Here is a 72,089-nt window from a genome sequence, read left to right as displayed (position 1 = left end):
GGCGATCACAGATGTTAACATAAACATAATGACAAAACGCTATGTTGAAATTAAAGGCCAAGCAACAGCTGATATAAAAACACAACTTACTGTAATGTTTTGTTTTAATACAAACAAAGTCAAAGAACGTCAATTGTAATAGGTTAGCCTCAATCAATGTTGTTGAAACTAATTCACTGATGTCCTGCAACGTGATCAGATTTATCTTCTTGTTGCTTCTCATCGTGCATTCTGTTTTTTTCTTTAAATTTCAAACCGGCACCACTAAGTGCAAAGATGATTTGGATTGTAACAAGCCCGCTGATTTTATTAAATGTGGCTACTGTAGAGGACTGTATGATGATCCTGAAGGCATATGTGAACTCATAGACGATGAAATATTTTTTACCAACAGTCTCGGAGACGGGGACGTCTTTAAAAGAAACAATCCATGTAAATATGCAGGTGGAAAATGTGAGGCAGGCTGCTTCAGCAGAGAAATGAAAGCTTACGATGGCTACGGTGAGTGTGTTTGTCTCTGCCATGATTCTGCCTACGGAAAGCGATGTGAGAAGACGGGCGATATTGGCTTCAGGTATCCGAGCGGTATTCAGTTCTTCCCTCCAATACATATGGAGTTCAACACTCCGGCACCAATGCTCATAAGTGTGGGTCGAGGTCCGAGAGATAAAGCGCAACTGAAGAGATTGTCTTTTCATGTTTACGATCTTGAGAGAGGCTACTTCACTCGGATTAACAAGTTTGTACACTTAGATTATCAGAGTGACGTAAGGGGGTATTGCAAAAGTTTCACGTATGACACGTATTTGGACATAGATATGTGTCGTTATATAAGTGAGTCTGTGACAGAACACTTGGCCACAGCTCAGATCATAGTTCCGTTTGACTGGACGACCCAGTGGTTTGGTTATATGCCCTGGACTCTTGATTCTAAATCTGGAATACCAAGATCTTTGATTAGAAAACTCCGAGTGGATACATACTGGGACGAAATGAAATTGTCAGAGAATAATCATCAATACCATGTGAGCTTGCCAGATTATCCCAATCAGAAACTGTTTGTGCGATTTGAAGGATGCGCATACACTGTTTCCTCAATCATGAGATACAAATATAAAGACACAATTCACCTCCATTACAGCCTATGGTGGAGAAGTAGGATTGATATTGACGAGAAGATAGATACTATTGAACTTGAACAAAAGTGGGAAGCTTTCAAAGTGGAAGGAGACACTGATACATTCAAATCAATAAAAGACTATAGATTTAAAAGTCATCTCTGGAGTATTCCAGCTTTTCATTGGTATGGATTGTACGTTATTAATTGTTCATACAAAGGTTTATTTCACTTTACAAATTCAAAAGATAGAAAAGGTCTACGTTTAAGGTTTGAGAACTTTAACATTTGTTTAGTGAAAGTTTCATATTCTCCTTTAATTGCTGTCATATCTGGAGGAAGCTCAAGATTTATCTTTAGACAACAAGCATTAGTCCTAGACGCATCTCGCTCTTCAAACCCAAACACGCGTAATGGCAAGTCGCAAATGACCTTGACGTTTTCTTGTAACTGGACTACAGAAGCTGTGTGCCAACCTTACATGATAACAGATGACTTTGACGGGCTTTATGAAATTGAGCATATGGTATTAAAAAGCGATAGAAATTATAAGTTCACCCTTAAAGTTACTTCTGAAGGTTTTGATAATAAGTTAGAGCCAGCTTATGCACATCAGATTATTTCTGTTGGCGACTTGGGACTAAACAAAACTTTACTCCAAAGTATCTTAATTGAATGTGTTTACAACTGTGAGACCAAAACTAATCCGAAAGACATAATTTATTTGCGAGTTGGTGGCCATTGGGCTCTTTTAAATGAAATGACCTTTGAATGGAAAATATTTGAGTTCGATGAGCGAGGTGCTTTACTAAACACTGATTTCTCGGTTGAGTCTTTAAGGCAATTTGATACCCCTTCTTTCATACTGATTTTGAATGAGAATGTTCTAAAAGAAAACTCGTCATATCAGTTAAAAGTCACTTATTCAAGCTCAAACCAGTTTGCGATATACCCTATTTCAACTTCATTCTCAGCGTTACATTCATGTAAGATTTACCCAGAGACGGGAGTGGCAGGGTCTACTGTTTTTAATATTTCTTGTGTGGCCGAAAGCCCTATATCAATGTTTGAATTTTACGATAAATACAGCACAGATGAGGAAGGTTTCAGCGGACGGATGATTGCCTCTCAATTAACAGGCAATATTGAAGAACTAATTCTTACAAGAGGGAAGGTGGAAATACATTTGATTAACGACTATGGATTGATTACGGTTAGTACCATTGATATAAAGTTGTCTACATCGAACCACTATAATGTTTCAACTGTGTTTAAAGATTTCATTAATGTATTAGAAACGTATAACTTTGGATTACTAAGCGATGGAGAATCTTTGAAAAAAGCTTCAATATTATCCGACTTGTTGGCTTCAATAACACAGAATAAGCAATTCCATAAGGCAGACATTATTGAAAATTTAGTGGCATTTATTCACACATTAAGTATAAACAGTCACAGCGATGCCAAGGTGGGTATTTCAACGTTGCATATTATCCTTTTGTGTGCAAGAGAGTCCCTGAGCCTTGAAGGGACGTTGTACACAACTCGTACTCTACACACATTGACCAAGCATTTCACTGCTGGACTGAAACGTGGGATACTTTGCACCTTTAAAGTACTTTACCAGATTTACAGTAGGATTTTGGATTGCTTCAATATAGTGTTAGAATTTCAAGATAAATATAAAGGCAATGATCTGTTGAACATGAGATATCGTGAACCTGTGGTTTTCTCCCGACTGAAGGAAATATCAACGTTAGTAACAAACAGTTTGTTTCTTCTTCAGTCAGCTCTTGCTTACAGGCAATTACCAGCACAGAAACTTAGTTTGATTGAATCCAAGGTGGGAAACCTCTCTATGTGGATCAAAGTAGACTTTCCATCAGCACTCAGTAACTTCACTTTGGCAGAATATAGTAATAACTTGTTTCCTGTGTTTATTTCAGGAGATCTTGCCCGTTATGTACAACAAAAAGACTTCTATTTATCCCTTCAATTTGTAAATTTCAAACTTAATCCTACCTGTGTGAGAAAAACAAATACGGAAAACATTCTTGATGTTAACATATGTTTCAAAGCAAGCGATTATCATACTTGTGTGTACCCCAAGGTTTTAAAGTTTGGGATTAAAGTGGCATATGTTATTTCTGATCTTATAAAACAAATTAATTTCAAGGATTTTAATACTTCAACAAAGAGTTTAGTAGCTTACCTCTCAGATCCTACTCCACTAGACTTAGAACTTCCTGTGTACAAGATAGATCCGCTACCAACAGCACAGGTTGATGTACAATTCCAGTTTTATGAGAATGACACAGTGTTATTAGTTCTAGCAATGAGAGACATAAGACCAACTTTTGAATCGCTAATGAGAGAAGGCCAAAAAGTTACACCAGAAAATCCGGTGTATCAGATAGTCACTAAACCGACTTACCACAGACATTTTTATTACTTGGCAATTCAATCACATCCAGAAGTAAAGAAAGATTACACGATAAAATATGACATGAAAATATATTCAAAGGCGTGCTACACTTGGCATAACTATTGGAAGACTAGGGGTTGCCAATCAAAACCCGACCCTGATACTGGAACATTGATATGTGAGTGCAATAGACTTTCTTTGATAGGTGGTCTTGTCAAGGAGGTTGATTTCCCGTTGGATGTTGTATCTGACTTTCCATTGTATCTGACTCTACCTAGTGATAACGGAATTAAAGTGTTATTATTATCACTCCTAATGTTACTATTTCTAATTCTCTTTATAATTTGTAAAAAGGCGGACCACCACGATAGGACCAGGAGATTTGTGTCAATTTTGCCAGACAATCTCCCTGGGGATAAATTTGGATTTCTTGTATGTGTGGTGACGGGTGCTAGATTTGGGTCAGGAACAGATGCAGCAGTAGGGATCAAGATTTGTGGAACAAAGAATGATGGACGGAGACATATTTTGAGCAACGAGAAATACGACGTAATGGAAGGGGTAGGGGAAGACTGGTTTCTTATCTACGAACCAGAGTCACTTGGGAACATTGTTTTGTTGGACGTCTGGCACGACAATGCAGGAGCAAAACCGGACTGGTTTTGTGATTCTATATTGGTTTACGACCTCCATCATAAAGATTGCTACTTTTTCATTATAAATGATTGGATAACTTTGAGTTCAACACGATTCCCTCAAGTATGTTTGTTCCCCACACCCTTCTCTGAGATAACAAGTCCATCGAGGGTGTTTAGTGAATGTGTTAGGTCTGGTTTTCACACTTCTCATGTTTGGCTAAATACAATATTCAGACACCCTAGAGATCCTGTGACAAGAGTAGATAGACTTGCTATCATCATGTGCTTCATCCTCGTCTCGGCGGCTGTCAGTATTGTTTTAATCTTGATAACTGACCCTTACATTGAGCTTGACGATTTCTCATATTCATTAACATGGCCAATGGTCTATATTTGTATTATCACATGTATCCCAGCAGGTATTGTGGCTTGTCTACTGATGTACATGTTCAGGAAGAATTATAAAACTGTATTCTTCATGGAACAACAAAAAAAGGATTTATCTCACAGAAGAAGAGTGGCAAGAACCAGTATGGAAATTGATTATTTAACAGTGCCCTCATACACGTCTCTCAGAGATGATCAAACCCATGTACACTACGGCCGAAGACACAAGACATCGCATGATGCTAGGAAACTGAGGTTAGCCGAGATAATTAATTTGAATTTGATGCCCAAGCCATTAATTCCGGTTCAGTTAGAGGGAGATAAACCAAATGTTTTTGTAAGACATTTATGGTTAGTTCTGACATGGACAGTTGTGGTTATTGTAATTTTTGCAAGTGTAATTATCACATTGTTTCTGTCCCAAGATCTTCCACCTGTAAAAACTAAAAAGTGGCTATCTATTGTGATATTGTCCGTATTAATCCATTCAATAATCTTTTTGCCTTTGAAAATATTATTAAATTCAGCCTTTTTAGCTGTTGCATTCAAACGCATAATTTACAAAGACAATTATACCTTTGATCCTGAAGATGGTCGTAATCTAAAGTTCTTTGGTGATGTGAACTACTTGAGTAAAATCTTGAGGTTGAAATCTGAATCTATGTACGAACCCCTTCATGAAGTTTTTCGGGAGCAGCACCGACAAAGTATGATGAGGGCTAGACGCTGGCGAAGATTTTATGAACTCATTGTCCATCTTTTGCTTTTGGTGGTGATTGGAGCTTTGCTTGGTTCAAACTTTGCGAGGTACTACCAGACCCACAATCATTTACGCACTTTGACAAAGGGTTTTGATCAAATCTTTAACACTACCAATTATCTTGATTACATACAACACCAGTGTGAACCCTTTCTATTTAAATATGTTTGGTATAATTGGGTAGGGCTGAGTCAAAGCTCTGGACAAAATTACTTTCGGAAGGACTGGATTTACGACAATGTCATTAGAATGATGGGGAAGGTAACTCTACAGCAGTTTAGGATAAAGCCAGGCTGTTGTGAACCTTCAGTTAATGTTACAGTAGATTGTGCAGGACCTCTTGGAAGATGCGCTGAAGATATGAATGAATATTTACCTTACTGGATTAAACCTAACAATTTTAATGACGACAAACTCTTTGGGATCCAACTGTTTCATAACTGGTCGTATTCACCAAATGACGAATCAAATTTCTTATACAGAGGTGTGACAGGTAGATCCTACCCTAGTGCGGGCTACACTTGGGATTTGAAGGCGTCGGATGAAGAGTTTGAAGTGTCCATGGCAAGATTAAGAGAAGAGGGATGGATCGGCCACTACACCAGAGCTGTCTTAATGCAGACTACGTTATACAATGTAAATACCCGTTTGTTCTCCCAAATGACCCTTGTAGCAGAACAAACTGTAATAGGACAAATCCTTCCTACATTGGTGGTGCATTCTGTGGACATTGTTCAAAGGTTGGACTGGTGGCTGGCATTCTTCATCTTCTTTACATTCATGTTTTGCGTTAGAATCATCGTACTATCTAATTTTGTTGGAGTATTGAGTTTGTGGAAGAAGTGGCGCTTGTATGAGGTACTGATGACAGTTAATGCAATTTTTGTTTTAATTTACTTGCTACTTCATCAACTGACTGTTCCCAGCTATGTAACAGAATATCAACTTCATGCAGAAGAGTTAAACACTTTTGACTTCTACAAGATAGCACATTATTCATTTACTTCTCGAGCCTTACTTTGTGTACTTTATGTTTTAACTCTGATACGGGTCTGTTCTTTGTGGAGATTTGGAAAAACTGTTTTCAGGTTTTATTTAACAATTTGTATTTCCTTTAAATACGTTTTATTTATCATTGGAGTATACATAGTACTGCAGGTTTTACTGTTTAGAGGTGCAGGATATCTCTTGCTGATATTTATTGACTTTGTTTTCAATCCAAATATGTGTTATACATACAATGCCTATGATTGTAGCAAGGAAATGATTGGTTTTAAAATAGTGAGCTTCATGGCTTCTTTTACTGGTGTTGTTGTTATGATAATACTTGTTTGTATTTTCAAGCAAGCATATAAAACAACAAAACTTGAATCCGTCTTTTATGGAAGTGTTGATAATTATTTCACTTTCATACAAAAGGAGTTTATAGAAATGTTCAACAAGCCAATGATTCATGAAAAAATCTTGAAGTTGTCATCAAAACATCGATTGTAGCTGAATTTGAGTAAACTATGAAGTATGAGTACTTACTGAACTATGAGTAAAACAAAATAGGTTACAGTGGAAGAGTTTTTACCTCATCTAGATGATTATTGTGTCTTGAGTAGTTTGTGATCAGTTTCATGTGTGATTAAAACTGGCCTATTATAGGCTACTAATTAGAGTTCAAAAATATATTTTTTTACAATCACTGTGTATATTTTCCTAACAATTAAATTTGTCAAAATTAAATATTTTTGTGTTGATGCCCCCTTATAACATAAGTCCTCGTCCTATGTCCAACAGGCCATCAAAATCCCAATGTATTTCTTATGAAGAAAATGTACTAACCCAGCTGTTATGCTTCGTTTTGCTATTCAATTAAATTAGTTTCAAGTTAACGCGGTGTTAGCCCGTCCTACGTACGGGAATTCAGTAGTCAGTTAAAACCGTGTACAATTCAGATCAGCTGGTTTACACATATAAAGACAAAGTTTCTTGCAGTTTTAATGTGAAAAATCATCTTGTAAACAAATGTTGTGTGACAAAATATGTTTTTATTCCATCATAATACATATATATATACCTGATACGGCCTATACAGCAATTCTGCAATTTTTATGATGTGAAAAGCGTTGAAGTGAGGCAGCCGATTTGCACAGACGCACCCTGATTATAAGTAGCCTACAGTCACAGAATAGTAGTATGTTTTCTGTGCTACAGTAGAGAGAGTAATAGTAAATTGAGAAGTGTATAGACCTAGTCAACGATACTACCTTCCATAGCATACCTGCCTCTTCATTAATTATTATCACCACAATACAACTACTATACACAATTTCCAGTAGGTCTGAATAGAAACGACCTAAAATAAAACGATAATATCCAATAAAATTCACAGTACACATAATTTAACTTTGGTGTCCTAACATCTAAACTAATCGTCACACCTATCCTCAATTTCACTGCATTAGTTGCTAAATAAATAAGTGTAAACAAAGAAAAGTAAAAACAATAACAGTTTGTTTTGAAACAGCTGTTTGGTTCAAATAACATTCTTTTGAAAAAAAGAACTGGTCACATGTAGCAGGAATATAAAAAGTAAACACGCTAGTAAAGCTAATGACGTAATTGTCAATGTTTATTATCCATACCGTTATCAGTTCGTTCTATCCTTGATAATTACCCACCCTCATTGAATAAATGTGCATCGTAATTTTCCATATTAGTCAATTTAAACTACAATATATTCATAGTTAAAATAAAAGTGATATTTTCACGTTTGGGGGCGCTGATATAGGCACCCCCAAACGTAACTACAACTGAACACGATTTCATAAAAGGATGGTTTGTCTAATCGCAGTATCCTAGGTCAATGTTGACGTCGTGTTCAATCCATGTCATCCATCTGTTTATCTTTGTATAAAACCCGGCTGAGGTTGTGGTGGTAATTTAAAATCGTGATTCCTGATTATTCTTGATCTTCTTTTTGTGACATCAATATTTTTGGGCCTAATCCAAACAAAGTTAAAGCAGACAAACATAATTGTAAACAAAAATCTACCATGAAGAATTAAAACATATAAACATTGTTATTTTTCTAATCTTTCCTTGAAAAGTGGAGCAGTAAAATAATTTTCATTTATCCTTTTTTATTAAGACTCGTGTAAGCCTCGATTTGTCTGTCGTTTAATTAATTTTGGTCTAAACTATTTTAAACTGTGGTCTAATTATCTCTACTAATCTTACTTATTTCCTATAATCAATGACAAAATAAGAGTAAATAAAATAACCTCATGGTTCCATAGTTTATATTTAACCAGCTGTTAGTTAAAACAAATTATATTGCTCTAAAACAAATCGAAGATTACAAAGATTGCTTTAAAAAATAATTTGAACATCCTAGTATTTTACTATGTATATTTAATTAATCTGTCATCCTCTTACAGAAAAATTAAACGTATCAATGATTAGCATTACACATAGTATAAATAAGTCAACCCTAAGTACGGTTTGTCTTTACATTTTTATCCAAATGCTGAATTTGTGACACAAAAGCTGAATGTTTACAGCTGTTATGTTAAACAAATTTATTTTATGCCGAAAGCTAGTTTAAAATCTTAGCGTCGGCTGCTAGACTTTTTTTAAATTTAAACTCAATTTCTAAAAAACTGGGACCCTAAACTAAAATTATGGCTTCGACATTCCCTAGTTCTCAAAATTATCTTTCTTTCAACACAAAAATCATGAAAATCCGTCGAGTGGTTGATTCAGAATCGTGAAATAAAAAAACACAGTTTCGTTTTAATATTATAGATAAGACAAAATCTTTACATATTACATTCACGCTGAGACAAGAAAACTGCCCTCCAGTTACTTTGAATAACATAGCGTTGACAGGTGGACAGCGTTAAGTATTGAGGATTCCACATGGACAAAAAATTAACCTGGAAAACACATATTTGGTGTAAAAGACAACTAATGGACTTGAAGTTTCGTAAACTCAACTGGCTTCTAAGCAAAAAATCAAAGCTTTCGTTGACCAATAAACTCACACTTTACAAAGTTATGATCAAACCTATTTGGACGTACGGGATACAGCTTTGGGGAACGGCAAGCAAATCCAACTTAGCAATTATTCAAAGATTTTAGTCAAAGTCGCTGGGGACAATAGTTGATGCTCCGTGGTTTGTCTTAAATCAAACAATCCATGAAGATTTAAAAATGCCTACAGTGATTGAAGAAAGAACAAGAATCAGCAAGAAATATCAAGAAAAACTCGAAACCCACCAGGAACAATTTAGCCGTTTACTTGCTGGGCAATAGTGAATTTCCCAACAGAATAAAAATTGTGAAAGTTCTTGAACTCCCATACCGGTTTGTATAGTTTTAGTTACATGATATGACTATTTATTTTTCCAAGATCTTTCACTGGGGAGATTCTTGGTCAAATATCACTTACTTATATTATGTCTTTTACTAATTATTCACAGTTGTACTAAACAGATTGTAAAATAAAATAAAGTAAAAAAAATAAATTAGCTTATATGAAGATTTGTTTCTTGGTGCCATGTGGTTAATGAATTAGACTTTTGCATGTAATTTTAATGCAATACACGATATAAAGTGATGGTAATACCATTGACTATGTTGTTGTATTAATAGTCAAAGGTAATACATTAAGAAATCTGCATTTAAATAATCAAGTGCGATTGAGCTTTACCTATATGTGTGTTGTAACTATTTCTTATAGTAAATTAAAAACACCGAATTATTCTTGTATGCATTCTCTTGTACGATATCTATACGATATATTTACTAACAAACTTAGATGTTTAACAGATATCTTATGGATATGTCTGTGCTATCTGGGCTGCGTCTCAGATCATAAACTAGGTGGCGTTCGCAGAGGCATCCACAAAATTGAGCGGAGTCATCAAGGGTTCATATTATATTGTTTTTGTAACACTGCAGTAAAAACAGTCGTTTTTAATGCATGCGTTGCGGGTCTAAAGTAGTATTTTTACTCTTTGTGAGTAAAGATCTTTTTAATCCTCTATGGAGTAAAAACCAGCTGTTGTCAACTCAGTTGTAAATTTCTATTGTAAACGATTGCATGTATCGAAATATGTATCGATTTGTGTTTCGTAATTATTTTAACCTACAGTCTACAGTCCCTCCCCATAGCATTTTAGCATTGCAGAACATTAATCCAGTACATTAATCCATTCCCACACTCAACACTGCTCACCTTTACTACTTCCTTCACCAACCCCTACGTCGTGGACCTGTTTCCCTCTATTCCCATAGCATTTTAGGATTGCAGATACATTAATGTAATTGCCAAAGACAGTTCCAACACTCTGCACTGCAAGTCTTACTACTTTCTTCACCACTTCATAAGTCATAAGTCTTTATTACCATTAAATACAATAAGTACAATAGGCTCGTCATTTAAATAAATAAAACATGCAAAATCAAATCTATCAACAAACAATTCAAATAAATAAGCTCAAGTCAAAAAAACAAAACAAGAAAACATGCACAAACCATGCAGGTGTACCTGAAAATGACTGTAGCGTAATCAAAAGGTTATTGTAGAAATAATAAAGTGGACTGTGTACGATACGTCGTCATCGTACTGTACGTTTTGGGGTCAGGGATGGGGCGTTGTAATAAATACACTTGTTACATTTTAAAAGGGCTCAGAGGGCCGCAAAGGGTATACGGTGTTGACGGGACTAATACATGGTGTGGACTGACGTGAGGAGAGGGGATTTAGGCTTGTTCGGAAAGGTGGTGTGATGGTGGCGTGATATGACGTACTAGCAGAGTACCCGTCCTTCGTACGGGGTTGGCATATAAGTATCAAATGCTTATAGCAGTTATGAGTGAGGACATGGTTTAAGAAATTTCGGTTCTTTTTGAAGTTCGTTCGCTACGCTCACTCACCTTTAGGTTGGAGCTCGTTCGCTGCGCTCACTTTCCTTCAGGTTAGCTCGTTCGCTACGCTCACTTGCCTTCAGGTTAGCTCGTTCGCTACGCTCACTCGCCTCCAGGTTGAAGTTCGTTCGCTACGCTCACTCACCGTTTGCTGTTGTCATAAATGTAAAAGAAATAATAGTGCTAGTGCTGCACCCTGTTGGTAATCCTTGTAACTTTTAATGCTATTGAACATCATAGAACAGAACCAACTTGTTTAATTGAAACAGCTGTTAAGATTCATTAATTCCATTTCTCATAAGGTTAACATGGGAAACTCCAGAGCCACTGGGGCGGAGCCCCGAAGGATTTTTGGGATAAAAATATGCCTATATGTTAATCGGGAATGTGAGCTATCATCATGCCAAATTTCAGCCCGATCCGACCAGTAGTTTTTGAGATTAGCTCATACAAACACACACACAGACACCACCTCTTCTTTATAATAGTATAGATGTCGCCTGATTTTGCATATTGCCAACCTAAACAGAAATTGTGGTTACATGATGGTATGAGTGTCAAACTATTGTAACATTATGGTACAAATTATCAGAATATGGTACAGACTGTATATGGGTTATTTATTTAATTTTGACAACAGAAAATATTGGACTTTTGGTATAATTTTTAACACTGAACTATAGTTATGTTACCACTTTGACGTTATTAAGGTCTTGAAAGAAGATCTGGTCGAATGTTGTTTCTAGTTGAGAAGATATGTTTCATGAATGTCCAAATGTTCTCACGGTACACAGAATTTAGTCAAATTAAAAAAGGTTTATTTAATGAACACAAAAGGAAAAGGTAAATGAAATAAGTCAAAATAAAAGGAGAGAGAAATGAATTATGTTACACAAAGAAACGATATTACAAGAGATCAATATATATTCAATATATATATAACATGTATATATGGTCAAAATTCACACATTAAAAACACAAGTAAATGAAACACACAATTCAATTAATAAACATTTGAAAATCATTGATAAGGATATATAATAAATAAATCTATATACAAGTCATGTCCGGGTATTTAATTAAAGGTCTAATCTTATTACAGGTTTGCGCTCCCGTACAGGAAAGCGTCTAGTAGGCGTCTGTCTGTTTACATTTGGCGATTTGTTTACATTTGGAGGCGAAGCCAATGACCCCGCTTTTTCAATGTTTTGGTTTGCGTCAGGTGACCTAGTCAATATCGGAGTTTTCTGCCCGACTGTGCCCGGAAGAGCTCGCATACCTTCGCTACTGTTCCCTGTCAGTGTGCGCTCTGGCGAATTTTGCAATGTTGCCGGTTGTCTGTCTGGAAGCGACGTTGTCAGATCGTTTTTAGGAAATTCTACTACTAAATCTGACTGCTGCCCTAGCTTAGACTGTAAAGCTATCAACTGGTATATGTGACGCTTCCACTGAACGCCTGATTCTAGTTCAACTAAATAAGTTACAGGACCCAGTTTTCCAATAACTGTAGCCTGTATCCATCTCTCTCTTCCCCTGTAATCTTTAGCTAACACAGGTTGATTAACAAATAATCTACGAGTTGTGACACCTCCATAAGCTGAAACTTGTCTGTTTTGATTACTACTAATGACATCCTTCACATTAGGTCTAATTAAGTCTAACCTCGATTTCAGAGATCTGCCTAACATTAACTCTGCTGGTGTTTGATTGGTTGTGGAATGTACTGTATTTCTGTATGTAAACAAAAAATTTGATAATGCTAAGTTCAAATCAGAAGTGTCTTGTAGTGCTATTCTAAGTTTGTGTTTTACTGTTCTTACAGCATTCTCGGCTAAGCCATTAGTCTTTGGGTTGTATGGTGGAGAAAATGTGTGTTTGATTCCATTTTTTTTGCAAAAATGTTTGGAATTCTGTACTTGTGAAAGGTGGTCCATTGTCACTGACAATGTGATCTACTAAGCCAAATCTAGCAAACAATTCTCTAAGATGAGATATTGTGTGTTTTGCTTGCGTTGATGGAACGGGTAACACTTCCGGCCACTTTGAATAAGCATCTTTAATTACTAAAAATAACTTTGATTGAAAAGGTCCGAAAAAATCAATATGAATCCGGGACCACGCCTTATCTGGTACATTCCAAGTGTGCAAAATCGACTTGGGCGGAGTTACACGTTCCTTCAAGCATGATGTACAATTAGCAGCAATTTGTTCAATATCTAAATCGATATTTGGCCACCAAACATAGGATCTTGCCAACGCCTTCATTCTTACTATCCCTACATGGCCATTGTGTAATTCTTGTAAAATATGTGTTCTAAACTTGCTTGGGATGACGATCCTGTAACCCCACATTAGGAGTCCTTGTTCAAAAGTTAATTGTGACTGTCGCACAAAAAATTGATTTAACATAGGATCCCTCTCATTTACGTCATTTGGCCATCCAAATCTAACATAACCTATCACTCTACTTAGTATAGGATCTAGTGCTGACTCTCTTTTTACTTCTACATAACTTAGAGGAAGTTCACTCTCAATTAAACACTGTAAATAGGTACCTACAATATTTACATTTAAGTCATTGTCATTGATTTCATCGTTCACAGGATTACTTACTGGTAAACGTGATAGACCATCAGCATTTCCGTTACATTCGGATTTAACATAAGAAATGTCGTACTGATAACCTGATAAAAACAATGCGTAGCGTTGGAGCCTACTAGCTGCAAATGCGGGTAAACCTTGTTTAGGTCCAAAAATAGCTACAAGCGGTTTGTGGTCTGTTTTTAACAAAAAATGGTTACCATACAAGTACTGGTTGAATTTTTTTACTCCATACACTATACTAAGAGCTTCTTTGTCAATCTGTGAATACTGCTTTTCAGTATCATTTAACACTCTACTTGTAAATGCAATAGGTCTTTCAGTACCATCTGTTTGAATTTGACTTAGAACTGCACCTATACCATAGGCACTAGCGTCACATGCTAACGTTAACTTTAACTTAGGGTCAAAATGAGCTAGTACTTGGGCTGATACTAGTTTTTGCTTAACTTCTTCAAAAGCTTTCTTACACGCTAAATTCCATACAAATTCAGTGTCTTTCCTCAATAACATATACATAGGGGTAAGTATGGTTGAGATTCTAGGTATGAAACGAGCGTAGTAGTTAACTAAGCCTAAAAATGCTTTTAATTGGGTGACATCTTTTGGTTCTGGAGCGTTTACAATGGCTTTGACCTTGTCTTGTGAAGTTTCCAACCCTCGTTTGCTTATGACAAACCCTAGATACTCTAAACTTTCACAGAAAAATTTACATTTACTTTTACTGACTATGAAACCATTGTCTTGTAGTCGTTTACAAACTAACTTTAATTTACTAATATGTTCAGAGTCATTTTGTCCTGTTACAAGAATGTCATCTAGAAATACCGCTACACCTGGTATTCCTTGTAAGGTTTGCTCCATTGTGCGCTGAAAAATACCAGGAGCAGATGATATGCCATAACATAATCTATTGTACTCAAACAAGCCCTTATGGGTACTAATTGTACATAACTTTTTACTTTCATCATCTAGTCTTAGTTGTTGATACGCTTGTGACAAATCTATTTTAGAAAACCTGTCTCCATTTTGCAAACTGGAGAACAATTCTTCAATCTTAGGTAAAGGGTGTCTGTCTATCTCTAAGAAAGGATTTAGCGTTACTTTATAGTCTCCACACAATCTTAACTGACCATTTGTTTTCAAAACTGGTACTACAGGGGTAGCCCATTGGCTTGAATTTACTGGTGAAATAATACTCTCAGCTTCTAAACGTGCTAGTTCTGCTTCTACTTTATTTTTAAGTGTGAAAGGTAAGGTCCTTGGCTTATGATATTTAGGGGTTGCATTAGGTTTTAGTTTAAGTTTGACTGGTTCTCCCTTAAAACAACCTAGCTTGTCTGTGAAAACATCAGGGAATTCCTCATACAACTGTTTAACTAGCTGCTTGCCCTGCTGATGTTACTGTGACATTTGTTTGTTTGTTTACATTGGTAACTGCGGTGTCGGCCACCTCAGTCGGCGCGCTAGTGTCGACCATTCTGCTAGCAGAACAGCTGACAGGTGTACCAACTGAGCTGTCATCCACAGCTGATTGAACATTGTTTACTTTACTACTATTTTTGATACTAACAACTAGCTGCAGTGCTTTCATCCAATCCCTACCTAACAATGGGTTTGCACCGTTAGGGACAACATACAGCTCTAATTGTTTACAAATACCTTCATGTTTTACATTTACACATAGTTTACCGATAGGTACGATCTTTTCGTGTGTGTACGAACTAAGAACTAAGCTTGTTGGTAGTAACTTTACGTGACTTAACTTTACTTTGTAATCTTTTTCAGATATAACTGACACACAAGCTCCGGTATCAATTTCAAATAGGATCTTTTTGCTCTCTACCTCTAATTGCACTCTAATTGGTTCTACTTTTTTCCTAACTTCTACTCCCTGTACCTGAAATAAGTTAGATATGTCAGGGACATTTTCTGTTACATAATGTTGCCTAGCATTAGCATTACTGTACTTTGAATTAAAATACGACTTATTTCCTCCCCTAGACTGTCCATTAGTCTTACATACATCATTATACTGTTTACTAAAATGGGGCCTATTTGCACTTCTACTCTTAGATCTACAAGCTTTTTCAAGATGTCCTTTCTTCTTACAGAAATTGCAATTGTACTCACGATACCGACATTGCAGAGTATTGTGATTGTTCTTTCCACAGCAGTTGCACTCCCGGGGCTGTGACGTTGCCGAACCTCTGTTGGCTGCGAATTTTCCCCCGCTTCCGCTTGGTGCTGTCCTTGTCGTCTGGCTGAGGCGCTGAAGTCGTCCTCCTGGATTAAGCGTCATCTGGGCTGCTCCTTTCTCGGCGAACTCCATTGACGTTGCCAGCTGTACTGCCTTGTCGTAGGTCAGGTTATCCTCCCCCAGCAGTCGTCTCTGGATGTGGTGGTTCTTGAGGCCTGATACCAGTCTGTCGCGTAGATGGTCTGGAAGCTTGTCCCCAAACTCACAATGTTGCGATAGCTGCTTAAGTTGTACGATATAATCACTCACTGTTTCGTGTTCTAACTGATGTCTGCGGCTGAATTTAAAACGTTCTGTAATAAACGACGGTTTCGGGTGTAAATGTTTACCGATCGTGTCTACAATTTCCTCGTACGTCTTGGACGAAGGTTTATCAGGTGTGATTAAGTCCTTTAACAATTTATACGTCCTGACTCCCATTACCGTTAGTAGTGTGCTCGCTTTCTTTGTGGCATTAATCCCGTTGCAGTCTACAAAAAGTTCAAATCGCTCTGTATACGATTGCCAAGTTTCTTCGGCGCTGTCAAAAGGACCGATATTACCAATTGTTGCCATGTTTGTTGAAAAATACGTTTCCGCTAACTGTCCGAATTGTTCGAAATAACTTTCAGTCAACGGCATAAGTGCCTTTTTTACACTTATTTAACTGTCCGTAGTCTAATATTACGTCCATAAAACAAAGAATAACGTTATGTTAGGTGTACCTTTCTACACTCACGAAAACGTTTCCGCCAAGAATATGAGTCTGAGTCAATATTCGCGGTTGTATGACGTTCGTCGACCGTTTCTTCACGTTCACTTGTCACTTTGTTCACTTGCACTGTCACAATGTTCACTTGCACTGTAACTTTGTTCACATGCACTGTCACTTTGTTCGCGAATTTAAGTTTTAAAACGCGATAATATTCCGTGTTCCTCGTCGCCAGTTGTACGATACGTCGTCATCGTACTGTACGTTTTGGGGTCAGGGATGGGGCGTTGTAATAAATACACTTGTTACATTTTAAAAGGGCTCAGAGGGCCGCAAAGGGTATACGGTGTTGACGGGACTAATACATGGTGTGGACTGACGTGAGGAGAGGGGATTTAGGCTTGTTCGGAAAGGTGGTGTGATGGTGGCGTGATATGACGTCACGGGAAATAGCCATGAGCTGTTTTATTAGAAATGTCGCCTGATTTTGCATATTGCCAACCTAAACAGAAATTGTGGTTACATGATGGTATGAGTGTCAAACTATTGTAACATTATGGTACAAATTATCAGAATATGGTACAGACTGTATATGGGTTACCTATTTATTTAATTTTGACAACAGAAAATATTGGACTTTTGGTATAATTTTTAACACTGAACTATAGTTATGTTACCACTTTGACGTTATTAAGGTCTTGAAAGAAGATCTGGTCGAATGTTGTTTCTAGTTGAGAAGATATGTTTCATGAATGTCCAAATGTTCTCACGGTACACAGAATTTAGTCAAATTAAAAAAGGTTTATTTAATGAACACAAAAGGAAAAGGTAAATGAAATAAGTCAAAATAAAAGGAGAGAGAAATGAATTATGTTACACAAAGAAACGATATTACAAGAGAGAAAAATTGCACTTTTTGAACCAGAATGTTTACCTTGGAATGTTTACATTTTCAAATTTTTATTATTGTATTGTTGTTGACATGTGGGGATTATGCTCATATGGTCAGCTGGCCTTTTACTGAACATACCGGCCTCCATAAAACGATAGTTTTATAACAATGAACACCAAATTGTATAAAAAACGGAGCACTGAAGAATATTCTGGATATTATTTACAACTATTTACAGGAGGTTTGTCTTTGAATTTACGTGTTAGCTTCTTAACCGGCCTCCCACAAAAATTATGCCGGAAGCATCCAGAAAAGGGTCTAAACATTGAAGATTAGAGGTACTGGGTTTGTTTTTGTGAAGTAGAGTCAATTCATTCGTAAAACATGTAGCTTGTACACACTTGATGATCGTACGCTCTGAGTTCTTAAGTTCAGAGACGGTGAGATGTCCATGTCTTCGGTCAGAGCTACGTGCATTGTGGATAAACCGCAAGACATAGCTTGTTACTCTAAGTAGTTTGGACCACGATGAGTACTTGGAGAGAAGATCCCAAGAGGGTTGGGTTGAAACTAGGACATTTAGAGGAGTTGTTTTACATTCTTGAGTGTCTTGCAAGTTGATGGGAACGAAGCGATTAGATGGCCAATGATCATCTGAAAGAGTTAACCATGGAGGGCCATTCCACCATAGAGGATGATCAATGAGTTGAGCGGGAAGCAAACCATGTGACGCACAATCAGCGGGGTTGTCTGTCGAGGGAACGTAGTGCCAGGAGTGAGAGGGGATCAATTCTTGGACTTGAGCAACTCTGTTGGTAACATACGTTTTAAGTCGATATGAGGGGGTGTGTAACCAAGTGAGGGTTACTGATGAATCACACCACAATGTAGTTTGAGAAAGGTCAATCTTTTCTTTGAAAATTGTACAACAGTAAGTTGTGAGTTTTGCAAGTAAGTGTGCACCACATAGTTCCAAGCGGGGTAGAGTAACACGTTTCAAAGGAGCTACACGTGTTTTTGCGAGAATCTGACGAGTGATGATTTCTCCAGTTGAAAACTCACAGCGAAAGTATAAGACTGCTGAGTATCCTACTTCGGAGGCATCTGAAAATCCATGGAGTTGTAAGGAACATGTGGTAGTGAAATGGAACGAGCGAGGGATCTTAATACTTGAAAGGAGAGAGGTTTCATCAACGAAAATGTGCCATTTTTCGGCAAGTTCATTTGGAAGAGTGTCATCCCATTGGATACCCTGTGACCAGAGTATTTGCATGAGGGTTTTTGCCCACATGGTCACGGGTGACAAAAATCCGGTAGGGTCGAAAATGCGTGCTATAATGCTCAGCACTGATCGTTTTGTAGGAGGACCATCAGGGAGACTTAAGTTGTAAGTGAAACAATCTGAAATGGGTGACCAATGTAGTCCAAGAATGGCAAAATGAGGGTGATTAGTGGCTTCCAAAAAGACTGGTGTTTCTAGATGATCTTGGGGCAAATCTTGGAGTATTTCTGGGCAATTGGATGTCCATTTTCTTAGCTCAAAACCACCACGTGCAAGAAGTTCAATCAGCTGATCTCGTAATTGCTTAGCTTCGTTGAGTGTATGAGCTCCACAGATAACGTCATCCACATACGTATTATCCCGTAGAACTTTGGTTGCTGCTGGGAAGGACCCTCCTTCGTCGTCAGCAAGTTGATGTAACATTCTGATGGCATGGAAAGGTGAACTGCTTAGACCGTATGTAACTGTCGTTAATTTGTATGTGGAGATTTCTCGAGTCTTTTGATCACGCCATAAAATTAACTGATACTTCTGGTCGTCAGGATGAACTTGAATGCAACGATACATTTTCCTTATATCGCAACTGAACACATAATTATGTAAACGAAAATTCAACAAAATGTCACAAATGTCAATTTGAAGTTTGCGACCGGTTAAAAGAATATCATTTAGTGAGACACCGGTACTGGTTTTGCAACTACCATCAAAAACTGTACGAAGTTTGGTTGTCCTACTGGTTTCCTTCAGTACACCGTGATGAGGCAAATAGTAGTGTAGCTGCGAAAGATCGGAAGGGGATGCTTTGACCATGTGTCCGAGATGTTCATATTCAGTCATAAACTGTGTATACAATTCCTTGAAATTAGAGTTGGATTCAAACTTTCGTTCAATTGAGTGAAGTCTATGTTCAGCAGCAGATTTTGAAGTGCCCAGTGGTTGATGTTGGTTCTTGAAAGGGAGTCGAACCACATATGTTCCATCTGGAGAGCGGGAGTGAGTTGATTTGAAGTGATCTTCAGCGATGCGATCGTCTTCAGAGATAAGATTGCACTGCGGTACCTCTTCTTGTTGCCAAAAGCGAAGTAGAGTATTATGTAGCTCGTCCGTAGTGGAGAGTAGAGATGAATGGCACGAGGTGGGAGAAGAGTTAGACAAAGTTGGTGCATTGCCCATTAACACAAATCCCAATCGTGTTCCAATAACGAATGGAAGGTTTGAGCCCAATGGGTAGGATTGATGAGTAAGAAGTTCTGGAAACAAAGCACCTCCTATGAGAATGTCAATATTCTGAGGAATATGAAAGGTCGGATCTGCGAGGACAAAATGTTTTACCAGTTCGTAAACCTCAAAAGAGAGTTGAGTACGAGGCAAAGGAGCGGAAATTCTATCTAGAATATGGAAAAGTTGATTTGAAGCAATTACTTCACTGCCTAGTGTGGATAGTTCTAGGAGTGCATGTTCCTTTGTCGAGGATTGCGATGCAGAGATTCCCACGATTGTGTGAGTAGAGCGGTGACGAGAGACGTTTAATAGCTGTGCTGCCCTCTCCGTCATGAAGTTGAGTTGACTTCCACTGTCGAGCAGACATCGAAAGACATGAGAGATTCCATTAGTAGCGGTAATTTTAATGAGAGCGGTGCCTAGAAGTACCGTAGTTGCAGGCTGAGAAATCGAGAGCGACATTTCTGGTTGAGCAGAAGCGACTACAGAAGGTGCAGCAGTTGAAGGTTCTGAGGGTTTGGCTACAGGAGGAGGCTGCACCGACTTTACAACATTTTCGAAATGTAACAAGGTGTGGTGTTTTTGTTTACATTTAAGACATGTGCCTGTTGAGCGACAATCTTTGAGTGTGTGATTGCCAAGACATGAAATACATTTATTTTGCTCTTTTACAAGTTTGTAACGTTCGTTTGGAGATTTTTTAGCAAAAACCTTACACATGTAGATTTTGTGATCGGTTTGTTGACAGGCAAAGCATGATGGAAATGTCTTAACAGAAGTGGAGTGATCATCTGAGCTTACAAGTGCAGTATAGCGGGTGCTTGGTTTGGAGTAATTTTTACTTGATGTGAGGGCAGACTTTGAATTAGCCTTGTGACAAAAAGTTGAAGAGTGTAGGTTGGCATCTTCACTGTTTGAGCATTCTTCATTGAGAAATTTAATGATTTCGTCCACAGATGGTAACGAATGAGTTTCACATGATTTGAATGAGCGGTAATGTTCAAGTTTTTGCCGTAAATTTCTATCAAGTCTACGGAGCAAATGAGCTGACAGCAAAGGATTGTCATTTGTAGTGATGTCACTTTCTAAAGCAATAAGTGATTGTGTATGTTCCAGAAAATGATTTAGAAATTCACGTATTGATTTTGTATTTTCAGATGTAGCAATGGGAAGATCCAATATGGCATTTAAATGTAAAGCAGTTAAGCGTCTGTGATTGTAGTATCGATCGCGCAACAAATTGTATGCGATTTCGTAGTTAGATGCACTGATGTTTAAGTTTTTAATTAAATTTAGAGGTTCTTCAGTTAGACAGCTTAGTAGGTATTGAAATTTTGATACTGGAGACAGAGATGTGTTGAGGTGTACAGCGCTATCAAAAAGATTGATGAAATTAATCCACTCGGCTGAGTTTCCCGAGAAGGTTTTCAAGTCAAGTTGCGGTAGGCGAACAGGTTGCATGAAAGCAGTACAGTTGGAATTATTCACCATTTCTTGAGGAGGAGATTGAGGTTCGTCAACAGGGATTAGTGACTCTATAGTACTACAAAGATGGATACCGTACATCGTGTAACATGTTTTAAAGGCAATAAAGTTTGTCATTTGTCATTTGTCATTTGCCATTTAGTTCACCAATAGTGTTTTCATCATCATTTAGAATAATGTCATCGACTTCTTCGTCAGAACAATGTTCAAAAACGCGCCTGAAATTTAGTTCAAAGTCGTCTCGCTTTTTCCTGATTTCATCTAAATAGTTATGAAGTGATTTTATTTGCACAGAGGATAGGTTGTTTGCTTTAGCACTTTCATTAATAGAATCTATATTTTCTTGAATTTTTCCAAGCCTAACTTTGAATTGTTTGGTTAGTCTTTTATAAGTACAAACCTTAATCGGGGCTAGGTTCACAGGAGCCATCATTGAACACAAATACAGTCAAAATACACAAGACACAAAAGTTATTTCACTTCGTTACATAAAACAAAATGAATTAGGCTAGTTCAATTAAACAGTTTGTGGGCCTTAACTCGGAACCAATCAACAAAAAATATAAACACTGAAGGATTGGTACAATCTTTACAAAATTACTATAATGTCACAGAGTCTTTCAGTCATTGGAGTAGGCCTATTAGGCTAATGTGATCGAGAGAGTGAGAGGGATAGAGGTAGAGGGGGAGTACAAAATATGCGTGAACGACAATATTGAGAGTTTATGAGGTTATGTTCGTCTTTAATCTTCACCAAAAGTCCAAATAATTAATCCAATCAATTGGTTAATCAACAATCCGGCTCGAAGGACCAAAGATGTAGCGTAATCAAAAGGTTATTGTAGAAATAATAAAGTGGACTGTATATGGGTTATTAATTTAATTTTGACAACAGAAAATATTGGACTTTTGGTATAATTTTTAACACTGAACTATAGTTATGTTACCACTTTGACGTTATTAAGGTCTTGAAAGAAGATCTGGTCGAATGTTGTCTCTAGTTGAGAAGATATGTTTCATGAATGTCCAAATGTTCTCACGGTACACAGAATTTAGTCAAATTAAAAAAGGTTTATTTAATGAACACAAAAGGAAAAGGTAAATGAAATAAGTCAAAATAAAAGGAGAGAGAAATGAATTATGTTACACAAAGAAACGATATTACAAGAGAGAAAAATTGCACTTTTTGAACCAAAATGTTTACCTTGGAATGTTTACATTTTCAAATTTTTATTATTGTATTGTTGTTGACATGTGGGGATTATGCTCATATGGTCAGCTGGCCTTTTACTGAACAATGACTCAAACGGTTACCACCAGATTGCTCTTGTCGCAGTTGAAAAATTCAGATACATGGTAAAAAGGATTTAGTGTGAGCCAATTTTTTACAAAAGTGGAGAATTTTTTGTGTTTAAATTTTTTTGTACATTGGAGCAATTTGTTGAAAAGTTTAATGCCTGAAACAGGAAAAGAACACATTGATTTTTGAAGCCTATTTCTAGGTACAAATATTCCTAGTATCATAACTATGTACATCGCTATTTACATGAAGAGAGTCTTGTCTGGCTTTTATTGCCACACGACACTGAAAAATGTACTCATTTACAATTGTCAAAATTTCATTTTCAACAAACAAAGGTCTGCAATGGTCAAGGTACCCAGCATTTGAAATTACTCTAACAGCTCTCTTTTGGATTAATAGAATTCTCTGAGTACCAGTGGCATGGCCCCACAGCCTGGTTCCGTAGGCTAAAATAGACTGAAAGAAAGCATGGTAGGCCTGCCTAACTGTAGGCCTTGGAAGCTCTGACATTAGCTTTCTAAGCAGGAACAACACTCTGCTCAGTCTCTTACACAGGACATCTATGTGACCTTCCCAAGACAGCTTGGGATCCAGTACAAAACCTAACAGTTTTACAGACAAACTTTCAGGTACATTAGGCAAAAGGCTGAAAGTTATTTCCTGGGTTTTCAAATCATTAAGAGCTAATTTGTTTAAAATGAACCATTACTGAGCCAAGGCCAAAGAGTCATGCACTGCTGACTAAGCCAGGAACCAGTTTTTATCAGACGAAAATATAGTTGTGTCGTCTGCAAATAGAATAATGTGACTATTAACATGGTAGTGCAAATCATTAATGGCAATCAAAAATAAGAGGGGTCCCAATATAGAGCCTTGGGGAACTCCATGGAGCACATCACCTTTCTCTGAAAAGGTCCCATTCCAACTAACAACTTGTTTCCTATTTGACAGGTAAGAGGAAACCACTTTGAGGGCAACATCTCCTAGACCATAGAATTTGAGTTTTACCAGAAGGGCATTATGAGGAATGCAGTCAAAAGCACGTGACAAGTCGTAAAGAATTGCATGTGTTGACTTTTTGGACTCAAAAGACTTGATAATTTCACACACCAAGGACTCTACAGCTAATATTGTCGATTTGGCTATCCTAAAGCCAAACTGTGAGGGAACTAGGAGATTGTTCTCCTCAAAGTAGAAATACATTTGAGAGAACATTACAGATTCCATAACTTTGGCAAAATAGGTATGATAGACACAGGTCTGTAACTAGACAAACTTTCACGGGGACCTTTTTTATAAATTGGGACTGTTTTAGCTACTTTTAGGGCATCTGGGAAACAACCAGTTGCAAGACAGTTGTTTATCAGAATTGTGAGCTCAGGTGCAACTGTGTGTATAACTTGCTTAACAATATCTGTTGACAAATCATAAACATCCCTACTTTTAGAGGCTTTGAAGATGTGAACAATCTTTACAATATCATTTGGTTTAATTCCTACCTCCTACGTCGTGGGCCAGTTTCCTTCCCTTTTCTTAGCATTTTAGGATTGAAGATACATTAATCTAACTGCCACAGACGGTTCTCACACTATGCTCATACTTTAATACTTCCTAAGCCACTTCCTACATCGTGGAACTGTTTTCATCACTTTTCATAGCATTTTAGTATTTTGGATACGTTAATCTAATTGCCACAAACATTGCCCACACTCCGCACTGCTAGCCTTTACTACTTATTTCACCATTTTCTATGTCGTGGGCATGCTTCCATCCCTTCTCATAGCATTTCAGCATTGCAGATACATTAATGTAACTGCTACAAACAGTTTCCTGTTCCCACACTCCACACTGCTTACCTTACTACTTCCTTCACCTCTTCTTACGTCGCGGACCTGTTTCCCTCTCTTCCCATAGAATTTTAAGACTGTAGATACCTTAATCTAATCGTCATGAACAGTTCCTACAGTCCGGACAGCTCGCCTTGACTACTTCCTTCAACACTTCCTACGTCGCGGACCTGTTTTCCTCCCTTCCCATAGCATTTTAGGATTGCAGATACCTTAATCTAATCGTCACAAACAGTTCCCACAGTCCGGACTGCTTGCCTTTACTACTTCCTTCACTACTTCCTACGTCACGGACCTGATTCCCTCCCTTGCAATAGCATCATAGCATTGCAATACCTTAATCTAATGGTCATAAACAGAACCCATACCCCGAAGAGCTCACCTTTACTACTTCCTTCACCACTTCCTACGTCGCGGACCCGTTTTCCTCCTTTCCCATAGAATTTAAGGAATGCAGATGCCTAAACCTAATCGTCATAAACAGTTTCCACACTCCAGACTGCTGACCTTTACTACTTCCTTCACCACTTCCTACGTCACGGACCTCAAGCTAGTGCCGTCATTTGATTATATTTATGATCCGTACCGTTTCTGTTCTAATATCTGTGGAATAATGCTATCAGCTATTTCTTTATATACTGCATTCAAAAGTCAACAGCTGATCATATGTCTTTGTTTTTGTGTCAAATACCGCTTCCATAAGGATTACATTGAAACTTTGAGACCCAGTGGGGCGAATTCCTGAGTTTTAACGCCATATAGATGTTGGCACTCACCGATATGGTCTTTATCACTATGCAAAATTTGAAAACGATTGATTCAGCCGTCTAGGAGGAGTTTGCGTATTACGAAATGCATAAGAGTCGATGTATAAGAGCTTCGCTCCATAAATCTCAAGTAGTAGTTCTGAGCGCGTTGGAGTGTATCGGCGAGGTTTACAGTCATGTCATTGATCACAGAGTTGCAGTAAGTGAAGTGGGGGAAGACAAGTGATTTGACAAGATGTATTTTTATGTGCATTGGCAAGAAGTTTTGTAATTTTTTAAGTGCGTGGATTGATGCAAACACCTTTTTACGGATGTCTACGACTGCATCGCCCCGTAAGTGTCGAGTTCATAGTAAGTCCTAGGTTTTTGACCTTGTCACAGTAAAGCAAAGCTGTTCCATTTATATTTATTGGATTTGTCGTGAGAAAGTCAATTGAGTTTCGTAACCGTGGATGACAAATTATGATAGGTTTAGTTTTTTCGTGATTAAGTCTGAGTCCGTGTTTATCAGTCCAAGTAATGATTTTCTCAATATCTTCATTCACTCTCAGAACACTTTCGTTGATCTGTTGGGTGAAAAACGTGTATAAATCTGTAAATCGTCAGCATACATGTGGTATTTACAATGTGTGAGGACTGAGCTCAAGTTGTTTATGTATAGTACGAACAACAGAGGACCAAGGATTGACCCCTGAGGTACACCACTAGTAACTGTCTCCCAGTCAGATCGTAAGTCATCAACCTCAACACACTGCCACCTGTCTGACAGATATGATCCCAGCCAGTCTAATACACCATTTGAAAACCCTATGGCCCTTAGCTTTTCTAAGAGTAGCTTGTGATTCACACAGTCAAATAAGGTAAGAATCGTTCCCTGCCGATGTTCCATTGCTAGTCTAATGTCGTCTGTCACACGTAAAAATGCTGTTTCTGTACTATGAGCTGCTCGAAAGCCAGACTGTGAGTTGCATTAGATATTGTTTTCAGTCAAAAAATCAGCTATTTGGCAGTGAACGATTCTTTCAAGGCCTTTAGATAATGCGGGCAATATACTGATCGGCCTGAAATCCTGGCAAGAAGCCGGGGCTGGGATCTTATTCAAGGGTCGAATTAGGGCAGACTTCCAAGAAATAGGGAATGTGCTTTGCCGTAAGGATGTGTTGAAAATATATGTTGGGAGAATAGCAAAGAGAATGTCTTTAATAAAGCGAATTGGAATGCCGTCCGATCCGACAGCATTACTCCGAATACGTCGAATAGATTTCAGAACATCATACTGCAGTACAGGTCTGAAAGTGAACTTAGGATATCCCAATTCTTGAGCAGGGGAGTTTCTTAACTCAGTTACGTGACTTTCAACTTGTTGTTGATTGATGCTTTGGCCAAAGAAAGAGAAGAATGCATTTAATTCATTGAGAGGAATATTGACTCTTTGTGGGTCAGGTTGTTTCCCAAGCCCAAGACTTTTTACGTTACGCCATAAAACTCTAGATGGTTGGTTCTTATTTTCAAAAAGCATAAGAATGTGTCTTAATTTTGAATTTCACAAAAGTTGTTTGACTCTATTACGTAAATACCGATACTCTTCCATTTCTACTTGATTCTGGGAACGCCTTGCTCTCCTGAAAAGACAGTCACGTCTTGCCATCAAGCTACGTATTTCAGGGGTTATCCATGGCACTGGTCGTTTTTTAGTCAAAAGTTTTGAAACAATTGGAGCATGTTTATCAAATAGATTTAAAATTGTACTGTTCAGTTCATTTACCATTTCATCAAGACATGGCGAATTTTCAATTAGATGCCAAGGTGTGTTCTGGATATCTGACATGAACTAATTCATTCATATTCTTAAAATCCCTATATTTTATAAATTTAGTCTTGGGTTTGGGTGCCTTAACTGAACACACACAAAATATGAGGTCATGCTTGGATACTGCTGGAACTGGAAGCTGCCCATGATGTACAATGTCTTCAGCATCTGATACTACTATTAAGTCTAAGAGAGTGTCAGACTCGGCAGTATGATGTGTAGAGTACAGTGGGAGTATGTTTAAGTTACATGAGTCGAACAATGTAGTCAGTTGTCTGTATTCATGAAAAGAGGAAGAGGAAAATATATGGTTATAGATGTAAAAGAGATTCCTTTTACTGTAGTAACATGGTATTCCTATAATTTTACGTTATCAAAGAGTTCCAACATAAAGACGAGGCTTTTATTTAGGAATATCTTTGCACTTTGTGAACCAATATGGCAAAGCTTCACAGTCTTATTATACTTCTTTTACATTACGTTATGTATCTCGTTATAACCCTAATTTTGACGTTTAAATAAATCAAGTGAGATACTTGAAATACAATTTAAGAACTCATAATTTTAATTTCATTAAAAAACCATGTACTTAATGTATTATGAATGTAATAGTTAAAAGATTTACACATGCATTTTGGCAGTGTATTAAATTGGTGTACTAGTTGTTCTGCCCGTGCTTCACCACGGGGAGAGAACGCAGAGAAGTTATGGCACTGACACGTCCAATGCAAACTCATGGATGAGTGTGCGTTTGTTCTTGATGTAAATTAATTTTATCAATGTCCATGTCAAAAGGTAAAATAATCTTCAGATGTGTTTTACCGAGTTGGAACACATAAGGCTCTGCCCAACCAAACATTAAGGTTCATGTGTCACTTACACAATATGTGTCTTCAACATCAATTATTGCTGTGTTTAAAAAATATATAATGCTGAACTAATGAGTACCGGGAAACAATTGAACCAAAACTCAAAGGATTTCCACTATCCAACGATCTAAGAAACACGTACTATCACTTCATTTGATGCAGTATCGTTGACAAAATATGGTAGGCAAAAAAAAGTTTAATTCAAGGAAAAGTTAACAAATAAACAAACTAAAAAAAATCTAATAGTTGATGTACTTTCAATACTTTTAATTTGATTAAAAACAACCAACCCTTCAATTGAGGGTCCTGGCCTTAGCAAAGGTTAAAAGTTTTGTTTGTCAACGAGTTTCGCGTAAGCTGTTAGAATTTCGATAAGATACAAAACAAGCCTGCTTTGGCATAAACCATTCAAAGTGTTTTAACTTTTTGTTACCTCTTTTCAGAGTATTCTCTCTAAATAAACTGCTAACTTTTAAGAAATCTTAGAGTAAATTTTAAGTAAATTACCTAGTCAAAAAACATCAATCTGGCCTCTCAAGATGTAGACATTGAAGTTCATGAGCTCAATTGCACGTAAATACCAAAATAGCTAATTTAATCATTATTGGAATTATTAGAGTCTCAAACAGCTTCAAAGTTCTCTTGAAATATTGAATTTTCGAGTCTCGCATTTCTCACAAACAATTTGGCTATTTATTGATTGACATAAATAACTTAGCCTTTGACAGAATCCTTATATATAATACGTGAAGGCGATTTCTACAAAACACTACTCCTCCGTTAATAATGGACGGATTTTTACAAACGACGTGTCAAAATAAAGTATTTTTTGTGTAGACGTCCCCTTTCACCAATTCATGTAATAAAAACCCTCGGGCTTTGCCCCACAGGCCATCAAAGTTGGAGTTTCTCCCATAAGATTAACATGGGGGAATCTAAATATTTAATTGGAAACTTTGTCCCCACTAATTTGAGAGAACGGTTGGGCGTAGAAACTTGGTAGGGATGTCCAAAGAAAGGTCTTGGTCTGTAGATGAGTTATCAAAAGAAAAACTAAGCAAAATCCCCTAGGACTCTGTCCCAGAAGCCTTTAAAGATCCCTCCACAGAGTTGTTTACATTTTTGCCATGAGAATAATACTTTTTAATGAAACAGCTGTTCATTTTTAAATTGTATTTCAAACAACACATAGTTACTGAATTCTACCAAATAAGTATTTGCAATGTTATTTTCAGATTTTAAAATTGATTTTCTTCTTTATCATGTCATGTTTTGCAATATAACGTTCCATTACGAAATCAGTGGAAAATCCTTTTATCACAGCAATTCTTAAATTATTTCTTATTGGACTATCTTATATCTAATGTACGGGTTGGTGTGTGCCTTTTTCGCCACTTTTGCCTACATTTTATCATATTATTCTACAAATATCAAATATTTATGTAGAAATATCTGCTCTTATTGTGTCTAATAAAATCCAAACTACATTGCCTAAAATGGTACCTATCTTGACAAATTATTTGCACCTGCCTATATTACGGACTTTGGCGCACTGAATTAGTAACATTATTGAAAATAACACGACATTTTGGCTGTAAAATATGGTACAAAGAGAAAATACTATTTAAGCAGCTACTGTCATGACAGAAAGGTCATATTCCTTTTAAACTAGATCACATAATCCTTTGACTGGGACGGGTGGCGTCGTCCTGTAATCCAACTACTAGGAGGTCACGAATTGTGGATATTTATAGGAATGCACTGTGGATGCGATACTCCCTGGTGTGGATTAACGTCCGAACAAGTGAGTACTACGACTACCCGCAGTGCTATCCTGATAATTATACTGATTCATAAATACCAATGCAAAAAAAATTTGGTTCCAATTCAACTATAAACTGTAGGTCCCTTGGTTGCCATTAGCTGTATGGGCTATTAATAACAGCTGTATCTAAGGAATGTCGGCCTTAGTCACTAACAAGACTACAAGATCGCGCCACTCATCCTACACTCATCTCCATTCAAACTTGGCTTAAAATACCTACTATGAATGGTCGCCATAAAAAAACGTATTAAAGGATTAAAGTATTTATAATATACGTTGATTAACAGTATGTAAACGTCAATATATACGTAACAGCCATTTTACAGTATTTTTGCTTTTTGGAAATGTTCCATTGCTATGTCATTTGCATTATTTATTGCCAATGAAGCCGCCAAGATCATATGAACTAGGAGGCCCCTAACAGTTCAAGAATAAAAGCCAACTTTACTTCAAGTATTCCACTACACCTAACATTCCGTAGAGAGATTATATTGACAACTTTATGTTATTGATAAGGCCGAGACAACTAACTGACATCCTCCATGTCAAGGAATTCCAGCTTTATCAGTAACCCCACAGTCAATTTCTCAAAACTATGCTAGAGGGTTCATTCATTGGCACAGAAGTACGATATGAACTGACGCGACGTGTCGAAGGAAAATCAACCTTACACTGTAACGGATATACTTCCCTTTGAAGTTAGAACGTGTCTTCTCAACAAACAGATATTTTTTCTCAAACCCTGATGAAGTCGTGGAAGTGTTTAACTACAAGATCCACCAATACGATTTAAATACTATTTAAAGGTTCTTTCTACCAAAGGAAGAGATACCATATAACATACTAATAATAACTCCGATGAGGTACAGGATAGGAAATATTTTATTCATTGAATGGACAACCAAATTTGGCAACTAACGCAATATTGTTATCGTTTTTACGCTTATTACTCTTTGAACAATGTTAAATGCTCAAAATATGTATATTTCACCCAATTCATCAAAGTTAGATGAATTAACGTAAGCCTTGAAAGTAACCGTCGATTTCGACGGGTTTCCCCTAGTTATTACTCTAATCTCTGAGAGCTTGAAAGTTTTAGCGTGTTTTCATTTCTGCTAATGCACTTAAGCAGCTGTTTAATAAGTGATTGCATTTTGTCTATTATATTGTGTTAAGTAGGTACATTATACTATAGATATGTCGCGAGATCGACAACAATAGGCTAACACCTTGTACCTAAAAAATCAATCGATAAATAATTTCGATCGATACGATTGTCCAAATCGAAATTTCTAACTGTTTAACACAGATATTTTTACACCCTACCGAGTAAAAATGCTACTTTAGACCCGTAACGCATGCATAAAAAACTGCTGTTTTGCTGCAGTATGACGAAAAAGAGTTATCACACCTACAGTTGTTTTTTTTTCTTTTTAGGTTAGTCAGAATGATATAATGTTTTGGTATTCTGTATTAATTAGTGTAATTAAAGCTTTTGATTAACCCAAACGATTGTCTTAAACATAAACAAATTTATGTTAAATTTATTAAAAGTATCAGTTATTGCAATTTGTATTGCATGAAATAACAAACAGAAACTTAACACCCAAAACATACACGTGTTTTTTTTGTTTTTGTTTTTTTTACTCATAAATTGATTACTATCTAATTAAATACATATTTGGTGAGAAAGTTGCCTATAGCAGAAAAAACATGAAAATCTTTCCAATTGTTTATGTTACAATAAAACATTCTTTTAAGATAAAACAAATTATGAACAAATGGGATGAGTCAACATTTAAAATGGTGGAGGTATTTAGAATTTAGCTATTATAAAGTAAATAGTGTACAAACCAAATCATTATCTTTATGATAAAATCTTTAAACATCAAACATAAAGTGACTTGTGAAAAAACAAAACAAAAAAACCAACCTTTCTACTCGGCTTTGGAGTACCTTCAAAGAGAGGTATTCAAGGTATTGAGGTACGAAGAGGGATATGGAAAGGTACAGAAAGGGAGTTATTCAGATGTTAGTCTATATGAAGCCTTCCTCAAAGGCTTTGTGAGACTCTCAACCCAAAATCCAGAGTGTTTGTATTGTTACAGCTAGAGCAGTAACAATACACTTGTCTTTCATCGTTAAATTGAATTACCTCTGTTATACAACTGAGGTGTATTAATGAGAAGAATTATCAAGTCTCAGAGATTCAGATTCTTTCCCTTTTAAAGCGTATTTAAAAGGAAGTTATTTAATTACATAATTGCATTTTATTTCACCAACTCTTTACTGAATTCTCAATAAATGTTAGGTTTTAATTTAAAATACTTTCTATCTTCATATTTACTATTTACCTGATAAATGTAATAGATAAATATTACGCAGTCAGCAGCGGGACGGGATTCTTGTACTGTATCGGTTCAACCCCCTTTTCCCTTAATTCTTCCCGCGCAAAGGCACGAAACCTAAATAGAGGAGCAAAATTATTATTGAAAGAAGTCAACCACTTTATAGAATTTTCTAATGATCTCTATTATGTAATCTACAATAGGAAAAATAAAAATGTGCTCAAATTCACGATGTCATATTAGAATTTTTTTTATTTTCAATCTCCAATATCTTTTAGTATACATTTTTCAGTACTTTACTTAGAACGCTTAGGCAACTCAATTTTTCAAAACTCCAAGAAAGATTATAACTTTAATTCTAATGATTTTACATACTCACAACAATCTACTTAAAGGTTGTTCATTTATAGCAAAATTTAAAATGTAATTTGGAGTAAATATAATTTGTGTGATTACAGGTTTGTGTAAATATCGTTGAACTTCTCTTGAATTAATGATAAAAGATAATAAATCAAATGAGAGTGCAACAAAGCTTTGTTGAATACAGAACTGTAACTCCAAAGACAAAGGAAGGTTCCTAAAACATTGGCTTGCAACTGACAGTCATTGTTGATAGTTCAAATCAGAACTGATATGTTATTTTCGGCTTTATATTATTAAAAGAGTTAAGATATACGAATTACAGTTTACGGACGCTCACTCAGTTAATCACAAGACTCACTTAGTTAATAGGATGGCTCGCTTAGTTATTGACATGACTCACTAAGCTAAGGACTCGCTCAGTTAACGACACGACTCACTTAGTTAATGGGACGATTCGCTCAGTTAATGAGATGACTGACTTAGTTAATGGCATGACTCGCTAAGTTATTGACATGACTCACTAAGCTAAGGACTCGCTCAGTTAACGACACGACTCACTTAGTTAATGGGACGATTCGCTCAGTTAATGAGATGACTGACCTAGTTAATGGCATGACTCGCTAAGTTATTGACATGACTCACTAAGCTAAGGACTCGCTCAGTTAACGACACGACTCACTTAGTTAATGGGACGATTCGCTCAGTTAATGAGATGACTGACTCTGTTATTGACATGACTCTCTAAGTTAATGACAAGACTTATTACGGTAGTTAATAAGATGACTCGTTCCGTTATTGAAACGACTCTGTCATTTAATGACAAGACTCGCTCAGTTAATGGAATCACTCAGTTACTGACAAGACTCGCTTAGTAATGGCATGACTCACTCATTTAATGATAAGAATCACTCAGTTAATGACAAGACTCGCTCAGTTAAGGGAATCACTCAGTTAATGGCAAGACTCACTTAGTAGAGACATGACTCACTCAGTTAATGATAAGAATCACTCAGTTAATATCATGACTCACTCGGTTAATCTCTTTTGTCTATACGTTTCAAATGTTTTCGGTGCTAGACCTCCTTAATCAAAATTATTCTTGAAAGGCCGAAACATTACTGTAGGATGACTGTAGGACGAGAGGCTGCATAGGCTATAATTTGCTTGCCTTACATTTGAATTCACCTCTTACCTCAAACACCACCATAATAGCTATTAATATACACTTTTCTTCATAGAATAATATACGTATATCCTTATATATAATAGTGAAGGCGATTTCTACGAAACACTACTCCTCCGTTAATAATGGACGGATTTTTACAAACGATGTGTCAAAATTAAGTATTTTTTGTATAGACACCCCCTTTCACTAATTCATGTAATAAAAGTCCTCAGGCTTTGCCCCACAGGCCATAAAAATCCCAAAGTTTTTCTTTTGAAGAAAAGATTTAGTTTACTTAAACAGACGAATAATTTGTATTAATTAGTTCATAGTAAACACATGATACACACAAGAGCGTTCGTTTCCAGTTTCAATAACTGTAGTGGAGTGATTGATTACACATTATCTTTGAGTTGACTCTTTTAGGTCATTAGAAATTATGATTGTTATTCGTTTTGAAATACGCCTGTAATACTTTACAATTGTTCGACTTCGAGCAACAGGTGCACTCGTATATAGAAGATACGTGAAGGCGATTTCTACGAAACACTACTCCTCCGTTAATAATGGACGGATTTTACAAACGATGTGTCAAAATTAAGGATTTTTTGTGTAGACGCCCCCTTTCACAAATTCATGTCATTAAAGTCCTCGGGCTTTGCCCCACAGGCCATCAAAATCCAAATGTATTTCTTATGAAGAAAATATTTTGTTTACTTAAACAGACTAATAATTTGTATTTACAGCTGTTTATAGTAAACACATGATACACACAAGAGCGTTCGTTTTCAGTTTCGATAACTGTATTGGAGTGATTGATTGATTGCACGTTATCTTTGAGTTGACTCTTTTAAGTCATCGGAAATTATGACCGTTATTCGTTTAACACCCGTAATACTTTGCAATTGCTCGAATTCGAGCAACAGGTGCACTAGTTTTTATTGTTGCTTGAGGTTGTTTATTGTTAAATAATATTCTAGTATGCATATACATATCATATATACTTTTAAGAGCTCCTGGTATGTATTTAAGAGTTTAGATATACCGATATTTATAAACACTGTGCATCTGTTTTTGACCTATGTACAATAACCAATACATATTTCCTGCTGGTAAGAGATCTTCCCTCGAGCACAGACTTGCAGTCCATTCGGGGGAATGCTATTCCTACCAATCATAATACAGGGTGGGGCAATGAAAGCGCCCCATTTTATAAGCAGTACAAACTCAATAATATTCACCCTATGGATATAAATAGCACATCAAAACACAGCTTATCTTTTGCCATTTTAACTTAACAAAGACATTTTTCCATTTCTTGAGAACGAAATCCTGCAAGTGACGTCCTTGTCGTACTTGACATTAGGCACTTGAAAACTCCATCAAATACTCCTCCAGCATTTCTTCAGGAATCATTTTAGTTTTTGGACAATTCTTAGCTTCGGTTCAAGCAAATCTGTGGGGTGACTTTTAAAAACCTCGAACTTCAAGTAGCTTATTATAAACCCCCCCCTTCCAAAAAAAAAGGAGCCAACGTAAAGCTTTCAACAACAACAGCTTCCTGGCAAATCTCTTTGGACTTTGAGTTACTGCGACTCGCACTCTTTCAACATTTGCTTGTGTACAGAGAGTTTTGCGGCACCCACCGATTATTTTTAAGGTTTAAGCGTTTATCCTAAATCATTTTACCCAGTTCACCATTGTTTTCCAATCTGGAACAGTGCCATGTTGACCAAGGATGGAATGTGGTCCAAACAATCTCTGGGGTTTTGCACAAGAACCACTATTTTAAAAATAGGTTTGCACATCAAAATCTCAGTGATAATAGCCTCAGGCATAATATTTACTAAAATGGCATAGTTTAATTGATGTTTTAAGCACAGCTGATCATTTGTTGTTGCAACAATTAACATGTGACAACTAAAACAAATTGTGGCGTTCTCATTGCCCCACCCTATTCCTGTATATTTATCAAACTGAATAAAGGGATTTTTGATTAGATTTTTTATTTGACTTTATAATCATTACGTCATAGCACATGCATCAGTGCATATCCAACTTCGCTTGCAATTAAAGTTATTACGTCAATTTTCAATTTTCACAATAAACTTCGACTATCAGTTTAAAAAATCTTTAGTAGTAAAAAAGAACAAAAGTACTATCACAATATATCAGATTCGTCTATCAACAGTTATAATGTGTAAACAATGTTTTACCAAACTTGAGGTTCTGTATCGTTGTTGTTATCTCCACAATTATTCACGTACTGCGTTATGCTGTTCCCTTGACTGCAATGATACTGTCTTAGCACTACTGACTCTAATACCAAGGTAACAGGGTGATACCAGCTTTTAGTACTCTTTATAACACAAAGGGGGATTTTGGGAGCAACTCAAGATTTTCAAACGTGAACTCCCTTCAAATGTCACTTCATTTTGAAATGTTTACAAAAACTTAAAGAATAGTGAAAACCAGAGTTCCGTATACCAATCTTCTCTACCCAAAATGGAAGCCAGTCAAATATTCAATTTATCACATTAAAAGGGTATAAAGAATATCAATGTAATGGTAATATTGGCTACCATTTTGAATAAAGAAGAGATAATGAATTCTGGTTTTCACCATTATTTAAGTGTTAGTAAACACTTCAAAATGAGGTGTCATTTGGCGGGAGTTTACATTTAAAAACTTTGAGTTTCCCCCCAAATCCCATATTTGGGGGACACCCAAAATGTTTAAAATCATAAAATGATACTTCCTGAACAAAATGAACGGCCACCACTATCTATACTATTATATAAAAATCTAATGGTGTCTGTCTGTATGTGTATTACTAATAGGTGCAAAAACTACTGAACCAACTGCTCTTAAATTTTACAAAAATATAGCTACCATACCAAGGACCATTATAGGACTATTCACATTTCGATAATGACCATAGGCTTTGCTCCTTTGGCTTTAAAAGTTCTGAGGTGAGGATTTTAAAAGTAAATATTGATTGGTCTCCATGGCTGCGATTAGAAGACTAATAATGATTTTTTACATTTGCTTTGACATTTCAATGTAAAGAAGGAGAACTGAGCTAAATTGCATATTTTAGAATTGCAGACAGCTGATACAAAGAGGTTAAATATAATATTTTCCATAACTATGAGGTAGGTTTATTTTAATCTAACGTTTTATCATGGATTATTTATTATAAAACTGTTAATGATTGTAAAAAAAAGATTCTATAACCGTTGCTGTATCAACTCCGGCTCTGCTTTGGATTTTTCTAAGCGTCTAAGTTATGAAAATAATGTTATTGATATGTTTTCATGGAAACAGTATGAAAATTACAATGTATAGATGTTTTGTATGAATTTGGAGGCTACTTTAAATAAATTTGAACTGCTTAACATGTGTTAGATTAACTTAACATAACTTGCATATCACATTGTTTTTAATATGTAGGCTATATTTAGGTAAATTTAGTAATTGTGTTTTGCTAAACCTATGCTTAAATTAAACTAAAAGAATATCATCAATAACCAAATTGTACATCATTGATTTTTGTGTTCTAAAATCTGTTGTATATGTGTAACTATGTTTAATTATCAAATGGTAATACAAAATACTCTTATTTTGTCTTAACATAGCTTTCAGTTCACATTTACTTTATTTGATATATGTATTGTGTTTTGCCACACCACTGATTAAATTAAACCAAGGAAAATATCATAAAACTAAGCAGTACACAGTGTTCTTTTGTTTCTAAAATCAATTAAATATCTGTTACTATGTTTACTTAATGGTAAGTGAGAAGATTTAAAGGCAATGGACGATGGAACTGATTAAAAGAACTGGTTTGTGCATTAAGTAGTTTGTTGATATTTTTGTATATTAGAATCAGAGATGCAATGAAACATATACTGTATTTGCTATTACATTTTTTAGTCCTCGATGCTTTGATAATCATATTAGTTCTGTCTGCGGTGTTTAATGCTAAATGATTTGTTTGAAATTTTTATAGTATGGATATAGTTTCTTTAATATTTCAAAATACTGTATTGATAAGGCACAACAATATTTCTAAAGTTTATAACAGGTGACTTAGTTTGCTAATGATTTATTGTGAGTGAAGAAACTGAAGATGGAAGGATTTGTGATTTAATATGAAGAAGAGTGAAATTTAAAAAAATGTCCATTTAAATTTAATAATTTGTATTTTTGCAACTTCAAAATTGAAATTTATAATGTTATATATAAAAAGATATGTAATTAAGGGAGATAAAGGTAAATTGTATGTGTAAGTTTTTCAGTTTTCAGTGTCAGTTTTTCTCATTTCAGCCTACACAATATTTAAAATTAATCAAAACCAAAATGGTGGTCCACTACTTACCAGATTTAAAAGTCATAACTTGAACGTTTCTATTAAGGCCATCAAAGTTGAATTTTGATTCTAAAAGCGTTGGCGGATGTGTAACTATTATATGCAAAGATTAAAATGTTTCTATTTTGTGTCCTCTTCCCGTTGCAAAGCACGGGTACAACAGCTAGTTTATTATACGTTTCCTTTTCTACGTTCTTTTCTCTATATATCCATAAAAAAAAGTTAGATGGGTGTTATGACTTTTGATTCATCCTGTATATACAAACCTGTGTTTTCTATAGCTGTAATAATTTAGCTAATTATTCTTCTAGCTACAGTAATAATGTCCTATCTTACCTTCTCATTTGTGGTAGAATAAACAAAAATAACTTGTGCTCTTTAAAGATAGATTTAATACTTATATTATCCTAGTTAACTTGACCCACTTACAATAACGACAAATGTATTAAAGAAGAATATGATTAAAATTGGGAAACTTTAACAACGTACTGTAGTATGTAGTTAAAATTATTAATTGGTGAATGGTATTTCTCCATTTCAATTTGACTAGTTGAAACACAAATGGCAGATTATTTGTGGGTGTCAGTCCCAGATAAGTTACCGATGACTCTGATGGTTTCTCCAATATCCGAAATATTCTGCGCTTTGTATCCGACTTTGACAGATTAGTAATCGATTTATTATACAATCGTGTGTGTTATTTTGACATTTTACTATCTAGAAGCAAACAGTCAATCTAAATGGTGAATAACATACTGTTTATACAATTAATTAATTGTATTTACGTTTAAATTATCTGAAGAAACTTAACGATTATCCAAATTTATGATTGTACGTGAGTGTTGTATGCGTGTTGTATATATGATGGTTGTTACTATATCTTTTATAACACAATAATTTACAGTATTCTCAGATTATTAACAATGACTGTGCGTTACAGCCTAATGATTTAGGAGCTTTCTTTTGTCTTTGATGTTACGATTTCTCTTTCACAAAGCTTTGTGTTGCTCTCTGTGTTTCTAAAACTCCTTCACTGTTACTAAACCTATGTACATCAAAATACAATTTTTAAGGCCAAAAGGGGATGCATAATACGTGATTCAACTAAAGGAATGATTTCAGTTTTCCATGGGCGGTGTATTCAGTTACCGTTATTTTTTTCAATTTGTTGACTTACTATTGATATAACAACATTTTTGTGGTATTTGAACAAACTTGACAGTCATTTAAACGCTGGTTAGATTTTTATTACTTATTTCTGCGTTATTTTTCTTGTCATTATTAATCGCATTTAGCGTTAAAACTAAAATACTCTAAGAATAAAGATAAACCACACAAACATGTTATTTTCTTTTGCGACTTAAGTAATAAATATACAATAATTGTGTTAATACGATGTAAAACCATAGAAGGTAAAAAAAACTATTTAAATTTAAAATCAAATCCAAAACTACGTCCAATCAATATTAAAAAAATGCTGTGATTGTTGAGCAGAGTTTTCGGTGTTTATATCATTTGCAACTTTTAGAAATTTAGGTTGTTGCTGTTTAATAGATTTCTTAACCAAATCCGCCTAAAACCTAGTGATGTTGGAAACGACAGTAAAATATTTATGTTAACTACAGATGAGAATTTGAACGTGTACTTTTAGCTTTATTTGTGATACTGCAAAAATAAAGCATCATATATCAGAGATACTGCATAAAATAATATAGTAAATATTCGTGAGTATGTACCTATTTTTATCTCATAACTTATATTTTAATCACGTACATATTCTACGGGATTAGATATTCATGTTGCATTGAATGCACTAGGGACCAGAGGCAATTTACATTAGTCATATACCACATTAGCTTTAAGCCATGATACACATAAATGACAATACTATTATATATATAATCTACTCACATTTTATATAATTTATTATATTTTCACATAAACAAAATAGTCTATTTATTACTTCTAGAGTAAGCACGTATTTATTTGAAGGGTGGCTCAAAATAACGATTTCAAACAAACATTACCCTAGAGAGTAAAGACATAGATTAAACATACTCCCTTAAGGGAAACTAAGGGAGTATGATTAATCTATGGTAAATATTATGTGTTATTACATGATTTTCTTAGTTACTTGTTGGTCAAAGTTAACTCTTTGTAATACAATTTTTTACATCATAATTATTAACAATAATGCACGTAATTGCTCCAGAGATACAAAATTTTCTTTTTTAAGATAAAAAAAAGTGCATTGTTGTAATTATACTGTATATGAATGCATTGATTGTTTGTATAGCACGAGATTATAAGCTGTAAGTTTAAAAATTATTAGCTCCAAGAATATTAAAACTGAATTGAATATTGAATTTTATATCACTTTTACCCAAAGCTTACTAACGCTCAAACTAAAACATAAATATCCATAGACTCATTTAAAAAATAAGACTCCAAGGGATATTTTACAGATTTTATAAGTTACTGTTATTATAATAATCAACCATGATTCTGGTGTTATTGACTTCAATGTATTTATTTCTCAAGAGTGTAAAATATATATTCGCATATCAGAATGAATTGTACTTATTTCCTTTAATCTTCAGAATCTATAGCATTATTTAAAGAACAAAAACTTGTCATAGTTTAAACACAGTATTAAACTATATCATAATGACGATTTAAGGTACAGAAATTGCTATATCAGACGAAAGTTCAGCTAAGTACACTGCTATTGTACAGTGTCCAAACTTGTGTTGAAGCAGACGAAACTTTGAGTTGTCTTTGTAATAACTTTAGAAATTACCTAAGATTAGTTTCAAACTACTCTTACATATTTTTGTACAACATCTGTAACATTTTGCACCACTCATTATCAGCATGAAAAATTTTCATAGTTAACAAACTAAAAAAAAAACATTAATGTTACCTTATATTATAAACCGATTTAAAATGTAGGTGATATTTAAAGATCAGTATATTAAAATTTAATACAAATTTTATTATAATGTGTTCTTGCTAAATCAAAAAATACCCCCGCCACAGCAAACCTGCCGACTAAGCGAATTTCCAGTTTCCTGAATTGATTTTCAATTAAATGTATTTAATTAACATTAATTTTTATGAGTACATAGGCTTGATGCTACAGGGAGGGTAAAAAAGTGTGTTTTTTAGAGAAATATTAATAACTTAGTATAAAATAAATAAATTTACCAAGTTTGGTCAAAATATATCCATAAACAAGCAGACTACAACATTTTACAATATTCCCCATAAGAATAACATGGGAATTTAAAAATAACAATTATTTGAATTTTCTCCGTAACTAATAATAGTACAAAAACACTTTGATATACTAAATTATTTGTTTTTTTAAGCTCTTTAAGAAGGTCTGAAGAGAAATTGGGAAATTTTGCGTTTGGGGGGTCAAAAATTAGAAAAAACAATTTTTACCCCATAAAACCCCCCGTAAAACCCCGTTCCCATGGTCCGATCATGCTGGTTCGCGAACTCATTCAAGTTTATCCCGCCTTACACCTTCAAACCAAATTTCATCAAAATCGGATAAAAATTACTCAAGTTATCGTGTTCACGGACACATATATGTATATATATATATAAATCTATATATATATATATATATATATACATATATAAAAATTTGAACGAATGGTGTTTCTGGCCCCTGGGGACATCAAAATGAAAAAGTAAATCGGTCCCGGGCCACCTACGGTAATAGCTACTTCCCTATAGGGAAATTCGCTAATATAATCTTTTTCAGCCGGAAAGAGTCCTGAGTTTCCGGAAAATCGTAACTTATTACATAAAAAAATAAGGGTAAATAAAAGGTTCCGGTTGTAGTTTTGGAGCGAGCCCAAGTGCTTGCAGTGACTAATACTTCAAAGGAAGGAAGGTGAGAAGATAATCTTACTGCTGATAGCCTTTTTTTAATTCAGCGTGAAAAATACTGGGTGTTTTCTATAGTTTGGGCCGTTTAGGGGAACCAGACAAATTGTTAAAACCTCTTCTTTCTCGTCATTTCAGTAAACTATAATATTATTATTTAATATAAGATAAATAGATGTAAATAAAAGATAGGCCGCAAAATAATATTTTTGGGATAAATTTGCATTCACCAAAGAATACTCTCAGAGTATAGTGATAATGATAAAGTTCCCCGAGTAAAGCTCGGTCCCCAGGTACTTTAAGTCTTAAAGAGAGAATGTATGAGCACGATCATAGTTATGCCGTATAATTTCAGTATTAGATGCTACGGCTCAAAAACTTCCTTTGCGCAGGCAGACTAAATAACTAACTTATGCTTTGACGGAATTAATCCTTGACAGCTGCAAAGTTTCCTTACGCCGTGCTAAGTCTTCAAGCCTCATTAACATCTAAAGACCTTACATCTTGTATGAGGCCTCGGCGTAATCTCTAAATTGCCCTCATGAATTTTAGGGACTAAAAGGACTCGTAGATCATAAGGAAAACTGCGATATACAAGCCTAACACTTATGTGGGATTAAAAGAAGTTCCTACCCACACACATTTTATTATTGGATAGTGTAATTAATAATTTTAAAAAACCTTAAAAAGAACTTATATTGATAAATTATTTTATCCTAATTCGTAAACATCAATTAAGAAAAATATTGCATTAATGTTGTCAAAGGATTAAGCTTTAGATCGATTTAGTTCTAATTATTTGTGATATTCCTCAAAGTCAATTTTATTTATTTGAAAAGTAACCAAGGAGTGTTGAAATTCTTACAATTATAAGTGAATTATAAAGATTATAAAGTTTTGTTTGCTGTTTGAGCAAAGCGTGACTACAATCACTTATCACCTTCTTAGCATTGTTAATAAAGGATCTTCTTTTATTGTTGTTTTAACAGTAAACATCGTTAAGATCATTTTCAAACCAATAAATGCACATAACTTCAAAACAGCCAAGTTACTATATTTTATCAAGGTCATTTTGATCAAAGAATACAGGGACAGGGGAAACACATGTTTTTAAACAGTTATTGTAATCCAAGACTATCTTGGAACTAGGTTTTGTTTTCACAAACAACAATTTTAAAAGATGAATAACCGTCTTTGTACAGTGACAAAAACCAACACCAAATTTTATTGTTTGAAGTAATCAATACAACAGAATCACTAGGACAGTGTTGGGCACGTATAGAATATGTTAGAGCATAGCACTCCTATTGGCGAGGACGAAGTTAGGATCCCTTCAGTCAATCATGGTATAAATTGATATCCATAGGGAGTTTTATGATAAAATGTTGACTGCATTAAATATTTAAAATTTATCTTTTACTTTATACAAATAGACGTTTTTAGCACTACTTATTCAATATACTGTAAAATATAATAGATTAAACAATTAAGTTTACTATATACTTAGATTCATTATAAAAGCCCTGAAATTTTGAATATAATAATTATGATTATAATTATGCCAAATATATATGAAGCTGATAAAATTATAACAGAAAAATATGCATCTGCCCTATAATAAGTGTTTTACCTCATTTATTTTTAGCTTGTATAAATCCTTCTCAAATAAATAAAATAACAGAGTTTGTAAAATCGTCTCGTTAAACAAAGGTTCCATGATGGATTGTCTGGGATTTCACATTTCATTTCACTGAAGATTTATACTCTCTCTCATTCGTGCAATAAAACCCTGAATAAACCGTATAAAGTCCGATACAATAACTGTCACCGGTAATACAAACTGGCTCAGAATCTGTATTATATGTGATTTATTCATAGCTTTCGTTTGACTTTAATGGTAACAACCTATACACTTTAATATCGATTTTACTGCTTTGCACAAGATTTATTCTTTCATTAATTTAATACTTCAATGACTTAGATTTGGCTTTACTTATCTTTGCTGTACTCAGATCTTTGAATAGAAGTTCATCCAAAAGCTAAGACATGTTTTGCCTCCCGAGTTTTAGTTTGCAGCTCTCAATCTTTTCCCCGGGATGATCTAAAAACAGCACATAATTTTCTCTATGTATACAAGTACAGTAGAACATTTAGATCTAGAAAAGTATTTAAATTGATTGATAAAACATTTCTTCAAAAGTTAAATTACAAAATGGTCCATACCAATATAAATAATATATATCATAATATATTACAAACACAACTATAATACTTAATACTTAATATTTAATAATTTAATTTAACCATATTTATTATAAATTATACTGAAATAAAGTAAATAAATAAATTGGGTTTTTATGGATAACACAGTTATCTGTGTTTTATTTTTAATTTAATCACACATTAACTAACAAATTTATTGCGATGATTTGCATCTTGCTCAAGATATTTGTCAATTTATCCTATGGGATATTATTACCAGTGATATGATTAACGTGTTCTGTCATGTGATTATATAGTTTAAAAATTTACTGTATAATAACAAAGTACATGTTTATGTTACATTCCCCGTTTGAGATTAAATTAGTAGCAATTTTTAAAGAAATATCTGTTGAATAAGGGATAGTGTACCTTCAAACATACATGTCCGTCATAATGAATATTTCATGCAATCCAACATTCATGGAAGCCTTTTAGCTACATTCCAAGTGGAAGATGAAAGTCACTTTAAATGTTAATCCAAACTACACACTCCATCATATGCATTTGACTTCAACTGACAACGCAAAGAAATCAATGTAAACTCTCAAAGAAATCGCAAAGAAATCAGTTTAGCTAAAATCTGGAGATACGTGTATGATTTATTTCGTACAGTGAAAGTTTCATTTTATTTACTTTGGTATGTATCTACAATACTATATTTTTACTTATAGGGAGACCTAACTCATTTACTGCAGAAAAAATGTTATAACTTGTTAATTATAAGGTTACATATTAACATATACTAAACGCTAATTTAAAGCTAAAAGAATAAGTACCTATAAGAAACTTAATACGAGAATAAGAACGTATGTACTTAGGGTGCTTAAAACAAGTACATGTGCTTCAAACAAAAAAGAAATACGGGTTTGTGTCCATAAGCTTAGTGCAGAGTATACATTCAAACTCTTTACATGTCCTAAAAACTTTCCAATTATAAATTTTCCCGAGTGTTGAATCTGTGCAACATTAGTAACGTCACTTTTTAGTGCTATCTTTCTTAATATTTGACTATTCTTTTGTTTTATTTTTTTCCTTTTAAAGTTTTTTAATCTTTATACTTCACACCCAGGACCCTAGGGACCCGTTTTTCTATTTGACTTGACATTGCACCAGAGGATCGTGGTGCTATCTCATAGATAAAAGGCATTAGTGATTGGATGAGTTTATACATATCTTACTATAGGAATTTTCTTACATAATTTCATTTTAAAATGTCTCTTGTGAGCTTTGTAAAAAGAAGGCTGTGTATTATTAATAATTACAGAGTTTTAATTGGTGAACAATGCGTATGCATACTTGGTGCAAGCAATACCAATCAATCATTTAGTTGAGGGATTTGAACCCAATATAAGTGAAGGATGAGTGTAGAAGAGTGAGGTTATCTGCGTAGGTTTTTTACTGACTAATATCAGTGGTTTTATTACCCAGTATCATTTATTAAAAGCCCAATGATCAGGAACAGCTGGGTCCAGTTTTGAACCATCAAAAGCTACTGACTTTTCTCATGATTAAATCGGAGACCTTTTAATTGCTAGGCGAGCACTTTAACCCCCTGGCCACCCAACTAAATAAGTGATAATGATAAAGCCCATAGAATTATTAAATATACTTAAGACTTTATTGATGTTTTATCAGCATTCTCATAAGTAAAGCAATTGGGCAATAATAAGGTGCTTTTGTTCTACACACACATATGATAGAGCACAGGGGGACTGTGTAATATTCAAGTCGGAGGACATGTACTGTATATTTATAGGTCTTGTAATGTAATAACGTACCATAATGTACAATAAAACTCAATTGATAGTGATTGTATTGGCAGTATCATTCGTCCCAGGAGTATTTATTGTACACTAGCAATATAAATGCATAGCACCAAGTGTACGTGAGTATTGAGTATGAGTTAGTGAGTTATAAAACAATATGTAAGTCAATGATCTATACAATATGGGGCTTAAGGGCACTCTGACCTGAAATTTTTAATTTTTTTTTATTGATGATTATTATTCTAAATTAAATCCTCTTTCTAACGATATAATACATAAGGTATGGAAAAAAACATTTCCATCTGTAAAAAAATTAAAATGATTCACATTACTTGGAGGAACGAGTTCCTTTTTACATGTACTACGCTTAGTTGCCTGGCATTTCGGCCGTCCCCCGAAAATTGTTAATTTTTAACTTATATTACACTTTACTCAAAAACTATTACACATATCTCAACCAAATTTTTACCACATGTTTATAGTAACAATATCTAGTTCCTTACACAAGACTTTAAAATTACCTCTAAAAATAACAATAATAAAAAATATTCAAATAAATATTTTTAAAACAATTTTTATATATTTAAAAAAAATAAACATTCTCGGCAAATCCTTGTTATTTTTTAAAACCCTTGCATAAGGAACTAAAACAAGGACAAATTTACACTAAAAACAAAAATTAGATCTCTAGTCCTTATTAAACTTTATTAATGTGTATTATAGCTACCATTGAGTTTAAATGGGAATCGGAGTGCCCTTAATACCAGCATTTCCTAAAATGGGACGTAATATTTGTAATTTCTTTTCGTTTCTCTAACATGCTCTAACGTGTAGATATAACTCACCACAGCAAACCTGCCGACTAAGCGAATTTCCATTTGCCTGAATTTATATACAATTAAATATAAATAAATAACATTAGGTTAAACGAGTACCTAGGTTTGCTGCTATAGGGAGACTAATAAAGTGTGTTTTTAGTAAAATATTAACAGCTTGTATGAAATAAACAAATTTGCAGAATTTGATCAAAGTATATCCTGAATTTTGTTCGTTACCAACCACCAAATCGAAATTCGAAACACTTCAATATACTAGATTATTTGTAATTTTAAGCTTTTTAAAATGCTCTAGAGAGAAATTGGGAAATGTTGTGTTTAAATGGACAAAATTGAGATAACTCAATTTTTACCCAATAAAAACACCCGTGAACCCCATTTCCATCGCCCGATCATGCTGGTTCACGAACTCATTCAAGTTTATCCCGCCTTACACCTTCAACCCGAATTAATCAAAGTTGAAGAAAATTACTCAAGTTATCGCGTTTACGGACACATAAGCTATTACCCCGGTCTCGTGATAAGTCCTGGACCAAAGACCGACTTACTTTTTCGTTTTTAGGTATCCAGAGTTCAAAAAGATTATTCGTTCAAATTCATATTGAGTGGGTGGAATTTTTGGCCTTTGGGGGGGGGATCTAAATGAAAAAGTAAATCGGTCCAGGGTTCAGGTCCTATCGTGACACCTAAGTTTTTAGCTTATTCCTCGTATGGGAAATTTGCTAAAACGATAATTTGCTACTCTCAAAAACTAATAATTCCATTTGAAATTTGAAAAACAGTCCTTCATACACAAAAGCCATACGGTTAATAAAATAACCTGTATTAAAGCTGCGGTTTAACATATAACAATGTAACACTGTAACAACACCCTCAGATCTAGGGCAAGCTAGTAAGATTTTATCTGATCATGATTCTCTCATATCTCTCGCGTTCAGTAAATATTTTGTATGTACCTACTATGAAAAGTATTTCCATTTTTTTCTTTGCTGTTTATATTTCCTGATTGCTATTAAGATAATATTATAATTAACAAAAATATTAAACAATTATTTTATTTATTCAATTAATACGTAAAATTAACTAACGGAGAAAATATTTATTGAATCCTTAAAAAGCTGTCAATAATAAATTAATTAGATCCGATTACACAACATTTCCGTTGAAAATCGTCACTAATCATTTTCCCCCTAATTTAAATATCCAAAGTTCGAGGGATTCTTAACTGATCGGTATATATCAATTCTAATTTTTTTTACAGATTAGGTCATAGCTCAATTTGTAGTTTCAACCCTCCAGATGATCAACCAGTTACAATGTTACACAATTTCAAATTAAAACGTAGCAAAATCTTTTGTCCATTTCAAACCTAAACATATAGAAAATTAAAGAAAATATTAAAAAAGTTATATAAAAACTAACACAGTTTAAGTAATACATTCTACAGTTACACGCCTATTTTAAAACAATATTTTACCACAATTGAGCTTCTGTATCGTTGTTGTTATCTACACAATTCACGTAGTATGTTGTTCCCTTGACTGCAATGATACTGTCTTACCGCTACCTGACTTTAATACCAAGGTAACAGTGTGATGCTAACTTTTACGTACCCTTTATGACACAAAGATTGTCGTTGATATGACACCATTTTATGCCTACGCATTTCTTTTCACAATCTTAATGTTTTTTCTTCATATTTGTGTACTAAAGAAACAGACTAGCGTTACATTTTACAAGCTCTCGTACAAACACTTATGTATATCCACTTGTATATCGTATAGTTGTAATTTAATTAGGTAATGTTAATTATTATATTATGTGTTTATTGTTATGTGTGCTTTTGGTTTGTGCTATTTGCTCATTACATGAATTGTATCAATACAATGAGGCCTATTGGGTATATGCTTAGAGGAAACCCGTTTTTGTTTACACAGGTAAAATTATATTGTTAGCAAAGATTTAGAATAAAAACAATTAAAATCCATTCTCAAAATAATTAACTCCACTATATCAACTTTCAATAATAGAAATTGTATTATAAAGTCAATATAAATAGAAAAAGTTTACTAAAACTGCGTTTTAGTGAGTTTTAGTCATACAAATAAATTTCAGATGTTTTGTGAGTATCAGCCCAATACGAGTTACCAATATCCTTCAACGTTTCTCCAATATATTTGAAATATTCCGTTCTTTGTATCTGACGTTGACATGTTGGTAATCGATTCCTAATACAAGTTCTTTTTAAAACGCAACCAAAATTACAAGTACTGCGAGACACTGCTATACTAGAAAACAAGCTCTTATGATTGTACAGTATCCCTGTTTTATTTACTTCTTTGCCAATCAGCTGATATGCATTATTGTAAATGTGACTAAACACGTTTTTTTCGTAAGCAAAAAATAAATAAATAGATTATGTGCTGTAGGACTACATTTTGTGTTTTCTAAACATCCAATTTAGTTAAACTTTTTACTAGACTAAAAATACCTGACATTTATTAGGTACTGGAATATCATCTGATAACCTAATTTCAAACCTTTCTTAGTAGTATTAAATCAATGATTTACTTTTAATGTATTCTTCTTCAATAATCTTTGAGCTTGCAAAAACACCAAACTAAGTCTCTTCCAAATAAATTCCCAATAATACAAATCCTCATAACTATGCAAAAATGCATATCGGCACATCAGCAATGAAATAAAGTAAGGAAAACCAACACATGAGCTTGTTTTGTCATATAAAAAGTTACTCAATGTATATGTTATTTGGGCTGCGCTTTGAAAAAATAACACCGTATATGTCTTATTCGATTATTTACAATCGGGATACTAATATTTGTATCTAAATAGGGAATAAGATATTACGTACTATCTTTGACTATTAGTCAATGGTGCTATTTACTCGCATTTAAAATCGTTATAATATTGTTGTAGAAATATAACGAAGACTGTCATTTATCAGTGTTTTGTTACTATATCTCGTAAACCAAAAACGTACAAAGTCTTTAGCGTCGAGTATTAACAATGACTGTCAGTCGCAAGCCTATGTTTAAGGAACTTCCTATTGTCTTTGAAGTTACGATTTGTTTTTCACAAAGCTTGTTTGCTTTCCGTGGTCCTAATTCTCTTCTGTGATTACTTAAGCAACTTCAAAGTATAATTTTGTATGCCAACCAATCTAACGCGTAGCATTAATAAGTAATTCAACTTGCCATATTAATATATCTGTAATTGAATATAAATGTCTTTTTAGTGTGCCATTACAGTAAAAGTGGTATACTGTTTACTGGTACTACATTTATTTTTTAATTTGATGACTTATTATTATTAGAATATTTTTGGCATTTAAATAAACTTTTAAGCCACTTAAATACTGTTCTTCCAGATTTTGTGCTTTTGTGTATCGTTTAAACTTTATCATTATTATTCAAGGGGATATTTAGCGTTAAACTCAGTAATGTTAACAGTTTCCAAAAGATTTTCTAAGTATGAATATAAGCAAATTGTATTTTTATCACTTAATGAGAATTTATACTCTAACGTAGGTAGTTTAAAGGGTATGCATCATGCGATATTTAAGTGGTTTGTAGTTGTAAATGTGTCGTAGCTATATCCGTCTAAAACTCGCAAAGAGATTGTATTATTTATTTTGGCCTACAAAAAGAATTTGAACAAGTAGTATTTGGTCATTATAGCTAAGATTTTTTTTATTTTATTTAAATTCTAAAAAATATAATATAACAAAATAGCCCAACAAAGCTCCGGATTTTAATAATAACCAACACAACAGCAGTTGTGTTATAGCTTTCAAGGTGTATTGCATTACATCAAATAAAAGGATAAATAATTCTTGAGTTTTACCTATTTCAGTACTTTTCATCTCACAACTTATATTTTAATCACATTTCAATTCCACGAAGCTAGAAAATCAACGCACTAGGGATCAAAGGTAATTGCATTAGTATTACCCTACTTTACATTTTACCCATATTACACAACTATCATAATGTACAAACGCCTAATAATATGCATACTACATTAATTTATTCCATGTTTATATAAACAGCATCATTTATTGCATTACTCCATGACCTTCAATTCAAGAGTGGGATGTCATTTGAAAAACAACTTTCCCCTAGAGGTTGATATTTAATGATGTTTAGGTACTGGTTAGTGAACATTTACTCCCATTAGCTCCTTAAATAGATGAGTGAATGTTTATAATGAATAATGATTAGTTGAGTCATACAGGATTTTCCATTAAAATAAAAAGTAGATAGTTATTATTGTACTATAGCTGTGTATAGAAATATACACAGTAAATCATTGCAATAAAATATTTCAATCATTGGCTATTTAATTTAAGCCCGTTCTTACCCAAATCTTAATCATTAAAAAAGCTGCAAATTAAATTCTCATGTTTGAATGTTTAATTAGACAGTCTTTAAATAGTGTATAACATTGAACTAACAACTTGTTGCTTAACGTTTAATCTAAGGTTTGGGGTAAAATACTTTTAAATGTACTATATATCATTGTTGATTGCAAGTCTATGTTGACAACACACAACGGTATATACTCGTTATGTTTTCCATCATCATGAAACACTATGATGCACCGTTCTTGACAATGACTTAAACAAAGGATAACAAATATTTGTGGGTAGCCGGAGAGGAACTCAGGGAAGTGGATAGGCCTATGACATTCGTATTCCTAGATATGTGGACCATCTTTGTGCTTAATTTGGTCTGTTTCGGTTTAGTATTTTACTCGTGGCAGCCACAGAGACAACCAGATACCATCTCAATTTTATAATAGTACAGATAAATCTGAAACCGTAATATGAACGCGAGTAGAAGCATTGCGGTATCGGTCTAAAGTTCAGCTCAGTACAACTCTATTGTAGTCCGTTCAAACTTGAGTTGAAGCAGACTATACTAAACTGTGATGTCTATTGTAATAACTTTATGAATGAATACTCATTACCTGTGACTTACTCATTTTGAAATAGACCATGTTCTGTAGCTTTGTATACTAATAATTCTGTACAGTATTAACTTTATTTAGTATAAAATGTTTCAAACTAAAACACGTTAACTAACTACTGTACAATTAATTTTGTTTCAAACATGGCCAGGGCCACACTTGACAACTTTGTCGCGGCGACTTTTTTTGCAGGGGTGGCCACACTAGGCAACAATTTCAACCTTTCAGTTAACTTTTGTCCATACCAGTAAAAAATAGAGTTTCGAGATGTTATATTCTATTTTCAAAATCGTAAAAATCGTGTCATTTATTATGGAAATAAGTAGGGGTCTATGACAGTTTTTTGTATGTTTTTGGATCAGTCCTTAGAATACATAGATAAAACATCTGTTAGTTGCAGTATTATACAATTCAATCGAATCTTTTTCAAATAAAATCATATAGTTAAAGAATTTTCATACGTGCATCGGCACCTCTGTATATTTCGTACTAGGACAGTTAATAGATGCTTTTAACCATTTGCCTGCATTAAAACAAATATTTTTTTAACAAAATAAATGTGGCACGGTTATATTATGTTTCTAAAAGTAATATGGACGTCTAAATCGTCAAATTACAGTCTAATGTTTTCTGTTACTATGTATTGTATATCTAAATAACCCCTAAATTATTGCCAACCTGCAGACTAAGTGAATTTACATTTGTCTGGCTAGATTTCCACCAAAATATCCCCTTAAATTGTCGGATGTATTTCCTATTTAAATAAGATGAATTATAATGAGTGCTTAGGTTTGTTGGTACAGAGGAGGCAGAGAAGTACTTAATGAGGTGTGCTTGTTATTTAAAACTTTAATAGCTAAGTATAAAATTGACAATATTACCAAATTTTATTAAAATATATTCATAAATAAACCAACTACAACAGTTTATTTATTCTTCAAAAGAATAACGTGGGAATTTTAAATTTGCAAATTGTTTGATTATCTCCTTAGACGTTGGGTATACAATAACGCTTCAATGTACAACATGATTTCTTTTTTAAGCTCTACAAAATAGGTGGAGAGAAATTATGAAATTTAGTGTTTTTAGGGTCAAAAATTTGAAAAATATATTTTTTTTAATATACCATATGAATATGAATTTTATATGAATATGATTTATGAATAGGTATATGAATTTTAACGGATTGTGTTTTTGGCCTCTGGGGACCTCAAAACGAAAAATTAAAAAGGTCACGAGTCTAGGTCTTACCATGAGACCTACGGTAATAACTTAATAACTTAACGGTAATAAAATCGACCACCACTTGCCATCTTATTTCTGTTTACCGTCTTGTGAGTAAACAGTATAAGGTAAATATATCATTACAAGAATTATTTGGCGTATTTTTTGTACTTTCTAATAAAACAAACCGATGGAAATTTTCAATGCACCCTTATTTACTATTTTGTCTACGAATTAGGTACATTTGCTGAAGAGTCTGTTGGTTGAACTTATATTTATTGCTTTCCTGTTTCAAACAAGTCAATCGATTTGAGCTGTTTGAATTTTGCTTCCGGCGGTAAACAAACATCCGGACATAACGATTCCCAGGCCTTCCTCTTATTAGGCTTGCTTCTTTACCTAAACTTGTGGTTTACTGTAAAAAAATAGACTTTAAATTAAAAAAAATACTGATTTTGAAGCACGATCACAAACGTTGTAGCTCATAGCTATAAGAAATTTATTCTGTATTCTCCGTAAAAATAACGTGGGAATTTAAATTTGTTTCACCAATCCATTGGTGTTTGGCGGGATTTGAACGCAGGACCTTGGGTTCCGAAGCCCTGAGCTCCACCCCTAGACCAGCCCGTTCCTCCAAATACCAAAAGCTAAATTAGTATCTAATAAACTTAATCTTTGACGTTATTATTACTCTCCAAGACAGCTTCGAAGCTCTTTAACTACATGTTAGTATTTGAGCACCAAACTACTCAAAATTCCTTTCTTCTTAGTAAACAAAATAAAACAATTTACTTCAGCTTTGACTGCAACATCTTAATACCTGAAAGTACCTTAACGCCATGTTAAGTCTTTGAGATCCATTAACATCTAAAGCGCTTTTACATCTTACGTGAGTTCTCGGTGTAATCTCTAAATTTTCCCTCATGAATTTTAGGATCAGAAAATGGTAAGTAAAACAGATACAGGCGGTTTGTGTTTAATCTAAAACATTTAATTATCTCAAATTGTTTATTTTAAGCTAATAATTAAACAATTAAATCAGAAAAATATTGTTTTATGGCTTAGCCATAAGTAATATTGTTAATAATACTGGTTAGATATTTATTAGATATTAATAAGTGTAAAAAGAACATCGAACTTTCAAAGTCCCCAATTAATTTTGAAAAAAGTGTAAGAATAAAGATTAACAAAATAGTCTAAAATGTGAGCATTTCCTCCAAGTACGATTGGGATATTTATTACTAAAAGTAACCTATTAATTAATTATGTTAATATTCAATTCTAAAAACAACCTATAAGTATGTCTATTTTACAATTGCATCTATTGTTGAGAAGATTTATATCTACGTGTATAACATAGAACCACACATATTTGAAAAAAACATTTTATAGCATTTAGTCTTAATACGTGTTTTTCAAAAATTAGCTCAAACATGAAGAATCTTATACAAAAGCCATTGTTGGGGTGAACAGACATTTTGTCAAGGAACGAAGCTAAACTCTCTCTCATACATACACATAAACATACCCAGCACTTTCTAATTAAACATTTATCACAGCTAAGAAAGCACAACACGTAAAATTATTAACAATATTCTGTTCCAGTTTTCGTGTTAATAGTTAATAAACAAAAAGTACAAATAAAAAGTCATTTAAAAGATTTATACAGGTGTCTCACCTAAAGTGAACCAATAACTAACTTTTTATTATAATATTTAAAGTTGTTATGGGGTTCTGCCCTTTTTTTTAAGAGGTTTTTGGAATTGTTTCGAAGTTTAAATATATGTCCATCATTATCCAATATGGCCAACAGCTTTGTTATTTCTTATAGAACATCCTGTATTTGTGCAGTATCTTAAAACCGCATCTACATTCTATTTTTCCATAGAATTTCTCTATAGGTAATGTAGCTATTACCGTAGGTGGCACGGTAAGACCTAGGCCCGGTACCGATTTACTTTTTTCAAATTGATATCCCCAGAGGCCAAGAACACAATTCGTTAAAGTTTTTATATTGATGATCGCGATAACTTGAGTGGTTTTTGTCTGATTTTGATGAAATTTGGTTTAAAGGTGTAAGATGGAATAAATTTGAATGGGTTCGCGAACCAACATCATCGGTCTATGGAAAAGGGGATTTTAAGGGGTAGAAATTTGTTTTTCACATTTTTGACCCCCGAAACACAAAATTTCCCAATTTCTTAATAAACCTTTTTTAAGAGACTGAAAAACAAAAAAATTAGTATATCAAAGTGTTTTTGTACCGTTATTGGAAATGGAAAAAAATCCGAAAATTATAAATTTAAAATTCCCATGTCATTCATATGGGGAATTCATATGGAATTCATATTGTAAAATGGTGTAGTTTGCTCGTTTGGATATATTTTGATAAATTTTGCAAGTTAATTTAGCCTATCATATACTAAACTATTAGTATTTTACTCAAAAGTATACTTATTTAGTTTCCTTGTAGCAGCAAACCTAGGTACTCGTTAAACCTAATCTTAATTATTTAAATTTAATTAAAAATCAATTCAGACCAATGAAATTAGCTTAGTCGGCAGGTTTGCTGTGGAGGGGATATTTTATTATAATATCATCGGTAATATTTTACGTTGATGGTAATTGAAATGTTCCAGTAATGTAAAGTTGACAACCTCGTATGTCCAGATTAATGAACTTTGTACGTAATCAGAGATTCATAGAAGCCCTTTGGCTACCATCCTGGTTGCATACTTTATCTTATACCACACTAATGTAAAATGTGTTTGTAAAAACTATCATTGTTATACTGTATTGCATATTAAAACAAACTCTTGCGGAAAAAGCATTTGAACTAAGTATTGAAGTTAATAACCCTGATAAAATCGCTATTGAGGTTAATAGTTTGTTTTGAAAAGAACATCCTCTAACGAAAATATCCAGATTCAAGAAAATATGCATACTAAAATGATGATATTAAAATTGTGTAAAACAGATTCTTCACAATTTTTTGACTATGTTCACAACCACTAGCATAATGAGTAATTAGTTTTGAATCGTGTTGTAAAATGATTATATGACGAAATATCGAAGCCAATACATTTGATTATTAGTTTATTCCTAAAAGAACAACATAGAAGTTAACCTACAGAGTTTAATTTAAAATTTTGGTATCCGATATAGATGAAAACTTATCTTTCAGGAGATTTTGTTTTCACGCTAAATTTAAATAAAAAAATTAGTGAAGTTTATTTTTTTGGGAATATTTTAGACCCTTTAATTTGCCAAACTTGGAAACCATCGGAATGCAGTTTTATCCAAAAATAATATCTTTTACATCTATGTATGTTAAACAGAAATTGGAGCGTCTTTACGAGATTATAAACGAAAAGGACCTTATGATGAAGACGATTTCAATATCCAAATAGGCACAATGATTTTTCATAGGACATTTCGTAGCAACGCATCCTGAAATGTTTTCAAGAATACAGCGCAAAGAAGACCATCCATTCTGAAGATGATTACAATTGAATTCCAATATTTTTCCTAGCAAACAGACACATGATCTCTTTTTGAAACCGAATCATGTACTGATGTGTATTTGATATCCGGTTGTGTTTGATTACACATATGCAGACTGTTTCATATCTCCATTTAGAATAAAATTTCACAACGCTTACGTTTCTAATCTGTTCGAAGAAATGTAACGATCTGTTTTTTGATAGTAGTTTTAACATTGTTGCATAAAATATTATAAATAGAAATACAAAAATAAACATCCTAAATATACCACACATAAATATGTTATAAAGCACACAATGGATTTCAGTTGATAAAAATGTGGGTTTGGTTAATTGTTTTATTTCATAGTTGAGTTCCACTATAAAAAAATAACGACTTTTTTTGCGTGTTATTGTATAAGAAAATATCTAGTATTTTGTCACTGATTGTTCCTCGCTCTAACGACCGTTGGGCGGAGATCACAATTTATCGTTCACAAATCACTGTTTGGAACGGTTCCGTCGTTCGAAGCTACTTTGAGTCGTAATTCGTTTGCTAAAATCGTGAGAACGATTGGATCTGAATGCGGGTTCTGTAGGGAAATAATTCATTGAGTCTTAGTTTTAATTCCCTTATCAGGTATTAAGAATTAGCAGTTTTTTACTATAACTAAAAAATACTGTATTACCAATCAGCTGATATGAATTGATGCATTTAGTGGTTGCACATTGCACGGCTTAGTGTTATTAGAATTTTAATGTAAATAAGACTCAGCGTTTTTTTGCAAGATTATTTATTGTAAAAGAATACATTTAAATTTAATAGTTCGTTTTATGTTAAACTATTTTTTTTTTACTTAAGGGTTGGGAGATTACAGTTACTAATTAATCAACTACAGGTTATAAAAAAATAAAGATGAATAATACGTTTTCGTAAAAATTTGAATGACTGTTGTAATGGTCAAATTTATTAGGGGGGTTCGTTTTAATTATTTAAAGACCACGAAGTGCTAGAGTGCGCTCGACAACAATTATTATCGGAAATAAACATGTCCAGTTGTCCACTTGTCAAGGCTCCTAGTTCGTGACTTGACCGCCGCGACCTCGGGGCGCTGACGTAGACGTGGTGGGGAGAAGCCGAGACCGGTGGACAGTGGACAGTTCTTAGGACAGTCTACGGCGAGCGCTTGTTCGCCTAACAACCTTCCTCAAGAGCGTGCAGCGGACCTGTGCAGCTGTCGTCGATTTGATTCGTAACGTGCGAGGCAACATAAAAGCGAAAAATAATACATCGAGAGAAGTATCGTCAGACGTAAGTACTGTGGTATATCGTTACGTTAATAACCATCTTATTTCCCCGTTTTACTTTGGCGAGTAAGAGTTACCATTTACTATAATCTTAGTTGTAGGTGATTAGCGTATTGTATTTCTCGGGCCGGCACTGCGTGTGCGGTGCCACAGTAGCCTACACTCTTTAGTTTATTTATCGGAAGTTATTTTATTTTATTTTACCTAAAAGTATTTCATTTAGTTATATTTCGAAGCCAAGAAGTTCATTGGCATATTAGCGCTGACGCCATTTCTTTTCGTTATTTTGTTATTGCGCGGGTCGACCTTTTATTTCATTACGAGAGTTTTATTTTTAGTTTTATTCGAGAAGCGATACCTTTTGTTAGACTAGAAGCTGGTCACTTATTTTAATTCTCATAACAGCATCGTATTTAGTGCCGATATATTCCTGGTCAGCGCGTCGTTGTGCTGACACGCAACCATAGTGTACGTGTAGGACGAAAACATATACGAAGATCGAGAGGCTGCGAGCGAGCGACAAGGACTGCTAGCGAGAACCCTGGACTACTCCTGAGCTGTCCGAGCAAATCGGAGGTAAGTTTACGATAGGTGCCCTACCCGACATAAACACGTCACACTGTAATCGTTCTTCAACTTGGGTTGTATTTTATAAAAAAACATGTTGAGCTTGTTTCACCATAAATTCCCAATAATACTAAACCATTTATGTCACAATGCACAATCGGTTAAGGAAGCAGGGCAGCAAACTAATGGACTCGTTTTCCCATGAAAACAGTCTATTTTGGTACTTGTTAAATTTGGGTTGTGTTCCCTTTTTTATTCTTTGTAGCTCTCTAAATCTTTAAAAATTAGTGAAATGAAATCCATCTTCGCAAGCAGTGTATTCTAATCAGTTTGTTCTGCACTTATTTTGGTAAATGTACCTTTATGAACCTTTAAACGGGGAGAGACGAAGGATAGTATCTTATACGCTTTGTCATCGTCACTGGTCATCTTTTCGTAACTCTTCCTTAAGGATCGACTCGTTGTCAAAGTGTAGCTGGACTTCAATGAGAAAAGGTATTATACAGGGTGTCCCGTAACTCTCTGGACACATGTATATAGCGTTATTGTTTAGGTCAAGACAAACACATTTCACCATAGGACTATGGGTCTGCGGTGCCTAGTTTACCGACTATTTATGTATTTATGTATTTATGCATTTATGTATTTATGTGTTTTTTACAAAAACATTAATAACTCCTAAATGGTTTGGAATACAGCGTTGAGATTTTGCAAAACTGTTTATCTTATTAAGCCTTATCTTTGTTTAAAATTATACTAAAAAATCATTAACCGTTCCAAAATGGCAGCACTTTAAAATGTTTGATGCCAAATTTCACGAAAACCGTTAACTTAACGAAAAAGTTGCAAGGGACAAAATATTTAGTAAATTTTATGTAGTTTTCAATGGTATCTTATTTGTTAAGAACGGATAAATAATAACAGAGAAATGTCTTCTTATCCAAATGCATGACCACTTTTCCCCATTTAAACAATGCTAAAACTCCTTTTACGTTGTTTAGCATTGTTTAAATGGAGAAAAGTGGTCATGCATTTGGATAAGAAGGCATTTCTCTGTTATTATTTATCCGTTCTTAAAAAATAAGATGTCATTGAAAACCACATAAAATTTACTAATTTTTTTGGCTCTTGCAATTTTTTCGTTAAGTTAACGGTTTTCGTGAAATTTGGCATCAAACTTTTTAAAGTGCTGCCATTTTTGAACGGTTAATGATTTTTTTGTATAATTTTAAACAAAGATAAGTCTTAATAAGATAAACAGTTTTGCAAAATCTAAACGCTGTATTCCAATTGTTTAGGATTTATTAATGTTTTTGTAAAAAACACATAAATACCGACAGTCGGTAAACTAGGCACCGCAGACCCATGTTCCTAAGGTGAAATGTGTTTGTCTTGTCCTAAACAATAACGCTATATACATGTGTCCAGAGAGTTACGGGACACCCTGTATACCTACTGTATATTATCTTAGTTTATATTACAACGCAGCTTTCAAAAACGTATAAGTGAGTGTACTGATGTTTTTTTCCACAAACCTAAATTGCATCAGGGGGTGAGTAGTTCGATCCTGAAAAAGTCAGTAACTTTTTTATAGTTCAAAACTAGGCCCAGCGGTCAATGATCATTGAGCTTTAAATAAATTGATCCTGGCTGATAAATCAGCTGATCATAGTCAGTAAAAAAGCTACAAAGATCATGTACAACATTCTACACTCATCCTTCACTCATATTTGGGTTAACATACGCACTTAAGTGGGATCTAATAAAACCTATGTTTTGTAGTATAGTAACGTACAGCAACTATGGTTTTAATCATTTAATAAGAGTGCAAATGTCAAATAAGAGAATTTCCAAAAACCTTAAAACTATTTATCAAATTAGTATACGTCCAGGGATCATGACAGTTTTATGAACCCGAAATGACAAAAAGGGTGATTATGGAGGGAAATTACGATTCAGGAAGTTGGAAAAACTCTCTAATGTGTTTAGCCGTGGTCGTTAATCAAATATTTGCTAGAATAGTAAAATTACCACGGTAAATTAGAAACACGCGACTTTTTAAAACGGGTTACAGAATTAGTGTAAGTCCCTTTGTTGGTTAAAATATATTCACTTTTAAATATATTTAAAAAATTCATTTTGTAACGGAAACAAGTTGTGAACCATGTTAAAATGGGCTATTCGCGCACGGGTACCGTCAATTTTATTTATTTCAATTCCAAACAGAGCTTAATTAGGTTTGCTAAAACACACATTGGGCACGGGCTTACAAATTACCATGTGCAAAGTATTAATTCTGTTTTCCATAGGTTTCTCTAAATTTAATAAATTATCAAGTATAAAATAGATAAAACCCTTATCCATGACAAGTAAATAACCATTGATTGGGATTTTGGATAGTAATCCATTTGCATAAACATTAAAACCTCCTATTGAATATCTTGGTCAGCTGTTTAAGGATTCTTCCACAGAAACAGTGTAGGTTTAATTTTATGTAAATTAACTTAATTCACTCGTCAACATATAAAAAAGTGTAGGCTATATACAAAATAGTTTTTACAATTATATTTAAATTATAGATTTTATTTTCTTTTGTAAGATCCAGATTTTAGATTTGTTGTTACTCATCATAATTGGTCAAGGTAAGAGTTGAAGTTAATCTGCTTATAGCAACAAAGTATTTGTAAAGCTTTACAGAGCAACAAATCCACTTATATCTAGTTTCAATTCAGTTTTAGCCCAGTTCACGTCTTTTGAAATACGTTTTCTATGTTGCTCAATTTGACCCTTGGAAAGGTAGAGACTTTATATTTTCATCGCAAACAATTTTGAAAAACATAATCTTGCATTTGTATTGATATATGTTTTATTTCTCTAATCTACGATTTAAATCTGCTTTTGTATAATTGTCTTTGTGTACTGGCTATAAACTAAACTAAGCAGTAATATATTTTTGGTCCTTTTCCGTTAGTTCACCAGAGCTACCTTTTTACTGCAATTCCGTTTGTTCGCTACCAGAACTTTTTCATAATCAGCAAGTTTGGTTGGTTAGGTTTGTTTATATTAGTTTAATTTATAATTGATATATTCATAGACTATGCTAACTGTTAAAAATATCGGAATTGCAGTAAAAAATAGGCCTAGTGATAGTGAATTAACGGGAAACCCCTAATATGTTTACTTGTTTTACTGTGCTATATTTTAACTATTTTGTAATTAACAATCGGTTTTTTCAACTAAAAGATTTGTAGACTTGCTCAATATTATAAAAACTATTATAGTTAAAGAGGTCAAAAGAAGAAATTACAACAACACATAACATGTTGCATAATTATTATTGAACATGTCATCATTATTAGAGACATAATATTTCTTCTTATCTTTCTTATCTTACCTTATCATTCTTTGGTTAACATTTTAACGGCTTTTAAAAACAACGTGGATACAAAAATTATTAGTATATTGCCTTCTTGAAGAGTTGTTCAAATGTGTTATTTGTCAATATCATTATAATGTCAAATACGAAGAGTTTAATAGCAACAGTAAATAAAGTAAGTTTTTTTCGTTGTAAATAAGCTCTACGCCAAAGTATGTTCCTTAAGAGCCATTTTATAACGAGATAAGGGATCTTCCATTTTCGTGTGATATATGAGTAAAATACGAGCCAGTTAAACTACTTCATAAGTGGTCATTGACCTGACAAAGATAACTCCTGGGAAATTTATTTGGTGAGTTTGTTATAGAAGATATTTTATTTACTCTAAAAATAACTGTATAAAATATTGTTTAAAAGCAAAACACGATGAGTACATTGTAAATAACGTGGAAAAATTGGATCAATTAAGCTATTTATCAACACTGAGAGATAATGAAAGTGGTAATTGTGTGCAGTACTTTTATTATTATTATTTTTTTTAGAGGTTGGCGGCCTCTTTTAAAGTTGCATTTGTCCGTCCACATAGACTACCGCCCGTGCGTGGATCGAATACAGCAAAGCAATGAGTGGGCCGGTACAGTACAAAGGTGAACTGTACTGATAAAATGTTTTCGGCAATGACCAGGATCCGAAACCACGATATCGCTGCCTTGGGCCCGAAGTCCGTGACGCTAAATAGCACAAATAAGTTTTGATCCTGACAAAAATATTTATAGAACCATTAAGAAAGAGATTAAAATGTTATTGTAATATGTTCGATCCATCGTCAGTGGTCTACTAATCAGTAATTAAATAATCGAATGAGGGTTAAGGTAAACAAACCAAACTTAACTATCGTTTTTATAAAACCATCGTTTTGTACTCATTGTTTCGTGATAGGCAATTTATTATTAAATTTGTGTATTTGATAATCGTTGATAAAAAATTGCTTACAAATTAAGACCTAATGTACGTTTAAAAACCTTTGAATAGTTTACTCAGAAGTAAGCTTGCTTCAAGCGCTTATCGAAATTAACATCTTAACCAAAGCCCTTTGCCAAAGAAAGCTTGCTTTTAATAAAGATAATAGAAAGGTATGAAATTAAATTCTCTGATGAAAATTCTCCTTTTAAAACTAATTAAAAGCGTAATCATCGATAATACTAAATAATTGACCTTTCTAAGCAAATACTAAGTAATAAAAGTAGGAAACCAATTTTCTAAGGTTGTTTTTAATAATTTCCGGTCATATTTTGTTTTCACCGTCAAATATGATGCGACGAAGATATTGTTGTATGATTTCCAGATTTTTGACTAACGATTTACTAACGCTGTTTTGACCTATATGTTACATTTCTTATTAAATGGGTTTTAAAATAATCAGAGTTATTCTTAAAAATTCCTATGTGCTTTACATGCGTTGGTACTGTCCATAAATGCACTAAACATTGTGACAATTGTTACATATTATGGTTAAATGCGTTTGATTTTTGCTTTACCAACGCCTTATGAATGGATAAAAAATTACAATTCTTAGAAACTATGAATATAAAATTATTGATTGAATCTTTCACCATTGATTTGGATATTCACTTAATCTAGTCAGTGTATCTAGGTAGTCCCAGGCTCGGATGATGTATATAAAGTCCCTCACACGCACTGTAGCCATACATCATGTGGAACTGGTCTGATTTAGTGGAACTTCCAAAACAGAGGAACAGAGGAACGTAAATTTCCTTAGACATGGGATTACAATATGGAAATTGTGTTAGTTTCCGATTCCGTTTTTCATAGCACTGAGTTAGTTAAATGTGTTTCGAGGTAACAAAAACATGTAGGCGGTTACTATACTTTACTGCCAGATTTAAAAATTTAACGCTAAAAATATTCAAACTACTATTTTGTCCATTTGAATTTTCACCAAAATACTAATAATTGTACAACGGAACAATGTGTTTAAAGCCGAAAAGTATTTTCTCGCGATGATTCTAGAATAAATAGTAAAAACAGGCCGAATCTACAATTGTAACATTTGTGATTCAAACTCTTTCGAAGGTTAGCCATGTGAATAATTTAATTATAGTACATATACTTTGTTTGTGTGTACAAGGGTTCATAATAAATTGTTGATAACAAGAAATGGACAAAACGTAATCATTCCTTTTTGCATAATGATGTAATAAGATAACCAAAATACGTTGTTCTATGCTTATTATTATTGCATACCTTTTCAAAAGCAAAACTTTTAAAATAAATTAACAACCGATCACATAAAACAATTGCTACGATTTTTCAAGAGTGGTCAAGTAAAGGTTTCAACTTAGTATCAATATCTTAAGTACCAATTAACTTTACAATGAATGATCAAATAACCTTAACTATTTTAATTAATATATAATTATCATAAGATAATTTAACGTATTTTCACATTAGGTACTGTATTAATACAGTGTTATTATAGCATTTAAGCCAACAATGTGTAAGGGTCTCCCTATTCAATTTTATTTCTTTCTATTAACGATTTAAAGGAACAAACTAAAACATCCATACAACATATATTAAAGCATTTTTGGACCCCTAATAATCTGAGAACGTTTATAACACAAATTGAAATTATTTTAGAGAGAAAGTAAAATACGTAAAAAATATACAACATGCAACATTTTGTTCGATCTTGATACTTTTTTTGAGGATCAAGCTCTAGGAGTGAAACTCCGAGTGAAAAATCAAGGATCGAAACTCAAGAGAAGGGAGAAATAAGTGGATTTGTTGTTCTGTCAAGTTTCAAAATTACTCTGTTGCTCAAAGTATTTTAACTTTGTCCTTTACCTTACAAATCTACTGAAGGAGAAAGAATTTAACACTTCGTTACACAAACGTTTTCCTACCTAACTATTTTTACAACGATGTTTGTTAAAAATACAAAAAAATAAACGAACAAACGAAGACTTTCACTTGATATTTAAAACTGCAACAGTCTTTAATAAAATATTTGAAAAAAAATATTATTGAAATAATATGTAATTAAAAAAAAAACTTAAATATAATAGCAGTGTTTCAATAAACCACTTTTGTCTAAAACAAAGAATTTCTGAAAAGTGTTGACTTCTAGCGTATACAATACCTCTCGTGCTTTTATTAATTTCGAATGAAAGATTGGTAGATAATATTGCCTTTTACTTCCAACAGAAAACAATCCACTTACAGTAGACACAGTTTGACATTATTTCAACTGTAAACAGTCGTAGGCCCATTTTTCAATATTCAAGTGAGTAGTCAGTTTTATAGCTATAATGGGTTATTATTTTATTTATTCTTTTTATTTTCTTTTATTCACTTTTTAAGTTACCAATTTACCATTCAATAGAAGTATGTGAATGTAAAATTTAACAATATTAAAAAGTTGTTTTCTCAAAACATAAGCTTTTACATAACATAAGCTATGACTAGTTAAGTTTCTGCAGGTGTAAAATAATCTTCCAAGAATATCGTATTTTTAGCTATACGGTAAGAAGAAGATATGAATCTTGATGAAATGTATACATATTGATGTTAGTTAATTGTGATTTTTAAACATGATAATTTTACCAGATTTTTCTGTTTAATAATGGCGATTTCGTTTCCCCCACTTATCAAATTAATTGGTAATATACACCCATCGGTTATGATATTGTTGTTAACCAAAATCCAGATGAGATTGCAGTAAATTTTTGTTGTAAAATATGGTTGCTTATAGCTATTGTCAATAATATTCCTTAAAATTTATTCAATCTGTTAAAAAAATTGTTATCTTACAATACGTAAATGGATCAATCTCATTAAAACTATATTGCTATATACAGTTTTTAAAACTGAGATTTCCAGTTTTCATAGATCATATGTCTAAATAAATTTAACAAAATTATTTAAATGTATATTTAAAAAGGATAAATAAGAACAAAATTCCCTTTACAAAGAAAATGCAGCATGTAAATATAACTTTGGACAGTTTTCAATTAGGAACTTTATGCGGCATGTAAAGAGTTAAAAAGTATGTTTTGCGCTAAACTGTTACGATTCCAAAAAACAACACCCTTTTAAGTTTCAAGGATTTAACAGAGATTAGAAACTCGAAGTATACTTTTGATATAAAAACCCCTTCTACTTTTTTAAAATAATTAATGATTAGATAAATTTATTATTATTTTTTGTATAATCGTTAAAAATAATTTAACTGCGTGAATTTGGTGAGATGTCCAATAATGATTTTTGATAACCCAATGATAAAATTTAAAAATCAATGATAAAAATCAATGATAAAATCAGCAATGATAAAATCAGTAATGATAAAATCAAATGATTTTTTAAACCAACCCCTAGGAATAATGTAAAAACTATTTAATTGTTTTTCAAATACAATACATTAATACGGAAGTAACAAAACCAAAATTGTAAAATAAAAATATAAGTAATATTTTACATCATTTTAAAGCTTTTTAAAGCATAAACATGTAGTTTGAATTACAATTTAACTTTTTGCTCATTTCAAAATGACAGCTTTAGTGAAAGTTTGTATACCGACTTGAATACCTCTTTGATACCTTTTGAATACCTCGCTTTTCCTATGATTGGATTATTAATGTTTATGCGCAACATTTAAATGTTATCACAGAAGCGAAGGATCAAAATAGTTCGTAGCTGAAACTCAAAAACTATTACAAGTCAAATTATCACGATAGTTACTATGTTTCAAACCGATAATCACCAGGTTTTATCTAAATTTAAATTTATTTATGTAATCCTTGTTTTTTAATAAAAGCAACGTTGCTCGAAAAAATCATTGAGGAATTATATATCCTTTAACAGATTTTGTATAATTAATTGTAAGTCATAATGTATATATTCAAAATAATTGTGTATTATCTTTCAAATTGTTTCGCAAATATACTTAATCCACACTCTTAGCGTGAGATTATACAGTCAACAAGGATTAAACCCAAGTTTATTGAATCGTCCAGCTTAAAGGTGCCAAAATGCAATGTCTGGGATTTTACTAATTATGGTCTAAAGATTTATATTTATATTTGCATTTGCTATAGTTTAAATTGACAATTCAATTAAATCCTAAAACTGTCCAGCAAATCTAATATTTAACCTCCTAAATTTTATTATCTACGTAACAATGAAAGTTCATACAATTTAAAAATATATTATCGTAGGTGTACACTGTATTACTCCAACCGCCTGAATGCTCCTGGTATGCAATAACAGCAGTACGTTGGTGTATCTAAATTAACTACCTACGCCTTGGTTTATTTTCTTCAATTAAAATGTCCTTATGCGTAGGCTATCAAATTATTTTGATATACAGGGTGTCCAACTTCAACTAGGACAAACTTTACCAGATTTTTGGGGAGGACAAAACAAGCAAAAAATGCAATTCTTATTGCTGAGAAATAATTTATGTACGAGTAAACTTTACTATATGGAAACCATTACGGCACAAAAAGGGTTATGTGTTCATCGCTTAGAGCAGTTTGCAATTAGAAAGTTCTCAAAGCGTGTAGAGAGTTCAGCTTTGTTTTGTTGACAAACTTTCCAGTTTCTCCAAACAACACACTTGTATGGCATTCTTATACTAAAAGTGAACAAATTAGTCTAATGCATATGTAAATCGGTTTAGTTGTTCAAATGTCAAAATTTTCAATAGTTTCGTTTATTTTAGATTAAGTCAGTTGCTAACGTTAACGTTGAACTACTTATTTTTATAACGTTATTAACTCTCTAATTCGATATTGTTTATTGAGATTAATATGTTTCTACTATTTCCGAGGAATGTTCCCCAAATTCAGGTAATGTTTTAATGGTATTTATTACCATTTCTAGTATCGGCTCTTTGTTGAAAAGCTTTTCGTCTAGTATAAATGGAAATTTTTTATTTTAGCTATCTTCCATCGCCTGAAACAAATCAAATCTGTTTAATTGATGAATTAGTTTTTCCCCTTTACTTACATTAGAGATTTATTTGTCATAGTAAATAATAATAGTTCATCTGTATTAATGCTGATCTTTACAAGTAAATACCTTTTTTCCGACGTAATCAGATTTAAATCAATTGTGACGTATTTACGCGGATAATAAGGAAGTTGTATAACACACTAATTTATAATACACCCTTGATTTGTATCAAAGGTTTTTTTCATTCTAGTCACTTATCCTACCTGAACCTGATACATATTGAGGGTATGGCCAAGCTGGACCTATTATATGTGCACTTTAGAGCTCCAAAATTCATGAAGGCAATTTAGAGATTACGCCGAGGCCTCATACAAGATGTAAAGGTGCTTTAGATGTTAATGAGTCTTGATGGTGTAAGGAAAACTTAAAGCTGTCTATGTGTTATTATAATATCCTTTAAAGCTTAAATTAGTTATTTAGTCCATTACCATTCCAAAACCTTTACGAGCTATTGTATCTTACACTTGAGTATAAATAATCTAATGATAATATTTGGTAAACATTTATTAGGAACAAATGTTAAGTTATAATTATAAGATGTTGATTTCTAGATGGTTTATTTCATGTTGATTTCTAGTTTTACTATTGATTTGAACATACCATCCTACCATTTTACAAAGCATAATTTTAAAGAGAATGTATCAAAAAATATCATAAAAATGTATGGTAAAAATCTTTATTAGTCATCATTCTTCATTAATCAAATTAATGTATTTAAATACAAAAGAGGAAATCGATCTGACAATTTTAATGGAATATCTAATTGGAAATCAAGCGAGGTAAATAGAAATTCGCTTAGTCTGCAGGTTTGCTGATGCAGTGGTATTTTATATATCATATGTTCTTAAGTGCAGTTTACTAAATACTTACAGACGTTGAAATGATTTTATCTGAGTAATCTTAGCCTTAGAGGAGGTTGACAATTTTGAACGATGAATTCAAAAAATGTGTGGATATAAATTACACGTTTTAATTGTCATCCCAGGAAAATTCCGCACACTTTTATACAGTGTAAAAGTGCACTATTCGATTTGTTACAAAAGTTTTTCGCTAAACCAAAATTAAAAAAAAAAAACAGTCTAACATATTTAAATTGTTTAGGTCTATACCAAGTTAAAGAGACGAAATAAATCATAAATTTGTAAATTGATAGTACTGCACTTTAAATAAATACGTAAAAACCCAGTCAACAGTAATATGTGAGGGAAGAATTAATTGAAAACTACAGTAACAAAGAGTCGGTGTTACATGCCTAGGCAGTACTGCAATAAAAACAAAGTGGGTTTAGTAAACATGGAATAAATTATACACCCATCAAGCCAAATCAGTGTACAGTCAGTGTTTTATTGGTTCAGTGTACTATATAAATATTTGTATTTTACTTTTATTGTAAAACTATTTTAACACCTACAATCGTATTATAATCACAGATTTTCATTTGTCATAGATTAAACAGTTTAGTTATTAAACATTTTTAATGAAACTGTATCCAATATTTTACATTTTAGCAACGAATATTTACAAATACATGCACCTACCATATATTATAAGTAACTGACAATGTTATTCCATTATTATTTCATGAAACATTCTAGAGTGATAAATATTTTGGGAATATTCTGATCAGATATCCAATATCCCCTTCTTGCCCTAACATCCCTGTGTAACCTTAAACCACTTACAACCCTTAGCGCTCCAGGATCACATTAACACAACAATGAACGAGTTTTACAATTCATCACTCCAACCTCCAGTAATGGAATCTATTTCATCAATCTTTTTCTCCTATGAACGATCCAAATAATTACCATCGTACTCTGTAAATAAAACTAAAATTGATAATAATAAAACTTTAAACTGGACCTAAAGAAGTTTAAAATTAAAAAATTAAACAATCAGTTACTTTTATTTTACTGAAAGCTGGACTTTAATTATGATGAACTTGAAAATGCAGTTTATTTTTAGACCATCGATGTCTCTTGGTGTTTTTTAAACATCCAACCAGGACTCTGCCAGGACAATTTAAAAATTCTACGTGAATCTTACGGTTTTTAAATCGTCATAATCAGTTGACAATAATGTTATAAAAACTGTTGTGTCTGTTTGTATACAGTTTGTTTCATCATGTGAAAATTAATATTAACAGCATATAATTAAATAACTTCTTGATCAGCATCATACGTAGTATTAATTTACCTGAAAGTACAAAAAATACGCCAAATAACACATTTACACTTATACTGTTTCATCACATTACTGGCGGTAAATACATTTAAAAGATGGTAAGTGGTGATCGATTTCGATTGGACACTCCAATTATCATTAGACCCAATAGGCGAATGATTCCACTTAATCATTCCGTAAGCTTCAATAAAAAAACTGCCACTATTACACGTTTCGAAGGTTAAGTTTGATCGGGTTTACGATTTCTTAAGTAATTTTCAGATTAATGCATTAGGTATATACTGCAGGTATTTTAGGTATTAAGATTGTTTATAATGAATCATAAGTTAACATTAATGATCAAATTAGACCAAATATTTACAAATAGTGAATATCTAATAAATTTCTACAATAGCAATAGTAAAGAATTCAAAGTAATCAGATTAGAAACAAACTTTGTTGACTATAATGAACTTAAATGAAATCTCACGAAAACTGGAGTATAGAAGAATGTTTATTTTGTCCAAACGAGCTCATTTACTTCCCTAACTGCACCTGCAATGGACTAGTTCCGAGAGTCTTTACCTAATTTAATCCGTTTTACAATCCCTGGGTCGGTTGCTGTATGTTGCTAGTGAATGTTCCATAGATAATTATAATTTTAGTTTGCACTACTGACTTGGCAGTAGCCTATTTTGTTTTACAAAGTAGTATAATCAGTATTACTATTTTTTTCCTAGGACGCTAGGCACGAGTCTGGAATTGTTTTCACATTACTTTAGGCTAGACCTAGGGGTTATGGCATTATCCCCTACAGTATTACTCATAAAAGTAATTATGACATTCTTTAGGATAGTTTTGTATACCGGTCAATGTTTATTATTACTAGCACGAATTAACTAAATATACAGGGCGAGGCAAAAGTATAAAAGCCCATTCTTAAGTTTGCAAAGGGTTATGCTAGAAAAACTCTACTCTGCACATCTTTATATGGCATGGAAGTGCACATTTGCGTATAAAATGTTGTCTGAGACACCAAAATATGAAATTTTTAAATTGCCAGGAGTGATTTAAATTTGGTATAGTTATTTTATATTAAAGAGTCAATTCAATAGTCAAATCGCAAGGAAATTTTTAATGCAAGGGGGTAACCTTGTAAATTTTTAAATTTTACATTTAAACGTTTCAAGCTTCCATATCGTATTTTCACACATATCGGTTTAGACCGCATTCCCTAAAAGTGTTTAAGTACTCCCTACTGCAATAGCTCGTGTAAAAATTCCACCTGCCTCGATATCCAGAAACACATTAAAAACTGTGTTTTCTGATCGCGATTACTCATGGTCAGCCAGAGTGTTTTACATTGTTTATCATTTTCAATAAAACAGAAGTGTATCAGTCTATACACACTACCTAGGGTGGGGGCATTATCATCAATCATTGGTTGCAGATAACGAATTAAAATTACTTAAGTAGTATATTTTAAGTAAAAAGGATGAATTGGGTCTCAAACAACTCGACATGAATTAAATTCAATGAACTAACCGGATTATCTCTGTTTTAATTTGGTGATGCGGCGACGCGACGCTGACATTTGAATCTCAGTTTTGTCTTTGTCACAGATTGTTGTTTTTTAAGCAACTCTTATGAATCTGTGTGTCTATTAGCCCAGCATAATTATGATCAATAGTTTATTTTGTCACTAGGGATTTATGACCCGTGCTCAAGTTTTACGATCGAGGCGAAGCCGAGGCAACACTAAGCTACAATCTCTTACACAATCGATACATACTTCCGGTACATGTGACTGTTTACAATATAAATTTAGAA

This window comes from Macrosteles quadrilineatus, unplaced genomic scaffold, assembly GCF_028750875.1.
Source record: "Macrosteles quadrilineatus isolate MER2022 unplaced genomic scaffold, UCM_ALF_1.0 Scaffold_8__2_contigs__length_117827958, whole genome shotgun sequence".
Lineage (NCBI taxonomy): Eukaryota > Metazoa > Arthropoda > Insecta > Hemiptera > Cicadellidae > Macrosteles > Macrosteles quadrilineatus.
Note: the sequence above shows the minus strand (reverse complement) of the source record.